The sequence below is a fragment of the Magnolia sinica genome, chromosome 13 (genome assembly GCF_029962835.1).
Source record: "Magnolia sinica isolate HGM2019 chromosome 13, MsV1, whole genome shotgun sequence".
NCBI lineage: Eukaryota > Viridiplantae > Streptophyta > Magnoliopsida > Magnoliales > Magnoliaceae > Magnolia > Magnolia sinica.
The window spans coordinates 6,699,597-6,771,685 of NC_080585.1; the positions used below are offsets into that span (position 1 = coordinate 6,699,597).

At 39.6% G+C, this 72,089-nt stretch overlaps 3 protein-coding genes across 4 annotated transcripts; 1 reads left to right on the forward strand and 2 right to left on the reverse strand.

Annotated features, from left to right (window-relative positions):
- Window positions 1-3,670: 3,670 nt before the first annotated feature.
- LOC131222593 (F-box protein At1g55000) lies at window positions 3,671-17,050 on the forward strand. Its single transcript, XM_058217730.1, has 2 exons — window positions 3,671-4,241; window positions 16,423-17,050. The coding sequence occupies exons 1-2, from the start codon at window positions 3,780-3,782 to the stop codon at window positions 16,792-16,794; spliced, it is 834 nt and encodes a 277-aa protein (XP_058073713.1). The 5' UTR covers window positions 3,671-3,779; the 3' UTR covers window positions 16,795-17,050.
- Window positions 17,051-18,317: 1,267 nt separating this feature from the next.
- Window positions 18,318-32,886, reverse strand: LOC131222594 (vacuole membrane protein KMS1). 2 transcript variants are annotated; one of them, XM_058217732.1, is made up of 9 exons: window positions 32,588-32,886; window positions 28,285-28,496; window positions 27,783-27,861; window positions 24,303-24,608; window positions 23,009-23,175; window positions 21,635-21,751; window positions 20,773-20,952; window positions 18,932-19,030; window positions 18,659-18,788 (listed from the first exon to the last, which is right to left on the reverse strand). In XM_058217732.1, exons 1-8 carry the CDS (start codon window positions 32,670-32,672, stop codon window positions 18,977-18,979), a joined length of 1,200 nt encoding a protein of 399 aa, XP_058073715.1. In that variant the 5' UTR covers window positions 32,673-32,886; the 3' UTR covers window positions 18,659-18,788; window positions 18,932-18,976. The 2 variants fall into 2 exon arrangements, with proteins under 2 accessions (XP_058073714.1, XP_058073715.1); XM_058217731.1 differs by lacking the exon at window positions 18,932-19,030 and having other exon boundaries at window positions 18,318-18,788; window positions 32,588-32,885.
- Window positions 32,887-42,355: 9,469 nt separating this feature from the next.
- On the reverse strand, window positions 42,356-44,559 carry LOC131223983 (uncharacterized protein At2g29880-like). The gene is made up of 3 exons (XM_058219575.1): window positions 44,437-44,559; window positions 43,846-44,352; window positions 42,356-42,421 (listed from the first exon to the last, which is right to left on the reverse strand). Exons 1-3 carry the CDS (start codon window positions 44,557-44,559, stop codon window positions 42,356-42,358), a joined length of 696 nt encoding a protein of 231 aa, XP_058075558.1.
- Between the last annotated feature and the right edge of the window lie 27,530 nt (window positions 44,560-72,089).

Genomic DNA, 72,089 nt, shown 5'->3' on the forward strand with positions numbered 1-72,089 from the left:
ACGCATTTCACGGTCAATTCGCTTCACTTCACGGTCATTTCCATGCATTTCACGGTCATTCCCGACGATTTCGTGTTGATTCACGGTCATTTCCACGCATTTCACGGTCAATTCCCTTCACTTCACGGTTATTCCCATGCATTTCACGGTCATTGTATACGTGCTAATATTTTCTTTATTACATTAGTTTATTGTATTTCAATATAGGACAATTACTCCTTTAAAAGTCATCTGGCATAGCATGCATTCTATTTAGAAAAAGAGAAATCCGGCATATCTTATTCGCTTGAATCATTGGAAATGACGTGGACAAATGAGACCCGACATTACTAGTGTGCCTTTGACACAAATGATCCACACTTAATTATAATTTATAAGTAACTTATATATTGATCGGGTTCGGGTTGGGTCGGGCAACCCGAGACCTTAACCCGAGCCCGACCCAGGTTTTATTAGGTTGGTGTTTGTATAGCCCAAGCTTGAGATCGGACCCGATACATCCTGCCCGAGCCTAACCCAATGTCGGGTCGGTCACGAGTTGGTCGAGTTGAACCCGCCCAACTTTCAGCCCTAATGGAAAATGACTGTGAATCAACATGGAATCGTCGGGAATGACCGTAAAATGCATGGAAATTGTCGTGAAGTGAAGGGAATTGACCGTTAAATGTGTGGAAATGACCATGAATCAACACGGAATCGCGGGGGAATAACCGTGAAATGCATGGAAATGACCGTGAAGTGAAGCGAATTGACCGTGAAATGCGTGGAAATGACCGTGAAGTGAAGGGAATTGACCGTGAAATGCATGGAAATGACCGTGAATCAACACGGAATCGTTGGAAATGACCGTGAAATGCATAAAAATGGTTGTGAAGTGAAGCGAATTGACCATGAAGTGAAGGGAATTGACCGTGAAGTGCGTAGAAATGATCGTGAATTAACACGGAATCGCCGGGAATGACCGTGAAATGCATGGAAATGACCGTGAAGTGAAGGGAATTGACCGTGAAATGCATGGAAATGAACGTGAATTAACACGGAATCGCCGGGAATGATCGTGAAGTAAAGCGAATTGACCATGAAATGCATGGAAATGACCGTGAATTAACACAGAATTATTTGGAATGACCGTGAAATGCATGGAAATGACCGTGAAGTGAATGGAAATGTCCATGAATTGAACGGTTAAGTCCCTTCACTTTACGGTTAATTCCATGAATTTCATGATCATTGTGGTGAATGATAAAATTCGTCACCAAGATTGTAGAACTGGGGCCATGGTTGGTTTATCCAAGCCATTGATGTGAACGTTCTCACCATGGATGGATCACGCCCTCTAAATCTCCCAAATTATAAGATCTTAGTCACAAAATCATTCTTAACCATGCTGTTTTATACGAACACAATAATGAGGTTAGAGTTGACCAATTGGGGAGATTTCTCAGACATGACCCATTCATGATGGTTTCCTCCGTATCAATGACTTCGATAAATATACAGGGTCAGGTGGAGTAGATGGTTCTTGTGAGTTATTTTAGATGCTTAGCTAAAAGCATAGACTTCTTTAACTTTGCCACAGAATATTGTGGTTAACCTTAGCTAAAAGAATCTAAGCTTAGTTAAAATAATGTTATGGTAGAGTAGTTAAGGAATCAATACGCTTCATTTCACGGTCATTTCGCTTCACTTCACAGCCAATTCAATGCATTTCACGGTCAATTCCCTTCACTTCACTCTCATGTACCCAAAAATGATGTAGATTCAAAGCTCAATGGGCCACATGATAGAAAACAGTGAAGATTGAATGCCATCACCATGGAAAACAGTCGGGGTCGACCGGGTCGACCCCAACTCACTGGACAGTTACCCGGTCGATCAGGTTGTGACCCAGTCGACCCCATTTACATAAAATTCACATAAATGGGGTCGACCGGGTCACAATCCAATCGACTGGGTAACTGTCCAGCGAGTTAGGGTCGACCGGGTCTTACCCAGTCGACCCCGACTATTTTTCATTGCGACGACATTCAATCTTCATCGTTTTCTATCATGTGGCCTACTTGAGCTTCTTATTTCCATGCCAACTTGGAGACATCATTTTCATCAATAGAGAAAGGGTCAGTTTCATCATCTGGTGGAGGATCCGAAATGGAGGAGGTGGGCCACCATCTTCCAATTGAGAATCTCTATTTGCATGAAGGGGGAGGAGATGGTAGTGATTTAGAGGATATGTTATTCCACCAATCAAGAGTCTTGATTTTCTTAAAGGGGCAGAAGGAAATGGTAATGTACTGGAGGGTATGTTACTCCATCGATTTAAAGATAAAGAGTCGCCATCATGTTCTGGTGAAGGATTCCAAGTGGAGGAGGTGGGCCATCATCTTCCTAGCAAGGAGCCCAGTTTACATACAGAAGGGGGTGTGGGAGATGTTAATGGATGAGAGAGTGTGACAAGGTGGGTCATCATCTGCAGAAGTGGCATGGAATCGGCGGAATGGACCGTGAAGTGAAGCGAATTGACCGTGAAATGCACGAAAATGACCGTGAAGCGAAGGGAATTGATCGTGAAATGCGTGGAAATGACCGTGAATTGAACGTATACCGTTGAAACTCTTTTAAGGGTCACGGAAGTTTTGGATCATTACAAAATTTGTTTTTCCTCTTCATCCAGGTCTTTATGACCTTATGAATAGATTGGATGGAAAATAAATGTTATGGTGGGCCCTATACAAGTTTCAACAGTGAAAATCAATTTTCTGCTGGTCTTTGTGGTGTGGTCCAGTTGATCTTTGGATATGATTTTTTTTTTGGATAATGATCCGAAATGATCTCAAAATATTGATGAACGTTGTGGATATAATAAATACATAACTGTTGGGCCCATGTAACGTTGATCTCCTTTAAACCGTTCGTACAACTCAAAGTTTGAGGAGCGTCAGCTCTCGTCCTCGAGCACCAGACGATCCGCTTGAAGGGAAATCCAGGGGCATTTTCGACCTTTTGGAAGGCGTCCGTACATCTTGGGCTCATTCTTGAAAAGTAAAATGAGGTGTGCTTCGTCTCGGGAATGGGCAATAAATGGGTCGTACAGTCGTAAATTTCTCGATATATAACTGGTGTCTTGGCGTCAGCAAGTTATCTGATCCCGTAACGAGGTATGCGTTATATCCAACCGTCCACACATTTAACTAACTTGCAGTAAGGTTTGAGTCGAAAAATAAGATAGATCTAAATATCAAGTAAACCGCACTACAAAAACCAATTAGGGATTGAACGTCTACCATTGATATTCTTATCTTTTGAGGGTCACGGAGGTTTTCGGTCAATCCTTGCGAACAGATGGGATGAGACATAAACGTTAGGGTGAGCCTTATAAATTTTTTAACGGTGAAAGTCATTATCTCTGCTGCTATCTGGGGTGTGGTGCAGTTGATATTTGGATATGATTAATTTTTTTGTACAACGCAGGTTGCTAAAAAATGGATGTACGGTGTGGATATAATAAATACATCACTTTGGTCCATGTAACTCTCATCTCCTTTGAACCGTTCGTACAACTCGGAGCTTGAGGAGCGTCAGCGCTTGTCTTCGCACGACACGTGCTACACCAGCCAATCCACTTCCATCCCTACGATCAGGAAATCCGCGTCTTGTTACTCTCTCACAAGCGCAACGCGCACTCCTGCGCATTCTAAGATCACACCAACCCATCAGCCTCACAAAATAAAACTACGCCAATAGCTGCGCATCTCACCCCCTCCATTTCTTTCCTCTTCCAAATGGGATGCTGCGGCGACGATGACGATGAGATCCTCAAGCATCTTATCCCAGACGAAGAAGATCCTTTTGCTGGAACCCTAAAAAACCGCCTGAACACCGCTGGAGCTCCAGAAGATTCCGGCACTGGCGGCATCCTCTCCGACGCCTTCATCGTCATCTCCCCCTTGAATTCCAATTTCTCGGCCCTGATCTCCCGAGACATCCTCCGCTCCATCTTCGAACGGCTGCCGCTGCCGGATCTGGCGCGGGCTGCTTGTGTCTGCCGCCTATGGAATTCCATCGCGTCTGACCGAGAGATGCAAGCCAGGGCCTTCAAGTTGCCTTGGAAGCTCAAGGATGTGGTCGGGAACCCGTCGTCCGGGAGCTTCTGGCGCGACAATGGTCTGGGCCGGTTCGCCATCTCACACCGTCTCGCCCGTGGAGACACCGTTGCTGGCCTCGCTGTGAGGTATTCTGTGCAGGTACCGTCCGTAATTTCGGGAAAATTTCCCGTTTTAGGGTTAGAGTTTGAAATGCAACGGAGTTCGGATGCAGAACATGATTGCATGGTTAGGATTCATCGACCAGAGACTGTTAGGTGTGGTGGATTTTTTATTTTTTTTTCATGGTTAATTTAGGTAAATTATGCTTGTAGTGGCATTCATCCCACTGCATGATGATCCAGACTGCTCATCCATAAGGCCTACTGCAGAGTATCTCAATTGCAAAATTTTCACTCATCAGATGGTTAGAATTTCATGCCAAGCTAATGTTCCAATTCAATAGTTTCAGGCTTTCAGCCTTGCTTTCTTGATTGTAGGGTGTTCTTGGATGCTCAAATGAACTGAATTGCAATAATCCAGTTCCAAGTAGAAATTCCAAAAAAGAATAAAATAGAGAAATAAATTCAAATAAAAAATATCTAATTCAGTCTAGAAGAGATGAAGTGTTAAATTTATCAAAACTGTCAGTTTCGATTCATTGCATTTCCTGTTGGACCTGAAACAATTCAAAGGATAGTCACTGATTGTACATGGAGTGAGGTCTGCCCTACATTGGTCATTTTCCAATTTTTAAATGATTGCAATTCAATTCAATTTAACTGGGCCAAACACAGTCCTATTTTTTTTTCTACAGCCTGAACGGTACATTAAATCTTTTTCCTATTTTTCTAGGGTTAGTTTACATGGTCGTATAAATGTTTTAGGAGCAGTTTTTTCATCATTTATTTGTTTTACGAATTATGCAACTTGATTTTTTAAAGTTATTGAATAAATAATTAATTAGGGAGATTCTCTGTGAAACCCAGCATGGAATTATTTTTCCTGCGTTTTTAAGCTGGAGATAAGGAAGAAGAGCTTTTGTAAATGCTGATACAAAGACTACTAAATCTGCTCTTGGATAAATCTCCTTTCTGGGTAGCAGGGTTTTAAATGTCAGTTTCTGACAAAGTTTCACACCTTCGAGAATGGGAAATTGTCCAATGACTATCAGGAAATGTTTCTCTATGCGTCAAAGTTTTGCAATCTGAGGCAAACTTTAGGGAAGCAGGACCACTGATCTCTTTTTCTGAAATTGGCCAACGAGGGCCCATGACGTCTAGCACATTCTACACTAGAGTTCAATGCCTTATTAGTCAATTTCAGGGCCACTGATCTCTTTTTCTGAAATTGGCCAATGAGATGGATGGGAGGCTTGCATTCCATGGAGGGACGAGTGGGGGTCACTTGCCTCCAGCCTCTATTATGTCTTTGTAATTCTATTTTGTTTTTGTTTTTTTCTTCTTTTTTCCTCAATAAAGAAGAAGAAGAAATCCACCGAAGCCATCTAGTGAGTTGCATGATGCTTTGATTCTCCAAGAAACCCAACTAAGAGCAGAGCCCTTGACAAAATTTCTTTTACACTCTTCAATGCTATACAATCTCAGAGATCGAAGAATGGTGATCATGGTGATCGGGAGCGGCGAGAATGGTGATCGCGAGCGGCGAGAATGGTGATTGCAGCATGATGGTTGAAAACGGTAAGACTGGTAACTGGAAAATAGACTCTAGCTCTAGGATCAATGACAACAGTTCCATCAGGACATTGAAATCAGACCCTAATAGGAATGGCTACACGCAGAAGGCGCTGATGACAACAAACGGAAACTTGGAAACTGATACAGAGATAAACACGGAAGACATACAAGAGCATGTCGATCGCGAAATATGGCAAACAGTTAAACATGGAAAGCGGAAAAAGAAATCTCACCACCATCTTAGAGATCGAAGAGTTTCCTCTCGATTTCCAACTTTATTCGTGAAGGGCTTTCCAAATGGATGGGCACCTATAACCTTTGCCAGAGTTTTTGGCAAAGCTGGTGCAGTGATGGATGTTGTCAGGCCAAGAAATAGGAATAATGGTGCATTCAAGGACTTTGCCTTAGTCAGAATGAGCTCTAAAGAAGAACTCACTAGAGCAGTTTGCATGCTTCACGGGGAGAGCTTCGAGGGAGTAAAACTCATAGTTCAGAGAGCTAGATTCGGCTTGGATGCGAGATCGGACTCCGAACATCAGAACCATAACAAATCCAAGAAACCCCTCACACTTCACAGTCGGCAAAGGACAACTAAATCGTTCAAAGGCGCCCTCCTAAATTCCAAGGAGCCGACAGTAGACACTACCTCCATAGTTCATGCAGAAGATATCCCTCGGGAAAAAACACTCGACAAGGCGGAGAAAACTATTTCAGATGCCGATAAAGTAATTCACATCTCTCAATCCTGCCTCGATTGCTCTAAATCAAACTTGCAGAATTCGGTGATTATGCACACGACAGAAAATGCCTCCATTCCACAGATCAGAAGATGGATCAAAGACAATTGCATAATCAATTCGGATCATTACATCATCAGACCGATAGGATACAAAGAGCTATGGATTAAACTGAGCCCGGGTATCAACCGTGACACTTATCTGGGCAGGTACACTTCATAAAGATGGTTTAATTTAATATATCCAGACATGGGAAGAATTCTCCCCGCGTGGCATAGAGGATATTTAGGTTCTAATTTGGTCGGTCCCACTGGAATTATGGTGCAAAGATTTCTTCCTCATAGCTGTCGGGAAGCTTGGCAAGCTTATAGAACTCGACTCCAAAACTCTCCTGGGTGAGGAGATGGGCGTAATCAGAGCCAGGGTGAGAAGAAAGAAGGGAGAGATTCTGCCTCCGCTCATAACGGTTGAGGTAGAAGATAGAATTCTATCCTTACGGGTGCAGATGGAGATGAAAGATAATCTTATCCCTAGATGGGGAGACCTCTGGAGGATCAGGGGACCGTTTCCCTCTCCGCGAATCCTCGCGACAGCCATTGAAGCATTTGGAGGTGCACGCACTCCTTGCTTTGCCGGGCCATCAATACCTACAGCTGTACCCAACTGCTACGCAGCAGCTACAACTCTAGCTAGCTCGACGCGTGGTCTTGGGCCCCTAAACTCTGACATGCAACATTTATTAAATCTTAATTGCCCTCCCGCGTGTATCGAGGAGATGCATCCACATGTCCAAACTGATATCAGAAAATCAAATGCCTCGAGTAACTCGTCAAACAACCCAAACCTCGGGACACCTGGCAGCCTTGGAACAGTTACCAAAGCAACTCCTAGCTCGATATTTGATATGGGTATTATCTCAGGCCCGGGAGTTGATGTCGCCCTAAGAAATACTTCCAGTCTCTCTCCGAACCTCTTGCCCGTTAATCTTAGCCATTCGCTCCTGATAACCCACCCGCCAATGCCGATCCCTCCTTGTGATAATCAAGATACTTTGGGAAATCCAGTCCATACTCGTGAACTTCAATCACCAACCAGCCCCGAAGCAAATCGATCCATATTCCAATCCACCCGGCACATAGACCCATACACCTATCGAGTCCCTGTTCTTACGTGGCGGCCTCCTATCGTCTCTCCTACTTTGAAGCCTTTGATATTGGAACTTGAAGCTCCTTCCGAACTTGACTGCCAATCGTGGCACTCGGAAAGCCAAGACCTCAGCCCAGCCTCATCTCCCACCATATCTAGAAGCGGTACCTCAGAATTATAGCTTTATCTACCCTCTTTCAAGACGATAAGGTGGAGAACATCATTGAAGCAGAACCCCTCCAAACTCAAGAGGGCCCCTCGCCGCATATTATGGATTACTTCCTAGAATACAAGGTGGATGCTGATATTCAGAGGACCGATCTAATTGATGTTATTCAGGGGAAAAAATGGATCAGAGACACCATAGGATACATAAGACGATCTCTTGGACTATCGTTCGAGGATTGTCCTGAAGATTACATCTCTCTATTCCACTGTGTCGAAACCAGAGGACGCCCCCTTCCCTCTTCTAGATCTCCCAGAAGACGACGTTCCAAATCGAATGGCAACAGGGAACTCCAGGCCCTCTCCTCATCCCTCGACAACAACACGAAATTAGGGGCGACAACTAAATGGGGCAGTACGGTTCCTCTATGAAGATTGTCTCCTGGAACGTCAGAGGAGTCAGATCGAAACAGAAACGAAGACTCCTAAAAAACACCTGTGGTAGAAACCATCCCGACGTTATCTCTCCAGGAAACCAAAGTCTAGATATTCTCTGATCTGATGGGGTCCATTTGGAGGGGCCGAGACATCAAATGGGAAGCGCTAAATGCTACGGGTAGTGCGGGCGGTATATTAGTGGTGTGAAAATCTGCTATTTTGACCCTGGAAAATAGCTGGTCAGGAGATTTTTCGGTATTGGTTATTCTGAAAAACTTCTCCAACGACTTCCGTTGTTTAATTACTTCAGTTTACAGCCCTACCTTTGAAGCTAGGAGACTTGACTTCTGGTTGAAACTCTCAGCAGCCAGGAGCAACTTTGCCGACATCACTAGATATGCAGAAGAGAACTCTCATCGTACCAGGTTATCTCCAGCTATGTGCAAATTCTCCTGGATAAACAATCAGGAGGTTATGGATCTCCCCCTTCTGGGCTCACAATTCACTTGGACAAATGGCAGATTGAATCCAATTCTATCCAGACTGGACCGATTTTTGATTTCTTCCGATTGGTCTGATTCCTTCCCATTTATAACTTAGTCGACTCTTCCGAGAGTTACTTCTGACCACTGTTCGATTTTGCTCTTTGCTGATCATCAAAATTGAGGCCCTAAACCTTTAAGGTTTGAATTATCATGGCTAAAAATTCCTGGTTTTCCTCTAATGGTAAAGGAATGGTGGTCTGGTTTTGTTGTTGAAGGTTATGCAGGTCATAAGCTAAGTTGCAAGGTGAAACTTCTCAAGGAAAAGATCAAACAATGGAAGGCCAACGAACAACACAACAGAGACAAGGATATGGAGTCTCTGCTGACGGACTTGCAGAGAATCGACACAAGTACGGAAGAAGCTCCCATGTCAATCGTCCAACTATCCAAAAGAATCCAAATCATTCAAACATATCAACCAGAGCATTCTAGGACGAAATCTTTTGGAAGCAACGTGCTTGCTCAAAATGGATCAGGGAGGGAGACAGAAACACAAAGTTCTTCCACAGTATAGCAAATGCAAGAGACAGATACAACAGGATCGACAACATTGAGGTCAATGACACCCGTATCGACGACAAGGATCAAATAGCGGTTGGAGCAGTCAATTACTTCAGCAATCTCCTACAAGGTGAAAATCGGAGAAGACCCAGCCTTGATTCCCTCCATTTTGGAAATTGATGCCACATCCCTCGAGACCCCTTTCTTTGTTGAAGAGGTTAAGGCAGCCGTGGACGATTTAGAGGGAGAAAAGGCTCCTGGTCCTGACGGCTATCCAATCTTTTTCTTCCAATTCTTCTGGGAAGTCCTGTGGAGGGACGTCATGGACTTCTTCAATGAATTCTTTGACAGGGGACACCTCTCAAAAAGCCATGGTGCCACCTTCATAGCCTCAATCCCAAAATCCCCAGGCACTGCGTCCTTAAAAGACTTTAGACCGATTAGTTTGATAGGAGGCCCTTACAAAATCCTTGCTAAAGTCCTCACAACCCGTCTTAAGTGAGTGTTAGGGAAAGTTATCTCGGGAAATCAAAGTGCTTTCATTCCGGGTAGACAAATTATCAACAACGCCATGATAGCATACAAATGTTTAGACTCCGCTCACAGATCTAAAACAAAGACTATTCTATGCAAGCTTGATCTCGAGAAAGCCTATGACCATGTTGAGTGGGATTTTCTTCAATATATGCTCATTCGCCTGGGTTTCAGAATGAAATGGAGAAGATGGATGGGAGAATGCATCGGCTCGGCCCATTTTTTTGTTCTTCTAAATGGCTCCCTTAGAGGCTTCTTTAAAAGCTCTAGGGGTCTCTGTCAGGGGTATCCGTTATCACCTTTTCTGTTCCTTATTGTTGCCGACGCTTTCTCCAGAATGCTTCTAAAGGGCCAGCAAGCAAGCATACTCAGCAGTATTACAATTAACGGTATGGAAAGTCCAATAACCCACGTACAATTTGCTGATGACATGCTTCTCTTCAGCAAAGCAGATCGGAAAACAACTGGAAATCTGCATACCGCTATCAGATGTTTTGAGGCGGTCTCCGGTCTAAGCGTCAATATGGCAAAAACCAAAATCATTGGGGTGAACATGGAGCTGGACGAGATAGACTCCTTTGCAAATCTCTTTAGTTGCTCAACTGCTAGCCTCTCGACTTCATTTGTGGGCTTCCCTTTGTGCATCGGTAAACCCCCAAAATCTCTCTGGGACAAGGTAATTGATAGGTTTGATAAATACCTAGCCCCTTAGAAATGTAGATACTTATCTCTTGGGGGTGGGGTCACCTTAATTAAATCAGCATTATCAAATCTCATTCTATATTTTATGTCCATGTTCAGATGCCCAGCGTCAATCCTGGCAGCACTGGAGAAATCTAGACGTGATTTCCTATGGCATGGTAAATGGATATGGAGACTTGGATCAGACAAGGGCCTCCTTTGGAACAATCTCATAAAATGCAAATACGGAGTATCTATGGGCGGTTGGTGGACAAAAGACTCATCTCTCTAAAGGGCCTTGGCCCTTTGGAGAGGAATCCTTGCCATTAAAGATGAAGTCCTCAAAAATATCGTATTCCAGATTGGTGAAGGAGACAGTTCGATTCTGGGAAGACAGATGGGCGGGCGAAAATCTACTCAAAACAGACTTCCCAAATATATCCGCATTGTTCCAAATCAAGCTATTTCAGTCTCCAAATGCATCTCTCTATCTGGCGGCAACATCATTTGGAACCTGGAATGCAGAAGAAATCTTTATGAATGGGAGATTGCTGAGTTTGCGTCCCTCCTGGACAAACTCTCAAGCCTCAAGCCTAATCTTTCTTCGGATGATAATATAGCATGGACTATTGAAAAATCTGGTATTTTTTCTATCAGATCGCTTTATAGATTCCTGGCCTCGACCCCCAATCACGAAGATCAAATCTCCACAGCTCATATCTGGCAGTACGCGGCCCCTCCTAAGATCACCGTCTTTGGACGGTTGGTTAGTAAGGGAAAAGTCCTCATGGTCGATAATTTGAGAAGAAAGGGAATGATTCTCCCCAACATATGCCTATGCTGTATGGCTGCAGAAGAAACGGTCGATCACTTATTCATTCATTGCCCATACATCTATCAGATTTGGTCCCTTATCCTAAACCCTTTTGGCATCTCATGGTGCTTTCCAGATTCTCCAGCCCGCCTTCTGAAAGCTTGGCATGGGGTTAGACTGGGCAAACACTGGACTCCAATCTGGAGGATAGTCCTTGCCACTTGGTGGTCTGTTTGGGAAGAAAGGAATGATAGATGTTTTAGAGATCATTCAAACTCAGCTGTTTTCGTTGCCAGCAGAGCCAAAAAATCTATATCCGAATGGGTCTCCTACATTGACTCCCTAAGGGGCTGTAATCTTCTTTTTTTGGGTTCTTAGTTGGTCTGCCTGCTGCTTGGGTTGACCCTGAGTTTTGTCTCAGGGTTGTATTTTCTGTTTTTGTTTTTTTCTGAGGGCAACTGTCTCCGCCACCTCAGCGGTTTCAGCTTCCTCTTTTCCTGTCTTTGCTCTTTTTAATGAATTTTGGAGTTATCTTTCAAAAAAAATAAAAAAATAAAAAAACTTCTGAGGAGAACTTTCAGTGTAACTTCATAAAAAACTATGAATTTTTTAGTAAAACTCAAGAGATGTTAAAAGACGCATGATTACACACTTGTAACTATATATATATATATATATATATATATATATATATATATATATATATATATATATATATTGAAAGATGATACTATTAAAAGGCCAATGGCCAAAACAGGAATGGAAAACAAAGAAAAGGAGAAAAGAAGCAAACCTAAAAGACACCCTTAGGGAGCCCACTCCCTAATGTACAAGGCAACTCGACAAGAAACCCAAGCAGAAGAGTTCTTAATCTTACAAAAAAACATCTGTTGTTTCTTTTCAACTATATAGCCCAAAAGAAAGCTAGCAACGCAAGCCTTCACTTCTTCCTACCAAACAAGCTGCCCTCCTCACCATGCCACACCGAAAGCAAGCTCATCACAGAACCAGGAAACACCCAACATAGGTTGGCCGATCTGAAAATACCAGACCAAACAATGCAAGAGAAGGAACAATGGATAAAGAGGTGGTCCACTAACTCCTCAGCACTTGGACACAGAGGACATGCATTAGGCAAAATGAAAGATCTTTTGTGCAAGTAATCAATGGTAAGGATACTTTTCCTTCCAGCCAACCAGATGAAAGAAGCAACTTTTGCAGGTGCTCCATACTATGCATAATAGTTTTCCATTGTTTAGGGGATAAAATGCATTGTTGGGCATAAATTATGCAATTACAAATGTCATATAATACAAGCAACGAAACACAAAAAATACAGCTAAAAAAAACAAAATTGTATTTTTGTCTCATTTCTCCATGGAGTTATAAGACAGCTCAAAGTCACTGTCCCTTGGGCGGCTATAATACTGTTGTTCCACATAACTGCAATACTATGCCAACTGATGATACCAAGCCATGTACTCTCAAACATAGTAATGGTACTCTTCCTCAACAATGTGCATTAGTATACTAATCAATAGATACTGAACAGTCATTGTAATTGTCACAGTCGCCCCCAATGGCACTGGCTGTGGCTAGACACCTCCATGCCCTACTCTGGATACATCTGCCCATATCCATAGGCAAACTCATGACCACAACCATGTCTAGACATGGATTTCGACTTATTTCATTTCTAATCTATTAAACAAAAGGAATTTAAAGAAAAATTAGATTTTTCTTACATTTGGGGTTTTGACCCAAAATCCCTCTTTGATCAGAATTTCTCCACCAAATCCATGTTTTGATGCAAAACAACTCGGTTACATTTGTTAAAACACAATTACAAAGTGTTTGCACAAAAAATTGACCAAAAACATTTTCTTCTTATTATTGTTTTGGGTTAGGCCATTTATGTAAATGCAGCTAGGGCTGCAATTTTTTATTTTTTATTTATGTGTGCGTGCGTGTGTGTGCGTGTGTGCGCGTGTTGGGTTGTTTTCTTTTCTCGCTTTTTTGTGGGTTTCTTAATAAAATTGCTGCTCTAAAAAAATATTTACTTAAGTTTCTAAATTTTGCAATTTTAGATTGAAATGATCCATTTTTTTAACTAAATGTATGCCGATATATCGCAATAGTTTTGGGTTTGATGTATCTGGGAATATCTATGATCCTTTTTTCTGTCGAAACCTTGTAAAATTTGTAATATAGTCAGGTTTCATTTCCCCATTGAGGGAAACATGACACATAGGCTGATATCTCTGCCAATATTGGGGAATTTAAGAACCATGTTGGAGAGGGAGGGAAGGAGATTCGACTGAAGTGAGAGTCTAAAGGGCTTCTGAATGTACATAGCTTCCTGCTCCAGCATATTTAAGCGAGGGAGGGAGGGAGGGGAATTCAATTGACATGGAGTCTAAAGTGCTTCTGAGGTCCCTCTGAATATACGTAGCCTCTTACCTTGGTATGCTGGTGGCAGAAGGTAACGCCACAAATGTTAGGACTTTTGGCTTATTCAAAGCCAAGCTAAACCCTGGAGACTGGCTTCATCCTCTATGCAATTAGAGATTTGCAGTCAAGGGTAGACATTCCATTTTCCTTTGTAACTAGGGATGCAAATTCGATGGCTGATGTTCTTGTGAAAGAGGAGCAAGAGACTGTGTATTGCTAACTTGTCCCCTTTATTGTAGCCAGTGTTTTAAATATCGCCGATATTGGCCGATATATCCCACGATACATCTTGTATCCCACCTGTGCGATACGAAACGGACAGGAGGTGCCGAAATATCCCACATGTTCGATCCAGTGCACGTTTTCAATTCTTGATCCTTTTTTTTTTTTTTTGTTGAAATTATGTTAAATCAGTATCAAATGGTTATAAATCCATTGGTTCTTCATGTTTTGCATGAAAAATCATGGAGTTTGAGCTTTGATTTCTATATCAATTAAGACTAATTTCGAAGTATTTAGGAGTATTTGATGAAATGATCATCACATACACTCTAATTCAAAATTTGAGTGTTATGTGGTCCAATTTGGGGAAAATTGGAAAATTTTGAAATTTCCCCAATTTCTCCCAAATTGCTTGCAATGTTGCACTCCAAACATGAAATCAAGCATGTATGAGGGTTGATCTACTAATTTGTTAAGTCTTTGTTAAATTTTGGAAAATAAAAATCATTTTCGAAGTATTTAGGAATGTTTGATGAAATGATCATCGCATACACTCTAAATGTTATGCATTCAATTTGAATATAGTTGCATTAGTTTAGTTAGACAACACATTGCTTAGGACCCTATACAAAGGAAACCTATTATTAGCACTTCTTTTTTGAGATGTTATGATTTAAAAGTGTGTATTAAGGTTTTTTTAACAATCCCTGAAATTTCATTGAAAAATTCAACCATTTTCCCAATATTTCCCTATGTTTCCCAAAAAGTGCGATAAATTACTTGATAAAAACGTTTTATCCCGTGTGATAACCGATACGTATCTATATCCCAAGGATGTGATACGTAACGCGATACCGATATTTTGAACACTGATTGTAGCTATTTCTTTTTGAATCGATAGAACTTGTTACCCATAAGAAAAAAAATAATAATAATAAAATAAAATAAAATCGGTACATGATTGTTAAGAAAAAGAAGGCAATGAGGAAAGTTTTTACATAAAAGCTGGAAATGTAAAACAAGTTCATGTTGGGTAAGTAATGTAGTCATAAATCTTGTAGAGTTGCTTCAATCAATTAGCTAGAGGTTATGTTTCATAGTTTAATAGTTTAATACAAAATCCTTTTTTTGATGATCTATAAGTTATAGTTTACGCATATTGTTTTAATCAATTAATTACAAATAGTAGTGAATTGAAAGAACCATTGGTAAGCTACATAAACTTAGGTTTGATGATAGTTTAATGGGAAAGTGGGATTGGTCTGTACTATTAGGGAATTTTAGTTACAATGAAGGGGAAAATAGCATTTCATTCTCTGGCTGTCCTATATGTATCAATGGTTCAAATGCAGTGGTAAGCCCTCTGTTAGGGTCTAGTGGTCTTAACAGAGTGGGTGATTGCCATATCATGGGGTACGTTGACAAGATGTGTGACTCTTAAATTCTGTAATTGTTTTCTTCAATCATTTATTACATGGGGCTGATGGGGCACCTAACATATAGTGTAAAGGAGAAATATCTGGAACATCTTTAGGTTGTGTAGATTTTATCTCTTCTTTAATCATCTGTGAAAAAACATCATCATTTATCTACGAGAAATGCTCCACTTCTATGAGGGAACTATAAGTTATAGTGCTCCTAGTTGCATCAGTTTACTTGATGGGCCAGTCGGTATATCTGAACTATCCATGAAGTAAAAGATAATTGCATCGGCTACCATGAAAAAATCACTTTGATCGGTTTCATCCAATCCATGCTTGATTTTCCCCTATTTATTTCAGCCTTTCTTTTTCCAAACCGTGGATGGGCTGGTTCGGATTGACCAACAATAGTAATTCTTTAGAATCATAGAGGCAATCAATGACATCAGATTTTTGTGTAAATGATCCTGCCCATCCCATATTAAAGGCAATTGCTCAGATGGTTAAGATTGTGAAATCAGTGTGATGTTTGCATGGTATCCCATGAAATGTAGGTTGTATCTAATGAACATTCTAGATCAATGGATTGATTTATCCAAGTGTCCCAGCGCAACTAGGAGCATTATAACTTAGTGCTCTAAGGGCACTGGAGCATATCTCTTTATCTTAAAAAGAAACTTTTTTTTTTCTTTTCTTTTCTTTTTTGGTATGTCTTGTCTGTTAGTTATTTATTTCATCACAAATAAACACCACTGATCTCCCAGTTGTAGAAGCTTTATTAGCATCGAGGATGAGTCATTGAATATGATTGTGATTAAGGTTCTCTTATCATTGACTAGCCATGTAAATGATTCATATTCCTCTAACATCAGATTGCATTTGCCAGGGCGTTTTCAACTTGTAGCTGGGGTAGCTTACTAGGGATATTATAACAATTGTCATTGCATTCCTTTGTCATGAATTCGAAAAATTAATGTACACAAATCCACAGGTCATGGACATAAAACGTTTGAATAACATGATGAGCGACCATGGCATACACTCGAGGGAAAGGCTTCTGATTCCCATAAGCAAACCAGACATTCTTCTTGATGGCACCTGCTACATAGAGTTGGATGCTTACGCAAAGAGGGAAGTGGCTGTACTGTATCTGGAAGGCGCCCCTGATAGCAAAGTCAGCTATTTGGCAAACAGGATGACTGGGAGAGGCAAGAGGAGAATTCTTAACTCCATGAAGAGGAGCATGCGAGTGGATGACGGGACTGCTGAATACTACCTATCCATCACAAACGGCGACCCAAGGGCTGCATTTTCGGAGTTCTCAGAGGATCTTAGGTGGGAGCAGCAGGCACGAGCACCCTAGTTTAAAAGGGAAGAAGAAGCCGTGAGCGCAGAGACAAGGTAAGCTAAGAACGGTCTCATTCCTGTCATGTAATTTGGATGCTGTTTTGCAGAGACGGTAAGCTAAGAACGGTCTCATTCCTGTCATGTAATTGGGATGTTGTTTTATGCTGAATATCATGTACATGTATACAATTCCTGAAGTGATTGTCTGTTCTTGTAAAATCCAAATTATCTAGGAGTCAAAGAATCAAGCTCCTCTCCATCTCTTACAATCATATTGGTTGTTTCCTCCATGAATGGATCATGATGAGATTTGAGTGCCAGTATTTTAGTTCTTTGGCTTATCACTCCATTTATGTGAAAATTTTAGACTGATCATAGCCACTGCTGGTAGTGTTGGCCCATGTACACTACTTTCTGGTGCATAGGCTGCAACCAGATGTAGTTATAACCTCAAAAATGCAGACAATGCCCATCTTTGAAGTGAAAAAGTGTAGGCTGGGTGTTGTTTGGTGTGTGCGTGTTATATATATATATATATATATATATATATATAAAACACGCACACACTAATTAGTATAAGGCTTAGATGCGGATGATAGAATTGAATAGGCAAGATTGCAACTTGCACAGGAACAAGTGATATGCTTGGCCTTGTCGGATTCTAATCCCCAGTTTACAACATAAAGAGTTCCCTCTCAGATTGGGGATGAAGACTAGTTAGAAGAAACTGAAGACGGGATTATTGAGTTTGCCTCTTGGACAATCTCATCTGTGTACACTATCTTTTGTTACCTTGGCATTATAGAGTTTCAAAAGTGCTTATAGGGGCCGGGCTTCCCTTATGACCTCTATGTTTGGGTTCTACAGTACGGTGGCGAATGCTTTGACTGGTATTTAGGCATCTCAAGGCCCGCTGGTTGTATCTGGTCGTAAATTTTGGACTCTAAAATTATTGGACATGCTTGCTGCCTAAAGGCCTAACAAGTTGGCAGACCTCAGTCCAGCTCTAATCGTTTGGATGAGTTGAGTAAGATGTGGTAGTGAGCTGTGTCCATTCAAACATTTGAGGGCCTGTCTTGATAAATTGCGCTCAGTCCTTCAGCCTCGTGTGTCAGCAAACTACCACAACTCCCAATGGTTTTCTGCCTGAAACCCGAGTAGCAGTGATCTACCACCATATGGAAATGGCCCTCCCGAAGCATGGAGCAGGATGAATTTTACGGCAGTGAAAAATCCTGTCAGTTTATTCCATATACTGTGGGATGAATGGTAGAAAAAGTAACGTATATGACTTGTCTCGTGGACTTTTAGTTTTAAAATGCAGCCCATCCATCCTGGTGCCAGCATATGGGTGAACCTGATTGGTATATCACCTTGCCGTGTGTCCCATCCTGTGGAGAGATGGCTTTACCAAATCACGCTTTCCACCATATCATCTACATTGGATCGCTCTCACATATGCAATGTTAGCATGTGGGGAAATTGGGGAAATCAGGCTTTCTTCATACCATTTTTGATATATCCCTTAGGAGAAATGTCTTGGAAATAACTAACTTGTGTTGCATATGCCTGAAGAATAGCATTCGAAGGTTTAATTCCTACAATGAAAAGGTACAGCCAATCTCAGGCACCATATGCCCTCCCTTGTAGCAGAAGAATAAATAGAATCTGCATCTTCCCTTATGTATATTCTTTTTTTTCTTTCATTTCCTGTTGTGTTCCACAAAACAGTGTAGGGATTGTAGTGGGATGGCAAACATATCCTGGGGTGAATCCCGGAATAAAAGGGGCACTGGATTCGGCGCTCGGTCAGATACTGAATCAATACCCACCCTTGGAGTGTCTGGTCTCTGCTGGCTGTTGAGTCAAGGCCGCCAGCTCTGCTTCCTGTTGTTTCCTGAGGTGCCTCTGTGCAGTTGAGGTCACTATCTTAACAAAGAAGTTCAAAAGCATGAGCCACACCACACTATTCCAGACCGAATTCAGCGACAGGCCGTCCCATGCCTTTGCCTGGACACAACATACACATACTCAATTATCAAAATACAATATGAGAGGTTTGCTAGAATAAATCCTGAAGTATCTTATTGACATTTGTTGGGATGTTTGGGTCATCTTCCAATGATCCAAACTGTTTATATGATGTTTCTCACTTGGTATGGTGGACAGACAACAATTAAAAGTTCTGTTGGGTTAGTTCAACCCTTTGATAATTTGGCTCCTTTGCTTTGAATATGGACAGTCACCATCCTCTGCATAATTGAAGGGTTGAGAATTTTTTTGGGCATTCCAATTCAAGAGGAGCACTATCGCATAAATATGTTGGGTCATTTAAAAAATTATCCTGTATCCTGCAGCTAGACTATGGACATATATTATTCACATGCATCGGGATGTATTCTAGCAAACCTCACATCATAAAACACAGTCAAGCATGTACAACAAGTATAACCTGAAAAGACCAGCGGAATAGGATGCATATCTGATACACAAATTCTATGGTTGTCATACACTGGAACATGGATAGTATCCTACAGTTCGATGACTTGTGCCTAAAAGTTATTCCAGATTAGAAAGACTAACAAGAAAACAAGGGGAGATGGATGATTGTGCCTAAAAGTTATTCCAGATTAGCAAGATTCTAACAAGAAAACAAAGGACATCGAAACAGAGGACCCACACAGCCAACATCCCAAACAAAGGATGTCAGAAGGATGCTGAGGATTCTTCAATGTGGGTAAAATTTTGGGCATACATGGTGCGGCCTCAAGCTCAACAGTCTGGATAACCAAACCATGGGACCCACATATAAGAAATGGATGCACTGGAACACTTCACATTGTGATGCATCAATACCATGAAATTCATCATTACATATAGCAAGTTGTAGCCTGTAATTCATTTATTAAAAGAAGAAAAGAGGTATATTGAGTTCCAAGAGACGCAAAATGAATCCAAGCAAGTTTAGGGTAGAGGCAACCATAAGTTAATAAACAAAAAATAAAAACCAGCAAAAGCAGACTTGAAATGAATTTTCAAGTAACACCCAAAGAAAAATATCCCGCTCAAAGAGATATGGAATCCTCCCAGCAGATATCTGCTTTTATCTAAGCCTTTAAATTGATTTTGAACATTAGGTCATCAGCCCAATGGTGGGCAGTGCCATAGCTACAGGACTGCCATTCATGACAGGAATTACTAGTAACAGGTAGAACTAGTCTCCCTAGTATCTTATTCCTTTATTATTTTCTTGCTTAAATGAGAGAAGTGAATGGAGGGATATCAACTGGCCAGGTCAAGTTCAACCTGAGCATGACTCACCTTTCAAAAAACAACAACATCGATGGCGACAACAACAACAAGGCCCAGGCCCAAGCTCGACATGGGAGCAAGATGGGCCAAGTTTTCAGGGCGTGAACCCGGCGTGAGATTAAAAATCCATTGGGCCCAAGCCATACACTGAAATTTCAATATTTTATTGATGTGTAGTGCACACAAAAAATGTAATATTATTGTCATACTCATACCCAGGACCTGGCCCAGGCTGACCAGATGGACAAATGACCTTGACATGAACCTGGTCCTCAGGCCTCAACTTTTGAACCAGGTGTTGGGCTCAGGAGTCCAGGGATGCACAGACCCATATACAAATTTCTTCAATAGTTATGCCATAACCTAGCTTTCCTTTTGGCCATTAGTACCAAGACCAGTAATGGTGGCTGTCACAGCCAGCCTTGTGGCAATTATGATATGAGCGGTAATGGCCGTTACGGCCCTGTAACAGTCTTTCTTTTTTTTTCCCTAAAGAAAACGTGTCGGCCACATATCAGCCCGTTAATGCCCCTTATCAGCCCATTATCAGAATGGTACTTACAGCCCTGTCTCAAGTAACGGGTCCCACTGTTACTGTTACACAATGATCGTTATGTAACCGTTTTTTATTAGCATGTTTAGTACATAACTAATCCTTGCTTGGAAGAATAACTGTCAATACCTTTACATTTGAAGGAGCTGCAACTGGAGCTGTTAAGTACTTCTCCTTCATCTTAATCAGCTTTGCGATGAGGTTGGGAAGGACAGAAGGCAGTCCAGGGATAAGACCAAGCACCCAAATCAGCTCATTCTCTATCCACTCTAGCAGTTGATTATTGCAAACTGAGATTATAAAAACTGTCTGCAACATAAACCAAAATAATTAGTTGCAAACCACAGAAACAAGAGCTTAGAAAAAGCAGAGTGCACGTTGCTGGTTCAGTTATGAATCATTTGCAACATATTTGATGATGAGAACGCATCTTTTTCTTTTTCTTTTTCAAAGAGACCACATCAACTGAGTTCCATCATTCTTAAAAGGTCAGAATCTCTATTCATAGACCATCCAACATGCACTTGCACAAGAACCTTAATGTTACTTGTTGCTTGCAGCCACCTTGGTAATGAGCATGTCAATAAAAAAGTTAGTGTATCTGATCTTTTATTAGAACAATACAAATTGGCCATGGTCAAAACAAAGCACATGCACAGCTAAAGGCAACTCAAAATGAAGATGCATAACAAAGGCAACTCATTGGTCGGACCATTGCAACAAGGTTTTCTTTTTGTTTTTTCTATGGTAATAAGGTTTTTCTCTTTTTGCTAATTCGAAAAAAGGGGCTTCCATTGCTATTGATGGATAACACATAGCATTATAGTTATGAGCGGCGAAGCATCAAAACGTCGAGGTGGAGAAAATCTTCCCCAATGGTTACCAATAGCTGGTAAAAGCCACAGCCAACCATAGGGTGGAAAAGAATTGAGGTCAGATCTTTGATCTAATCTTTCTAAGACACTTAATAAAGTGGAACAGAAAGAACTACCTGTATATGAGTCTTGATAATCGCCTTTCCAATCAGTGTTGCAAGAAAGAACTCCCAAAATGGGATTCCAAATTGCCCACACATGATGCCAGCAAGATCAAATAGTGGGTTTGGTACCTGAAATGCAATACATTGCAACTAGGGCATATCAGCCATTAAAATGCTAACATACAAATGAAGGATGCATGTACTAAATACAGGTTTGCTGCCTCAAGCAGAGAGTCCATGCCACCCATTGAAGACATGTTTTGCAATTGTATCATGAGTTGCAAATGAACATATATTAGAGTGGGCATGAAGATGAATAATACAAGCAAAACAGATGAACTTCTTATCCCAAAGGCATGTAAGAACATGCTAAGAAGAGCAAAGTTTACAAAGAAGATAGGTTGGATGTAGGAACATGATAAGAAGAGCGAATTTTGCATAGAAGATAAGTACTGAAAGGCATCGCAAAAGATATACGGGAATGAAGGCACTGGAAGTTTACAGCAATTCATAGCTTGTTCTTAGTTATGTAACAGATACATAATATGTCCAAAAAGAAGCTAATATCCCACTCTTATTCTGCAAATGACATACTGAAGGCAATCCAAACACTTCCACCTCTCCAACCAGACTGATGCCACATGTTCTTAGTTACATGTGGCCTGCACGTCAAATTTTAATCTAGAATATGACCTACACAAAGGGGGCTTTGTTTTCTCCATTCAAACTACTCAAATAGGCACAACTTCCACTTGCTGCTCCAAGGAGAACTTCACATTACCAGCCTAGCATTCTGGCAGTCTCTGTTTTGCAGCTTTTGCTTGGCAATTCATCTCCAATACATGTGTTGGGCCTTTGAAGTAACTCTCCAGCAATGATCAAGAGAGCACACTGGCTAATGCATGCACACTAAAAACTTGAATATGGGAGTCAGTGAGTATGCATGTTGACTAAAATCTCACCATTATCAAACTGCAAGATGAAAGTTGAGAAAGAGTCGGGAGCAATACCAACCAACATTTTGGCCTGATTTCAGAATGGACAGGCAATCCTTTTTTTCTTTTAAGAGGTAGGACAAGCAATCCTTAATCAAGCTTTGAGAAAATGCAACCAAGCATCGAATCAAATTGAAAAATCTGGTATCATATTGTTAGACATAAATAATCAGTATAACGTGATATGCAAGCTTGCTACAAGTTATTTCTCTTCCACCGGATGGATTCAGACAACAGCAAAAATAAGTAAATCTGGACAACATTTCACATATTATTGCTTTGTCCAAAGGGCAATAGACTTTTGACATTGAATAATCACACAAGGCTGAAATCTATATATACCATTGGAAGACTTGGATGCTGGAAAAGACAGGGAAGAACACAAACTAACCGAAGCAAGTATTAAAATTGTAAAGAAATTCAGATGCTGCGAGTTATGCTTCGAGTGATCAAACAGCCAGCGTTTGATTTGTTTTAGGCGACCTATTATTACTCCATCTTCTTTTGAGGAAGCGTCCAATTCCTCCATGGTGTCCAATTTGCTACCTGACATATATGCTGTAATAGAGCTCATTGAGTTAATAAAATTAGATCATTCATGAACCACCTACACCAGAAGTGGACATATTTATTAAACCATGACATTAAATCTTGCTATAACAAATAAATCCAGATTAGCACAAAGTTAATTGACATTTAAAACACACACACACACACACACACACACACACACACACACACACAACAATAAAAGCATCTCATTACAATGAAAAATACAATTGAAAATATAAACCTAGCATATGGAGGTACAGACGTGCTTGATTAGGTGGGAGAATTCACCAACAAGATCAATATCCAAAGTCTTATTTTCTCCAATTTTGTGGTGGCAAATCTGGTCACCTAGTCATGTGAAGGGAAATTGGTCTGCTATATGACAGTACATATTACTGAAGCTATTGCGAAGAGTATAAGTTAACTTCAGGTTACATCTTGTCTGCACCATGGTTCTAAAAGTTGCTGACTCGACTTGAAACTTGGCTCAGCTCGGCAAGATTTGAGCCACTAGGGAACTCAATTCTGAGAGTGACGTGACTGAATCACAGCAAGACTCATCAAATGGACTCACTAACTCGGTCTACTCAACACAACTTGCTCTAACTTGGGCTGAGACACTTGCGTTGTCTTTCTTTCTTTCTTTTTTTTTTTTTTAATGATGACAGAGTGTCCCTGCTCCTTTTTAAAAGCAAGACTAATCTCTGGGGATGAACACTATCACCCACAAACAACATGCATCAGGTAATCCTAGGGAGGGGAATCGAACTTGCATCTGAGTCACTTGTGTAGTCAAACATTTTTTTAATTAAGAGTAAAGAGACCCTAAGCAAGATTTAAACCCGTAATCTCTTTTAGGATGCAAAAGCATTCAACCATCAAGCTATGCAACAATGGTTGCTTACATTCTTATTTTATAATACTCACACCAAAGATAAAGAGTTCATGATGATTGGTCCAACTACTCTTATGACCAATCTTCTCCTATTGACAAAGCATGCAACTTATCACCACTTTCATATTAATGAATAGATCAGTTTACTTTCCCAGTACAGTAATGATTCTTTACCATCAAGAAATTCTACATCATATATTCAAAATGAGGCACGCACACTCTTATAATTAAAACATACCTGCTCTTGAGATGAAATATGGTGGAAGCTCCCCAAGAGCAGTTCCAAAACCCCACAGAATAGCTTCTAACTGAACCTGTGGCAATATGCTGCTAAGCGGAACCCTAACCAGCGAATCAGGCAATGACGGAAACATTGGGAGGCCATACTCAGAGCAATCCTTTTCAAGCCATGAAGGGCCTTTTTTCAATTGTATGGTATCATATGGGGTGGTTTTCAAATCGACTCGGCCACACTGCATGGCTTTTATTGTAAACAGCGCAATATGGGGACCAAGATATAGCACAAATGTATGCAAACCAGATCCTGCAAACAAGCATGTGACTATGTCAGCACTTCATCAACTGAAACATTAACTAGATTTCTGGCATAGCATATTAAACAAGATAACTATAGCATCATTTCATAAAGATGCACGCTTTATGACAAGCATGGTTTACATACATTCCTTTGTTGGAGAAAAAAAAAAACCAATCATCACTTGTGTTTGATAAACTTCTCTAGTTAAAGGATTTTTAATGCGCATTCACTAGTTGGCTCATGAAAATCAAGTAATATTCTTAATTTCATAAAGCAAAATATTATCAAGTCCAGAAAATTTTTCATTTGATTACTTTCAGCTGGCTATGGGGAGAAAGATGAAGTTTCTCAAACTCCAGAAATAATGGAGTTAACAGTTTGTTTTCTTTTTCTTTTATTTCTTTTTTCTTTATTTTTCTTTTCTTTCCTTTTTTGTTCTTTCTTTCTATCTTTTTTTTGAACAACTGAATTGTATTGGGAGGGCTCCACCCCCTGAAAATGAAAGTTACAGTTATTATCGTTGCTGCCACAAATGTACAAATAGGTTACTTTGAGTAGCTGTGAACATCTTGGTATATTCTGAAATTTCTGGTCAAATACTCCCACTTAAACCCCACAAACAACCATCAAGCCTACTTGCCTACTTAGACCCCTTCATAATCTCAATATTGACCGGCCACTAGTAACATGTGTCCATCATATCTTACTAATAAAAAGCATGTGCAAGATGAGCGTGGAACCAACGGATGCTGTTTTTAAGACATAGACCAAAAGACACCTTCCAAAAATGTGGTGACGTTTTTAAGCATCCACCTGTTTAAGAAACTGTCCGACCTGGGTCCAAGCCCGTAGCTCAGTGGAACACAAGGAGCATTTCAACATTGGGGTCTCAGGTTTGTGCCCAGCTTAGCTATCAAAAAATAAACTGTCTCGCCTGATCAATAGACCAGCCTGATTGTTTAATAATGGCATGGGGAAAAAGGGATCTGCCTGAAGGAAGGCTCATATCTCTCATTCCATGCACTAAATTGGCAAATGTGGCAACCTCTTGAACAGCTGCTGCAAGAATTTAGAACTGTCAAGGACTGACCTCGCGAGAATAGTCCATATATGCCAAGTATATGTGCCAATATAGGACAAAGGCAAGGGACACATAGGCCAAGGCAGCACCCTTCAACTGAACATGTGGCAAAGTATGATGAAACATATGCATGGACACAAAATGTACATGTGACATATATGTATCACTAGCAAATAGTGGGTCGCAGTGACCATAAAACGGATGGCTAAGTAGCAGGCAAACAGGAATTATTTGATCCTCTGGCAGATTATGATAACCGATACACAGACATATCATTTGAACATGTGGCATATATGCATCTCAATTCCAAAGTGGACGAGCCTCACTGAATATATGGTGCTCACCCTGCTTGATCAGTGGCCATAAAGTGGATGGCTAAAATGACAGGAGATCAATGGTCCCTTATTGGGATCCTTTTTGGTTGAATGTGGACCAAGGTGTTCCGTAACAGTAACGGTGGCCGTAATGGCCACCACCGTTACCTTTATGATACGGGACATAACGGCTGTTACGGCCATTACGGTCTCTCTCTCTCTCTCTCTCTCTCTCTCTCTCTCTCTTTTTAATTTATTGAAAAAACCCCCGAAAAACCTGTATCTGCCCCCATAATGTTGATTAAAAAGTATGAAAAACCCATATATGTCTCGTAATAGATCATTATGGGGCTATTATGGCCTTTATAGGGGATGTAACGTGCCGTTAACAGCAACTACAGGTCATTTTTTTTTTCCATAATGGCTGTTATGGCTGTTACGACGCCGCAACATGTAACGGTTGCCACCTTTACCTTTACATAACGGCCTTTACGGCACACCATGATGTGGACTCTTGTTATATTTCCATTTTGGAACACCAATTTGTACGCCACAGATCAAATGTTTAGAGTGTCCTGGCAATTGGACTTTTTGGAGTCAATTAACATTGGGCGACATCAGACTGATGGTCTGGATTGAACCATGGCCACACTTGGCGGAATTAAAAACCCACATTCCATGCAAAGATGTGGGGCATGTATCATCCAATATTCTTGAAAGAAAAACAAATACGTTGCTTTTCAGTGAGGACCCATGTATTGTGATTTAGACAACTGATCAGAAGAACCCCCCGCACGGATAGACCAGTTCTCTGAAAAGTTTACTCAAATGGATCGTCTTAGCATTTTGATGTGGCCTACAAATAGGCAGTTAAGAAGAGTATTAGAACAACGGTTTAGATAGGATTTTCAGATCTAGGAAGTTCTCAGGCACGGTCCATCCATGGAGGGGTGCAACAAACCAATGGTAAAGATTATTGAACAGTAGACCCACTTGTTAGAAATGGAAACAGGGACATATGTGCAAAGATTTGGGCCACATATGATATAATTCCTCTAACTTGACTGTTAAGCATGGAGAGACATTATTTTTCAAAACTGAACTGATAAGATACTATATTCTCTATCACTGCAATCTCTGTCACCACATGATAGAGCTACTCTTTTGCTGCCCAAGTGGCAAGTTAAACTGAGGATTCGGACCATAATGTTAGTGGACCTTATCATGGACCGTCCACTGTTAAAACTTCATCCAAACGATTGTTCCTAAACAATTGAGATTAGTGGCTGTCAAGTTAGATGGTAAAATGCCAAACAAAGAGTTCACAGTAGTCTTTTAGGAAAGAAAGGTGAGAAAAATGGCTGTTAGTGCTGGAAGTATTCCAACGGTTCAGTTCGCTGATACATGGCCCAACTTGTACAATATGAAAACTTGACCCTAGATCCATCGGATCCAAGTTAAAGATGCATCATATCAACCAATATGGGCATCTGAGGAATATCTACAAGAAGATTCCTATTTAATAGGAATATGAATCAAACAAAGGTATTTTGGTCAGGAAAATAGCAAGGATATTTTGGTCAGTAAATAGCAAGGATATTTTGTCATGCAGAAGCTCTGAAAAAACAAAGCTCGATTGACTTTTGTATAGTAGTATGGGTTAGTAACACGATTTTATATGTCTAATTAATTTTGATGGAAGAATCTCTACAAAGATCCAAACATTTAGATCACAGGAAATGCTTAAAAGTAGAGACAGTAATCCCAAATATTGATTCCACCTACCAAGCCCAATTGATGATGCCACGCCTAGTGCCACCCACCACAGTATGAATCTGAAATAGCGAATGAACTCTTGAACATGCTGCAAATAAATGACAATGCACAACCACAATGAACCCAAGAAACATTAGGACATTGATTCCAGAAAACGTTCAGATAAAGTAGAGAACTTGGAAAATCCTTAGAATCCCTGGTGTTTTACAGCATGAATTCATCGTCCTTGATGATTTTTAACAATATACTTCACAAAATATCAAAGTGACTTCAAGCTTCAAGTAGTTTGTCAAACTACCCATACAGCCACTGCTTTGATCTTCTAAACCATATGACCAACCATGGGAAGAGTGAAGGTCACAACTAAGAGATGATGAATTGCTAATGCCATCAATAAAGACAATAAATGAAGTCTGCGAACATTTATGTTGGGTGGCATCGAAAACCAATAATATACTACCAAAAACAGAGGTATGAAATAATTTGCATCAACTGATGGAATACCGGATACCTTCTCATGAGGCCCATCAACAGCTATGAGCAGAAGTCCAGATGCCACAGCCACAGTACAAAATAGCATCAGCCAACCACCTCTTGTAAGAACATACAAAATTGACTGTTTCAGATATTGAACTATGGCCAAAGTGAAAAGCTTTAATGTCTTGAAGGGTTGCGTTGTTAATGTCAAATTTTCTAGATCCAATTGATGCCTCTCACGTAACTCTGCAAACGAATAATAAAAATAAGGAATCAGCTAAGGAAATATAGAGAACTTTCTCCCACTTCTTTGTAACTTATGATCATAAGTCATTTTCTCTGATATTCAAAAGACAAATCACACCATTACAGACATCGCAATATCCAGTCAATACATTGCCTTCGATTACTTTAACTTTCTAATGCTACCATCAGATCGGGTTTTGGGCTCGAGTGAAATTTATAGTTAGACTCGATAGAAATGCAAGGGACAAATAGTCACATCATAAACTTGCCAATATGAAAGATATTCTAAGGGCCCGTTTGGCCGGGCGGATTGGAAGCGACTGGATGGTATTGGAAGGGATTGGAAGTTAAATCCCGAGATTGGCCGGGCGTGCCAAACAGACAGGGTGATCTGATCCCGGGATATAGCAATCCCATGGATAATAAGACAATCCACTGACAACCAAGGTATCCCGTATCAGTATCGGTTGGCGTAACGGTGCCCTCCGATACCGATACGGATACGGGGGTATAATGGCGATAAGGGGGCGTAACGGCCCGTAACAGTGAATTTTTATTTTTTATTTTTTGCCAAAAAAAATGAAAAAATATGGATTAAATCCAAAATATTCTAAGCATTCCAAATATGCATTCATTTATCAATTGGAACATGTTTATGGTGGTGTAACGGTCCGCTCTTTGGTGAGAAGTTGTATCGGACTCTCTGATGAATTTATGAACTAGATAACTTGAATTTGACTACAAATTTCATATATTTAATTTTATAAATATCTAATTTATATACTTAACAATTTGATATCATTTCTCCCAATAGTTCTTTAAAAAAATGAAATTAAATTCAGGTAGATGGCGTTGCCAATTTGGGGCTGACTTGGAGGACCAATCCATGCCCCAAATCAGCCTCAAATTCATGCAATTTATTGGCATTATCCCACTTATGAATTGGTGGACATTTATTGGATAGTGAATCATGAAAAAAATCAAAAGGCCCTATTTTAAAAAATAAGCGTTCACAAATTAACAATTAAAACTATACAAACAATTTGATTTTGGCATTGTGAATTAGCAATTACAATCCATAATTTAATTGGTAAATTTTAAGTTAATACATGTCTTGTGTACAATTTTTTAAGGGCCCGAATTAGGCGGGACCCGAATTGTGAAGTGTAGCACACGAGTGTCAAAGTTTTTTGGGCCCCACCCATGATGAATGTGTTATATCCACACCATCCATCCATTTTGCCAAATAATTTTAGGGCATGAGCCCAAAAATGAGACAGATCTAAAGCTCAGGTGGACTGCACCATAAGAAACAACAATAATTAAACGTCCACCATTAAAAATTTATTGGGGGCTACAAAAGTTTTAAATCAAGCTGACATGTGTGTTTTCCCTTCATCCACGTCAATGTGACCCAATTAACAGGTTAGATGAAAAGTAAACGTTCCAGTGGACCCTAAGAAATTTTTAATGGTGAGCATTCTATAACCACTGTTTCCTATGGTGTGGTCCACCTGAGATTTGGATCTTACTAATTTTTTGAATCATGACCTAAAATGATGTGGCAAAATGGATGGACGACATGGATAAAATATATACATCATGGTGGGGCCATGCGGCACATGTACAAAAGCGTCCCACGCACATTTCTTTGAAAGCGGATTAGGTGGTGTACCTCAATAACATACCTGTATTGACATCAATAAGTCCTGTGGGTCTGATCATGAGGTATGTGTTATATCTAAACCGCCCATTCATTTGACGAGCTCGTCTTAAGGCTTGACACTAAAAATAATACAGATCTAATTATCAAGTGGACCACACTGCAAAAAGCAGTGGGGGATTGAACGTCTACCATTGAAACCCTTTTTCGGATCACAGAAGTTTTGGATCAATATGAAATTTGTTTTTCCTCTTCATTCAGGTCTTTTTGACCTTATGAACAGATTGGATGGAAAATAAACCTTATGGTGCGCCTATGAATTGTTTAATGGTGAAAATCATTATCTCCGCTGCTATTTTTGGTGTGGTCCAGAAGATCTTTGGATATGATTCATTTTTTGGGTAATGCTCTAAAATAATATCTAAAAATAGATGAACGGTGTAGATATAACAAATACATCACTTTGGAGCCCATGTAACTTTGATCTCCTTTGAACCGTTCATACAACTCAGAGCTCGAGGAGTGTCAGTGCTCGTTTTAGCATGACACGTACCTACAGTAGCTATATAGCTATGGCAAAGACGGGAGAGAGAGGGAAACTGAAAATAAAAAGAGGGAAAGAAGAGAGAGAGAGAGAGAGAGGGGGGGAGGGGGGGGGTGCTCGTTTCGACCCCGTATCGCGTAACAGTGTCAGCCGTTACCATTACGTATCGGCCGATACGGCCATATTGTAACAGATACGGGACACCTTACTGACAACACCATCATTACCTTTAAATCCCACCCAATCCACCCTAATCCGTTCAAATTTGCCTGGGACGTGTTTGGTTTGAGGGATTGGAAGGGATGGGAAGGTTTAATCCCGGGATTGGCTGGGCGTGCCAAATAGACTCGATATAGCAATCCCGGGATATAGCAATCCCATGGATCTTAAGACAATCCACTGACAACACCATCATTACCTTGAAATCCATGCCATTCACCCTAATACCATTCAATCCCTTCCAATCCACCTGGCCAAATGGGCCCTAAGAGGTCTCCAAATGAAGAATAGAAGGAAATGTTGCAAGAAGTTTAGAAATAGAGTCACAGAACTTCAAAAAACAAAACGTGGAGAAACATTATTCAGACAAGCATTTTATGCTTTGCAACTACTAAGTGCCTCCACAGCTCCATCAAATTCTTACAACATTTTATCAAAATACTACTTAGAACGACATTTTTTAAAAGAAAATGACCATTTGGGATCCAAAATAATGACTCAAAAGGCTCAACCAAGATATGATCTACGAAGGTACCATACAGTGATTTCAGAAAAATCTTATGCATCTGCATGCTCTTATGGGTCAAAGCTGAGTCCCAATTACTGTATATGCATTTATCGGATTTCTCAGTATGTAAATCTAGTTTATGATTTGCCAACCAAGTAATGCCAATCATGCAATTTAAAATGTTTGAAAAGAAGACAAGCCAACTTGCTATGCTAACTCTAATTCAATTGATTTTCTATTAGAACATTAGAGGCAAGCTCAGACTTCCAAGGAGGGGACGGGGAAGGTACTCTTCCTACAAGATTTCAATGTGTGCAATGCTACACAGTGGAGCTCCTTTTGGCATTTTGGATATCATAAAACTATCAGCATTTGAAGTTGTGTATCCAAAAAGGATTCATGTAGCCGATCCCAATTAAATGGGACAAGGCTTAGATGATGATGATTTGAAGTTGTGTAGCCATAAAACCTTCACACTACTACCCTTATATTCTTACACACACACACACAAAAGATTCTTCAATGGTTAGAGCTAGTACCAAGTATCTCTAATGTACATCCAGAGATCGATGCAGGTTCTGTAATGGACCGCTCAGCCAATCAAAAGTCACCAATGTCTCATCACCAATAATACCAGCACAAGGATAGTTGGTGGCATCAGGCCTTGAGTCCATACAAGTGAGACCCATGGCTCAGTTATACACACTGTTGACCACTGATGGGGCCACTAAATGGACAGTCAAGAAATTAGAATGGAAAACAGTCATACTTGAAAGATTGGATGCTAGGATCTTCCACTCTGGGAAATTTTTCAAGGAACTTTCCACCATGATCGTTAAATAAAACCAATGTTTTAAAATCACCGAAATGCCAGGTCCCACAGCTCTGAACTCAAGACCCCAGGAGACAGTACGTATGAGGCAAGGGATGATACGGTCCCTCACTTCTCATCAACATTCAAAAATTCCGCCCTACTACCAACATGTATTTTGTTCGGCAGCATTTTCCAACACCAAAAAAATTAAAATTAAAATTAAAATTAAAAAAAGTGTTCAATCGAAGCTATCACCTTTAAGTCCAAAAAAGAGAAAATCAAAACCCTAGAAAAAGAACGAAAAACACTGAGACTCAGCAGGTCGAAGAAACGAAAAGCTCACCTGAAATCAACACATCGCCGACGGTATCTTCAGACTCGGCCACAGACATCAGCGACGGAGATGCCGCCGATTTTCCAGACTCCATCTCTACTCACATGCTCCAATCCAGAAGCCGGCAATCGAGATTTGATAGCTAGGATTGGAAAAGATGCGAATTTTTTTTAATTTTTTTTTAGGGTTTTTTGAGAAGATCGAGGATCGAACCAAAGCAGACAAACGTAGGGGACGATGAAGAGCTCCAGTCGCGTGAAATATATATATTTTACTGCAGCAATTATGTCCTGCTGAAACGCGGTGGTGAGAGGGAGACGCCCACCTAATAAACGAGATGTATTTTTTGTTTAAGAAGTATTATGGAGATTCGCGCGAAGAGATATTGAACTGGTGAATCCCAAAGATATGCGAAGATGGGACACGTGTAGGAAATCCGGGTCATTTATCTATGTCGTAAGATGTTGAATGTAAGCGTTGTGCAAAAGATCAGCCCAACCCAATCACCATTTGTGTTTCGGTCGTGTGAGGAAAATGGAAGGTTGGAGAGAATTACACGTGGGGCTTGTGGCCCATGATGTTGGGACAAGGAACTTTCATCTAAAGCTACTTCATATTTCTTTGCATGAACGAGATCTTTTACACGTTTGCCACGTTGGCATGTGAGTCGCGGTTCATCTCTTCGATCTATCCCCGCGCGAATCGCTTAAATAACTCCTGCTCGGGAGCAATTCTATGGTACCGGCAGATATGACAGATCATCCACATGCACAGATCCACATGTAGATGTGGCAGACAAATACAAAATCCAGACCGTTGAAACTGTGGACGCCACTTGGATGGAACATAGGACAAGAAAATGTCTATTATAGCGATTCTGAACGTCGAATCCAAGGGCAAGTGCCAGCTGGATTCGGGATCTTGTCAGAAACTCGATATCATTCTAACTGTCCATTGGATGGGACACTGAAGGAGCGGTTAGGATTTAAAAACGTACTTTTTATGCAACTTATAGGATCTAATACATCCCATGTAAGGCCCATAATTTGGATTGTTTAGATTGAGCGCTTACACTGAGTGAACGTGTGGCTTCGTTCACGTGTATGACACGCCATTCTCTCATCCGCAATAAATCATCTCATCCGCAATAAATCAACTCTCTCTCAGTTCTAGTAAGATGGCACAGAACACGCTAAAAAGCAGACACGGATCGCGTTCAGCTTCCGGCTGCACGGAGCCCCATAAATTCTGTTGGCCCTATACAATTATGTGTATATGACAGCCACTCAGTCCATCGCCCGTGTTTGGACAGGCCCATTCCACGGGATTAGATTGTAATAATTACTTCCCCTACATTTACAACTTGATTTGACTACTTACTTTTTAACACGAAAACCAAGATATTATAAAATATCTGTGGGTCCCACTGTGATGCATTTTGCTTATCTACACCGTTTATCTATTATTTCGGTTGAATTCATAGCATCAGTAAAAAATTGAGGCATATCCAATACTCAATTGGATCACGTCATACAAAAAAGGAAATCAAATACTTACCATTAAAAACTTTCACTGCCACTGTTTCTTTTGGCGTCGGCCACTTGAGTGTTAGATCTGATTCATTTTTTGTATCATGCTCCAAAATATTGTAAGAAAACAGACTGACGGAATGGATATATCATTCGCATTACCTTACAGTTCAAAAATTAAGATGGCACAGAACACGCTAAAAAGCAGACACGGATCGCGTTCAGCTTCCGGCTGCACGGAGCCCCATAAATTCTGTTGGCCCTATACAATTATGTGTATATGACAGCCACTCAGTCCATCGCCCGTGTTTGGACAGGCCCATCCCACGGGATTAGATTGTAACAGGGTGGATTGCATTCGTTGATAGCTGTGTCAGTGGATTGCAGGCAATCCCATGGGATTGCTAAATCCAGGGAATCTACCACCAAGTATGTTTGGCCCGCCTAGTCAATCCAGAGATTACGCCCAGCCAAACCCTTCCAATTTGTTCATCCAAACATGTCCCAGGCAAAATTTATGGGATTAGGTGAGATTAGGCAGGATTGGGTGGGATGGGATTCATCTGATCCTGTGCCAATTCCACTCCATGTTTGGAAAGAATGCGAAAGCTTGGAATTACATTAAATGGAATTGCATTGGGTCCTGTGCCCATTTCACTCAATGTTTAGCGAGTTGTGTAGGTCCCACCATGATGTGTGGACTATATCCACACTGTCCACCCAGTTATCGAGATTATTTTAAAGGATGGGCCAAAAAATCAGGTAAATCTAAAGATCAAGTGGACCCCACCATAGAAAGCAACGGGAATTGAATACCTACCGTTGAAAACTTCTTTGGGGCCACATAAGTTTTAGATCTACCTCATTTGTAGGCTCATGCCATAAAATGAGGTTACAAAACAAATGAACGGTTTAGATATAACACTTGTGTTATTCTCAATAATTTCAAATAATGGTGGGTATATTCATTCAATATACCACTGTATTATCAACAAAGCATGGCATTAATTTTATCCCATGGCAACCGGGGACAATCCCTGCCATGGGTAATGGTTATGTTTTTTAACCAAACCCTTCCAATTTGTTCATCCAAACATGTCCCAGGCAAAATTTATGGGATTAGGTGAGATTAGGCAAGATTGGGTGGATTTCAAGGTAATGATGGTGATGTCAGTGGATTGCTCCAATCCAGACAGAATTTCATCGTGCTTGTTTGGCACGCCCGGCCAATCCCGGGATCACTCCTTCCAATCCCTTCTAATACAATCTAATCCAATCTAGCCTGTCCGACCAAACAGGCCGTTAAGCTCTTGTTAGAGTGATATCTTAAAAATGAGCCAGATCCAAAATGATTAAAGTAGCCATTGACCGCTCTTAAGACTCAATGCATGTTGTTTCTCACAATGTAGCCCACTTGAGTTTTGGATCTGCCTTACTTTTTGGAATTAAGCATGGAGCCTACACATTTTGCAAGGAGATGTCATTATAATGTTCAATAGTATGTAATCCAAAGTGGATTGTGCCATTGATGTTACCAAATGGTTATATGGATCACCATCTCATGAGACTATTTTAGAACATAAGTTAAAAGATAAGATAGGTATGAGGCTCAAGCGACCACATTACATAAAACAGTGGAGGATTGAACGCATAACATCATAGACTTTTTGAGGGTTATAAAAGTTTTGGATCAATTAAATATTTATTTATCTTTCTTTATCTTAAGTATATGTAATCATAGGAATAGATTTAACAACAAATAAACATCATTGGGAGCCTTAGGAAGGTTTCAATTGTGAAAATCATTGTCCCCGTTGCTTTCTATGGTATGGTCCACTTAAGCTTTGGAGTAGTTTCATTTTTAAGCTTATATACTAAAATGATCTCACAAAATGGATAGATATAGTTGATACAATGTATACATCATGATGAGCCCCACAAAACATACGGAGAACTTAGATGTGGGCAATCTTCTTCCTCGTTGATCTGAATAGATGTCAGAGTGACTTAAAATATTATGCTGCCATGCTGGCAATTGGCGTCCCTAAAATGCCCCGAGATTTCAAATTCAGTACGTTGGTTGCATCACGTGCTGATATATTGTTACAACATGGGTAGAGACTTTAGTCTTTGAATCTACGGTCATATTTAAAGGACTAAAACTAGGCCGAACCCTGAATGGGGAATAAACAATAATAAAATAAAATATTTAAATTCCAGAATATTTCTCTTTTCCTTTCCTTTACAAATGAACTGTCTTCTTTTAACTTCTCGAATAATTAAATAATTAAATGGTTGAAATAGTTAAATATGTTATCTCTTATCTACGGGGAGGCCTCTTATATAAACGGTTCGGGTGACAGAAATAGATCCAAATCCATTGGCTGAAGTACATACTATCATGTTCCAATACATCGGTACTTTTCTCAAGAACATCAAGATTTTCAGGCCCCCGCTTTTGCAGCTTGCGAGAGTAGGGGTCAGGAGTCCTGATTTCCATAGTTGGAATGCACTTCTATGAAAGATCCAGACCCTTCAACGATTGAGCTCCACATTCCATGGAAGTGGGCTTGAAAGTTAGACTAGTTTTGTAAATGGGCCGTGACTGTCAGTGGAATATGGATTGATGGCTCATTCATTTCCCGCCGTCCATTCTAGTGTACACATATGGCCCACTTGATGGCCAGTGGCCTATTTTAGAGGCGTGGCTAGGGCTGTACTGGAGAAAATTATCACTGCAAACGCTACCTTTCATCCAGCGTCTTTTATGAAGAGTTCAAAACTTACCTTCCCAACTTAAAAGAGCGTACGGACATAGCATTTCAGGACGAAAATACTTCTATTTTAAACAAAGCATTGCACGTGCAAACAGGGTATTTTCATCCTCAAATGCTCTGCCTGTACATACAAGGTCTAAGTTGGGAAGGTAAGTTTTGCACTATTCATTAAAGACGCTGGATAAAAGGTGGCGTATACAGTGATAATTTTCTCGCTGTACAGGAACCAAATTAACTCCATTAGCTTGCTTGTCTTTACTTGAAAAAGATCAATTCGACTCGATTTGAAATTGAGTTTGAGCCGAGTTGAGCTCATTTTTAAGTTCAAAAAAAATTTGAACCAAGTTTGAGGTTACCCTATCTCAACTTGACTCAGATCGAATCCCAACTTGAATTGAACTGAACCAGTTCAGTGATTTGGTTACTTTGATATTGATGTTGCTCATCAAGTATTTGATGAAATGACTCAACGAAGTGTAGACTGGTGGCAAAGAAGGTACGTATATGTAACAAATATCTTTTTTTCTTGATTTTAATGTTACCTACGAGATGTCTGATGAAATAACTGTAAATAGTTGTTCGGCTGTTGGCAAAGAAGGTATGTATATGTAACAAATATCTTTTTTTTCTTGATTTTAATGTTGCCTACGAGATGTTTGATGAAATAACTGTAAATAGTTGTGTACAGTAAGAAATTGAAAATGCACTCTGTGTGTTTGTGAAAATGCCGCACAGGGTCGATCTTAGCTCGAATGCTTGAATTGCTAACCGAACTGAGCCAAGCCGAGTTCGAGTTGGGGTCAACTAGGGGCCGAGGCGAGTCTAGTTGTGCCAAGCTCGTCTCGGTTCAACTTGTGTACACCTCTAGGTGTGGCTTCAGTGGGTTCATGATTGTAGGCCCATCATGATGTGTGTGCCTTACATCCATATCATGTCTGTTTTTATAGCTCATTTAAGGAAATGATTTAAAAAATGAAGCAGATCCAAATCTTGCATGGACCACATCACAAGAAATATTGGTGGTTGAATATTGTGATTCATGACCACATAACTGGAAAGAGTGTATATGTGTAGTCATCGTTAGACACAAGGTGAAAAAAAAGCGAGCGCATGGACTAAGTGGATCACACCAAAGGGAACAGCTGGAAGAAAGACATACATATTTGATTCTTGAAGAGAGACAGATATTTGATTCTTGGAACGACCCAAAGCTTATAATATAAATCCACTCTAACCATTAGATGACATGCTATAATTTAGGCCTGAGGCCCAAAACTCAAGGCCATTAGTGATTCAGGTGGTCTACAACTACTAGCAGTTCATATTTAATGTCAAAGGTCAGCCCACCTGATGAGTAGGCCAACCTGTAATTGTTGGAGGGCACGTTCATGGCCCACACTACCCGATGAGTGGCCCACATCTCATATGTTAGAGATCCCAGTCATTCATGAGGTAGGGCACCATGCGAACATGCCATGTATCAGAAATAATACTTTTATGCTATTCAAGCATGTAAAACTTCTATGAGAAAAACGGGCGTTTATAAAAAAAAATCTACAACAGTCCAAATTCAACATATATGTGCACCGATTCTTGGCATGCTCATGGTGAGAAATACCTATTGAATGGCTCAGATTTCCAACATGCGTGCTGTCTGCCCTGACCTCTAACATGCATTCTACCACTTCACACATAGGACCCTCATTGAATCACGACCCTAGGTTGAATGGAGTCGGGGAGCCAAATCTCCACCGTGCTCTGCAGATGTATGCATGCGTGTTAGTACATTGAAGTGGTTATCCAGGGGCCACTCACCATGGATGTGCCAGTGGCCCAAAAATCACATCAATTTACTGGACCTTACAATGGACGGTCCACCGTAGTAGGAAAATGGAAGTTCGCATATTTTTAAATGGCCCCATTTTCAAAATGGTGGTGACAGATGATGAAACCTTTCCCTTGCCGTCCATTCACGGGACACAATTTTAAGGTGTAGATGTGGGCCATGGCCCATTCACTACAGTGGACACCATCATATCAACCGTCTAGGCTAGGTGACCAAAACTAAAGTTATCCCTAGCCTGGCCCTAGTCCCTAAGCCCTAGCCCTAATGGGCTGAAAAGGATAGGCCCTGTAGGGCTGGGGTGGGTCATTACTGATCTCTGCAAGGAAAAGATTCAAATGATTAAGGGTTTGCAATGGTCCATTTACAACGAGTCCAATCATAGAAGCAGTTTGGATGGTTGAAATATAACCGGATCCAATGATGTATGGTGAATTGCGAGCTGCTAATGAATGTTTTTAAACCATTTGCTATTTTTGTATGATGGTGGCCCATTTGATGATTGGACTGGGTCACTTGTAATTGGGTCGTGCCCGCCTATCATGGACCCAGTCCTGCCCTTCAGGTCTAGTTTAGGGGCCCTAGTGTTCGCTGTCTAGCTTTGGGCCACCCAGACTGGGCCTGATCCTTGGGATCAGACGGTTGTCCTTTTCCAGATTTCAATGGGCGCCTTTGGTTGCATTACAGAATCAAATTGCAACATTCTATCTATACAAACGAAATCGAATTGCAACTTGTAACGTCCTAACATTCATGCTAAGGTGTTTGGGCTCAAAATCATTTTACAGCCAACGATCTCAATGGATGGTTGTGGCCCACCTAATATGTAGATTGGCCCAATTTTAACCCCTGAGATGTTTATGCAGATCACTTATCCAATGGTTTGGATTTTCTACAGAAGTGGCAGAAAGAAGACCTTGTATGTGAATATTCCTGGTGGGCCGCCTGTGTGGAAGGTCAAGATCACCACAAATGTGGCATGTAAAAAAGAGATGGACGGTATGGATAGATTTCATCCACACGTTGTGAATATCAGAGTTCCATTGCTTGTAGAAACTAAATCTTTATAACATGATAGAAGTTAGGGCTTCTTTGGTAGGAGTATCTAAGATAGGAAAGGGATGAAAACGGCCGGAGGGCCTGGTGTTTTAAGTTCGGGCGTAAGATGGGTCCTTATTGGACCTGTGATCAATGCCATGGGTTCAATATATGGGCCGGATTTTGGAAACTTTTTAACAAATGACTTAAAGCCCAGACCTAGTTTTTCTAAATTACAAGTGAGGCCCGAGAGCCCAGAAAGGGGCCCGTTTAACATATTCTTGCGTGCCTGAATCAAAAGCCCCAAGTTACTAAACAAACTGCGCCTGGGCCTGAATCAGGTGGGCTCGATCTGACTGTGACCCGGGCCAAACCTGGCGCGTTGGCGAAATCGGATTGCATACCGAGTTACTCATTACGCTCTTATCGTACTGAGTAAATTCAGTTGGGTCCACCGTGAATGTATGTAGTCTATCCACACCATCCATCCGTTTTTCCAAATAATTTAAGGGGTTGAACCCAAAATTGAATCATATCCAAAGATCAAGCGGTTCATACCACAGGAAACAGTGGGAATAATGATTTCCACCATTGAAATCTAACTAGGCCCCACAGTGATGTTTATCTGTCATCCAACCTGTTCATAAGATCATACAGACATGGATGAATGGAAAACATAAAAATAATCTTGATTCAAAACTAACCTAGTCCCCGAGAATTTTTCAACGGTAAATGTTCAATTCACACTGTTTCCTGTTGTGTGGTTCATTTTAGTGTTGGATATGCTTTATTTTTATGCTCAAGATATAAAATTATCCAATAAAATGAATGGACGGAGTGGATCAAATACATAAATCCTGGTGAACCTCATAGAGTTTAGCCAGCAGTACGCAATCCACTTCCCGCGTTGGCGTCCTAACCTGAAAATAACATATCACTTGCTTTTTTGGAGATAGTTCAATCCAAGTTTTTTTTTTTTTTTTTTATTATTATTATTATTATTATTGGGTACTCAGAATCTCGAGGACCATCATTTATAAATGGTATGGTTTATGTCGTTGAAAAGGACCCCAATCCAATGGCTAATAACCAAATGAAACCTAACAAAGACTTGGAAGTTCAACTAACATACAAGAAATAGGAAAATATTAGGTGTGGAAGTCTCCAAATCCTCTTGCATGTTTGAGCTTGGACTGATACTTTTAGCAATTCAAACTTCCAGCTAAGGGCATCACGGGCATCCTGCTGCGTAGATTTCATGTATTAAAAATAAGGTTATCTAATTCCCATGTGAGCCATATGTATATAGTTAATGTGGACCATCGGTCAATTTTCTATTACTGATAATTGTATCCTACTGAATCTTGGTTAATTAGGTCTTCTTTTCAGGCATTAACAATGTTAAGAACCTAACCAATAAACCAAGTCTGGATTAATGGAATATGTCAAGTTTAGCTATTAAATCATTGGAATTGTAACATGCCACCATGCTCTACAGCCGACATCCCTAGCAGAGCTGCGCTCTGGTTGCCGGTAGCCTTCTCCACTACGTGGCAGCTTTCACTCTTATACAAATTGCCCTTTCCCTACTTAAACCGGAGACGTGATGTTGCCAGAATACCAATTGTTAAGAATCTAACTAATGCATTAAGGCCCTGTTTGGGCAATTGGCTTTGGGTGTAATAAGAAGTATGGAAATATTACTGTGTCGAGTGCCGTTATTGCTGTCAGTGGATGGTCGGCTGCTTTGGGTGTAGACGCCAATCCCATACCCAGCGACCTGATCGTTTGGGCGTCGTGGTATTGCATCCATCCCACCAACAACAAGCGTTTGGGTAAATTAGGAATTGTTTCCATAAACCCATAGTACCACTGTTATGATGGGTGTGAAAATGGATTGGCTACTCCCCATGACACCAGCCATTGGCTGGTGCTCGGTCCTCCATGGGCTCCACTATGATGTATGTGTCATTTTTATGGCGGGTGTACTGGGCCCCACCACGTCCCTTTTTTATTAATTAATGCCTACCAGTTATAAAACCAGTGCTACATTTGGTATTCCTCATGTAGTGTTACTGAAATGAGATGTTTATGGTAATACTGATTGTGAAATAGACATTTTCTATGTAGTTCGGATAATGACCAAAATGTAAGCAATTGATTGAGTGTTTAAGATAATCCAATCGGTGGAGCTTCAGGCCATGCATCACCAATGTGGACACAAGAAAAATCTGTTTTTCATATCCATCTTCCTCTGAAATTAACAGCATTGTTGGGGACTTTACACGCCGCCATATTACTACATCACTGGAAGTAGATGTCTTATTGCATTAAGAGCTATCAGTAAGATAGCATTTGGAAGATAAAGATGGTTTAATGACCTGTATGTTTCAGACATGCGTAAACATGATAGTACGCATATAAATCTTCGGATTCAGTAGAATGATATATTCACGGAGAGGCACTTTCAACATTTAACGTTCTTCCACAACGTCCCTTGTGATCAATGGCCAGAGCTCCATTTGATCCTGGGAAAACATGCTAAGACTAATATGCAAGTTCTAGCAATAATTTTAATGGCTAATCCTCTTCAGGAGCCCTCCATTTTGTCCTTCCTCAGGCGTTGCAAATGAATGAAAAGAAGCCCTGATGACACCTGAAGATCATACAAAACAAAGTCTGGATTAGCAAACATTTTTCAAGTATACGAGTGTATATATTCAGATGTAGCCCAAATCACAATCTGAGCAAATCTGGGATATGTTCATTCCACTTGCAACGCATTTGGGGTTGCAGAAAATTGCACTTGCTTAATCTGGGATATAGTTTTTCTACCTTTACTATCCCAAATTATTGTCAAGATACATAAATTCACTGTTAAATTCACCTGTGTCAAAGGGCATTACTACTCACTGTTAAATTCACCTGTGTCAAAATTGATCTAGTCGTTACCCTCTATGCAAACAACTATCGCCTACACACAAAAACACCTTACTTACGAAATTATACAATAATCCAATTCGGGTTTCAAGTAGTCATACCTGACCCTTGGGAAACTGTGTTTGAAAGGCTGGTCTTCATTTGCCCCAAAACTTCATACTAATGAAGATTAACAAAGATACGGATAAAAGAAAGGATGAATGTATGCAATTTTATCACAATTTACATTTAAATCTACATATAATGAGATTTGTAGGTAAGATGCAGTTATACATGCCATATAAAAAGTCTTCAAGGATAAAATATCTTGTGTGTACCAAAATTTGAATAGCAAGTGGTGCAACACTTACTAAAATTACAACTTAATTATTATATATAATATGAAGAATAGAACCAAGATGACAACTACTACTGCTGCTACCACTTCTCCGACTTTCAGGGTGGCATCATTTGTTTGTGTACTCTTTCACACCATGGATCTCGGAATTTCTCGGATAGAATTCCGAGCATCTGTAGGTGAATCTACCTCACCACATCGCCTGTTAATTAATTCATTACTTGAACTTGCATAATTTGCATTCCATCATGCAGTCGCATCTTGGAATGTTTTGAATGATCGATGTCTAGCACCGCTGTACCCCTCCACATACAGTCGTGCCTCATCCCAGGACATATATATCCCTGGTCGTCGTCCATTGATTACGACATAATATTTACTGTTACCCATCTGCATTCACATAAACATGACCAGTATACGAGAAATTGCATGTTATAAATTTTATAGAATGAAAGCATGTAAAGACGATAGATTGATAAAATGGCATTTTAGCAACATCAAAAAAAGGTAAACGCAGGTCTATTGGTATAGTGTAAAAGTATCCAACGAACATTTAAAATGAAAAAACAAAAAAGAAAAAAATAAAACCCACAAATCAGTATATACTTATTACAAAACCGGCAAATAGAAATTCCTGTTTCGATGCGTAATAAAAGTATTTTAATCCTCAACTAGAAGAACCCCCACCCTTCCCTTCATTCAAATCAGACAAGATTTTTTTTCAACCAATCGACCCTCCGCTCCAGGCGAAGACTTGCGAAAAAGGACGCTAGCTGCTTATCCCGAGTTAACATCTGACCAACCTCTATAAATTCTATGTTGGTCAGTCCCTGAACCTCTTCAAGGATATCCAGCACTTTATTAGTGCGGTTTACCTCTTTTTCAAGTCTAAAGTTTCGCATTGCATCCGCCACACCATTCAGGGAATTGCCAAGGACGTCACAGGGACGAGCAGAATGCATCCGTTTTGTAGACGCACTCCCACCACGACTACTCTCAGAGTCAGTCGCTCGGTTGAGAGTGCTGCAAAATGAACGATTTTCTGTTGCCCGATGAGAATCATTTGAAAAATGATAATTCCCAGTTGAATCTCCGAGATGATCCTTGGAAAGATCGATAGGTACATCCTTCTCATTGTCCAGCTCAGTCCAAGCGTCATTCAAATCTCGCTGAATATGAGAGGAAGACGCGGCCATGTTTCTGCTTCCCTGGGCGCAGCGGCCTGTTGTATGGTCTGAACCAATAATCGCCGCTAGATCGTCCATTCGCTCAATTCGCTTTCCGCGTAACCTTTCTGCTCTTGGATGTGACTATAATCAAGAAAGAGATTAGTTTAGTAAACATATTTTATACAATCCTGAATTACAATTTAAGGGGTTGTACGCAATGATTACCTTCATGTACTCTTCCCAGACCTCATCGGGTGCGGTTACTGCCATACGCTCGCTGTCCCAACCGAAACCACTTGGGGCCAACATGTCCTTCACATCGTTGTACTCACATTTGTGATACCACATTCGGTTTTGAACGTTTTGCCAGTTCACTGTAATTTGCGTCCTCCTAGACACCTCGCAGCGGCCTCATTATATGCCTCTTTAAATCTGTTATCTACTTTCCGGCCTAGAGATATCTGTTCAAGTAAGGCGTTGAATAAGATTTGATCCATGGTTCAGATCCATTTGATTTTTGCAGCGCGTGACAGCGGCTCCACAAGTGATTTAACAGTCTTCTTGTGTGGAGAGAATCTTGTCGGCAGAACTGGAGTTCTTACTGGGGACCGCGTCGGAGTTTGTGTATCTCTTACAGAATAGTCAGACATGTCACCTAGTGTATGGATTAACAAACAGTTAAGAACTAACTTACACAATAGAAATGTTCAATATTATACTAGCAAATATGTATTTATGAAAGAACAATTAATTGTTCTTATGAAAGTGTGGGTCAAAAAATGACAGACTTCATATCGACTGTCTTCTCTCTCATATATATATATATATACATGTGTTTGCCAATCACATCAGTTAATTTATCTTTAAAATAAAAGGACCTTATGTAGTCCTACTATTTGTTTGCGCGTTTGTCCACATTCACTCCGCAATCTCATCTTGAACATCGATCTATGCAGATTTCTCCTGTTATATCACTTATACTAGGCATTGCCGCTCATTCATTGTTGATACCTCATTTGGTTTAGGATTGCTCTCTGCATCCTCCATGGTTATACCAACATCCTCCAAATCTTGTCCAGTTTCGTCTTCTTGACGAATGAAATTATGTAGTATACAACAAGCTACTATAATCTTAACCTGGGTTTCAAATGGATATTGCGCAGCTGTCTTCAAGATAGGAAACCACCTCTTCATTATCCCAAAACAATGTTCAACTACGTTTCACAATTGCGCGTGTCAGTAATTAAACAGCTCCTTGTTCATGGGTGCTCTCCCGATTCGATATTCATACAGGTGGTATTGAACACTGTGATAAGGTGCCATGAACCCAGGTGAGTGAGCGTATTCTGTGTCGACGACGAAATATTTTTCTACATTGCGTAGAAGTTAGGGTGATGAGGGTTAATGTGTTGAGAATGATGTTTAGGGTGAAGAATATTATATATTGTGGATGAAGAAACAATTACCGTTTGGTACAATTAGTAGATCATCAGTTTGGGTCAGAGCGTTATGTAGGACCCGTGCATCTGAAACGGAACCCTCCCATCCAGCTAGCACGTATAAGAATGTCATGTTAAAAGAACAAGCAACAAGTGCATTCTGAGACACGATACCCTTCCGGTTGCGAAAACTTGGGTGTTGGGATGATTCCACATGAGTGGGAATATGCGTCCCGTCTATTGCACCAACACAATCCTATCCTCGATGACATCCAATTTCACTTATAAGATAATATGACAAATATTAGCTTATTTCAAAATCAAAACGGAAAATGGCATCATGCGACGAAAATGTTACCTGAAAATAAGTTTGCCAGTAAAGATTCGATTAAATCTCTGAGAGGGTCTCAGTACCCGCCTCCTTAACAAAATCAGGGTACAAGGATACTATCGTATTTAGGACACGATAAAAGTGAGGACTTACCGTTTCACCTGAACGTATGAATTTGTGTCCTATCACACGAATATGCACGTTATGTCCTATGGTATGGAGGAAGATAACTAGTTGCTCCTCAAGATTAACATGTCAAGTATCGCATAGGTGTGTTCTCTCACGGAGTACGTTACATAATGAGAAGAAACCTTGTCGTTTCATCCTCAACTGGACAAAATAATCACTGTCACTTGCACGCATGATTGAGTTTATAAACCTTGCCCGCTCGTCATCCCCTTGACGCGCCGGTTCTCTTAACATATAGTGACGGTAATATTCACCAACAGCAGCTACGCATGTGGCCACAGCTTGGACCACCATGGTCTCGGCTACTTCTGAGTCATCGTTGCTATCCATCTCCTAAATCTCACATACACTTGCGAATACAAGATACTATATGATCACCTTTAATAGGCTTATGTCAAACTTCTAATTAAGCACGTAAACCCTTATGTGGCCCCATAGAGTATAACGAAAACGCTCAACAAATATACAGTGGGTATTGACAAATCGTATACCAAAATGAGTAAAGAGTTTAAAGCTCATAGGTTTTTTGATGATTTTAATCTATCACACTTTTTCTTTTTACATAGACAATTTCTAAAATTTCAATTATCAAGCAGCAAGTCTTTGATCATGACATGTTCTTGGCGGATGACATCATGGGAGAAGCTGAGAATGATATCCAACCATTGGTCACAGCAGCCACAGCATATGGAGACATCCATGATAATATGCAAGTAGGGAAACATGCATATACAGGGAAGATATGATCTGTACCGTAGATGTGTAGAAACATGCATGTACAGGGAAGAAGGGTTTTGAAACGTGTGCATGATTTCTGTAACATAAATCAGGTCCATGTTGCTATGCACTTCTATTGACCGAAGTCAAATTCCATTATGTAAAAGAGTCTTACTTTACTTAGGCCCCGTTTGTTAAATCTGAAGTCTAAAGCCTGAATCTGAAATCTGAAGCTGAATCTGAAAACTGAAGCCTAAATTTGAAATCTGAAGTCAAAAAACTTGTTTGGTAATTATGGCTGAAGTCTGAAAATTAAGTACTAAATTTGAAATAATTTGTTTGTTAACAAACACCTGAAATGCCTGAAATATGTTAATTTGACATATTTGCCCTTATTTCCTTTTTGGAAATGTTTTACATTGTAAAGAAATTATTTTTTATTAAATAAAAATAAAATTATTCTATTTAATTCAAATAAACTATAAATTACTTAATAGAAAATTAAAATATCATTATTCATAAAAACAGATAAAAAATTAATAATTTGCATGTATAAGTGTGGCAGAAATTACTTCTTGCATATTCGACATCCTAAAATGAACTCACAAAACAGATGGACGGTTAGGATTTCTCATAAACATCCTAATGGGCCCCACCTGCGTTCCCAGTGTAGGAACTTGCCGTGGGAAGCGGATTGCGAGTAACTCAGTACGATAAGCGTACTGAGTAAACTCTGTGGGGTCCACTGTGATCTACATATTTTATCTACTCCGTCCATCCATTTTAACATGTAATTTTATGGCTTGAGCCCAAAAATGAAATATATCCAAATCTCAAGTGGACCTCACCACGGAAACGGTGTGAACTGAAATTCTACTGTTGAAAATTTATTGGGGCCCATAGAATTTTTTAATCAAGCTGATGTTTGTGTTTTCCCTTCATCCATGTATGTGTGATCTTATGAACATGTCGGATGACAACTAAACATCACTGTGAGCCCTAGATAGGCTCAATGGTGGAAGTCATTATTTCCATTGTTTCCTTTGGTGTGGTCCAGTTGACCTTTGATCATGCTTGTATTTTAGAATCAACCACTAAAATGATATGTAAAAACGGATGGACGGCGTGGATAATCCACATACATTCATAGTAGGCCCAAGCAATCCTATTTCCTTGCTGCAAAAGGTTTTCGCAGGAAATCCGCGTCCAGTCCAAGACGGAAACGGACCGGCTACTCCACCGGCCACCGTGGTCGGTGCTCTGTTAGCCCCTCCATGATATATGTGTTTCATCCTTTCCGTTCATCCATCTTTACAGATCATCATAGTGCTTTACCCAAAAAATTAGAGGGATATAAATCTCAGGTGGACCACACCATAGGAAAACAATAATGATTGGATATACATCACTAAAATCCTCCTAAGGTACACTATACTTTTTATTTGACATCCAATATTTTTATTAGGTCATACAGGCCCAGATGGAGGGAAAAAACAAAAATCAACTTGATCCAAACTTTTATGGTCCCCAAAAGGTTTTTAATGGTCGACACTATTCAACACTGTTTCCTGTAATGTGGTCCTCTTGAGATTTTGATATACCTAATTTTTTGTCCCATACCATGAAATGATCTGAAAAAATAGATGGATAGCATGGATGAAACAAATACATCATGGTAGGGCTCACAGAGCACCGACCATCAGCCACTGGCCGGTGGCAGTGGAGTAGCCAGTCCGTTCTCTTCGTGTTTAACGAGGACGCGGATTGCGTACTACCCCCGCCCGTCCCTGGCTCCGAACGGGCAGTTCTGTGGGCAGGCCCACCGTGATGTATATGTACATCCAGACCGTTAATCCCTTTTCTCATATTATTTTAAGTAATCAAAATAAAAATGAGGCAGATACAACGCTCAAGTGGACCACACCAAATAATAATCTTGGTTGCATTAAAATGCACCAGTTGCATTAAATGCAAGAGTCATCTGTGATGTGGACCCTTTGATTGTTGGATCTGACTCATTTTTGTTCTGATGCCTTAAAATAATATGAGAAAAGGGATAGAGGGTTTGGATGTACAGGTACATCACGGTGGGCCCGCCCACAAAACTGCCTGTTTGGAGTTAGGGACGGGCGGGGGTAGTACGCAATCCGCGTCCGTTGTACGACCGGTTCAAAGAGATCAAAGTTACATGGGCCACTGTGATGTTTTTTTAACGATCTAACCTATTCATTAGGTCATGTAGACGTGGATGAAGTGAAAACACAAATGTCATCTTCATCTGAAACTTCTCCAGCTCTCAAGAAGTTTTTAATGGTGAACGTTCAATCCCCACCTTATGGTCCAATTAATCATTGGACCTGCTTCTTTTATTGAATCACACCTTAAATTATTTGAAAAAAGTTGACAGACGGTGTGGATCAAACACATAAATCATGGTAGGGCATAAAGAAGTTTCACAGGTTAAAGGTTGATTTTGTATTGCGCAAACAATTAAAAAGAAAAAACTTTCCGTAGTAACTTGAAAAGGGGTACTTTTGGAAGTAAAAATTTTTTATTTAATGAAAAATCACGGAGCGCATTCGACATTCACCATTAAGCCAAACTCCTATCACGGAAAGAATTCAGTGAAAAACCACTTAGCGCTTTCCGTTTTCTGCGTTAACAACGCATTAACAAACACCACTAAACACGAAAAATTTTTCCCATTCCGTGTTAAGTGCAAAAATTCAGCGTTAACAAACACAGCCTTAGTGTGGGTCCCAGCATTTCTAAAATCCTACTTGTTGCAATCTCACAGGGCTAAATTATCACAGATTGCATTTAATTTAGCATGAAAACATAATACATCTATTTGTAAATGGATTATAAATTAAAATCACAATGCATGAAAGCAAAATTCTCTTACTTGTGGCAAGTACAGGAGCTGTGCTCAAATGTAAACTGAAATATATCTGCCAATCTGCAGGAAATTAAACACCTAGGGCCACCCTGAAGTCTGTATTATACTCAATGAAATTAGATGATGACACAGAAAAATGCATCTACTTTAGAAACTCAAATGCATCTAAAAATGAAACTAAAAAAATGCTTCTAGTCCAAAGACAATACACTTCTGTATGCAAAAGGACCTATTCTAGAATATAAAGTTGTCGAGCCAAAAAATGGAACTGAATGAAGATTTTGGTTACAACCCATACCTAAGTTCATCAAGATTAATAGGCACTTTCCAAGAAAGTCATGGTTACAACCTATAAGTTTATAAAATGGGTAACTCATTTTTCAAGAAAGTCATGGTTACAACCCATATGCAAGTTCATCAAAATCAATGAGTCACTTTCTAAGAAAGTCATAGTTACAACTCATCATCTACATGTCTACTAACATTAAAAAATAATATTTTGGTATGCTCTCTAAGATTGCTTACCTCTACAATGCACACCCATCTACGCCCCTCTCACATGCCAGTGTTGCAGATAAGTGCAGTATCCCATCTTTCCATAAGGTGGGTCTGATGGTGGCACAAATGCTCTCACCCAAAACTTAGTACATTGTTGGGGCTATGATTATGTGACATGTAGATTTTCATTTTATAAAAATCAGGCCTATGATTCAGTGAACCATGATGATTTAGGTCCACACATGCACAAAATTCATGCACACAGAATGATCCAGCAGCATTAGTGCCCCACTAATCAGCATCAACAAATTCTTGCTCTTACATCTCCAACCATTGAAGACATTTGCGTGAATCAAGTGAGCATTTTATGGAACAAAATTTTATATGATCACATGGGCATGAAAACCTTTTCCCATCAACAATACAATGGTGGGCACCACACATAATTGTTGTAGAATAAGCACCTGTCATTTTTAGTCAATTTTATAAGAATGTATAAACAGTGATGAATAGTTGGATAACAGTTTCTTCCAAGGAAAAAAACAAGAAGGAATAAAGTAGTTTGAAATGCCCTTTGCAGCCTATGAATATAAATAGATCCAACCTTGCTTGTAGAAGAAAATCTCTAATCTGAATTTCTTGTGAGAAGAAGAAGAGAAGAAAGATGGAAGTTATAGCCGAGCCCGTTGTGGGTCCTATGGAATGGGATACCAATAAACAGAAGTGAAGGCTGAGATTTCTGTAGGGAAAACTAGGCCAAGTTACAAAATGAGAAAAAACATTGAAAGATAAATGTAGTAGGATTGTTACTCTAATTGCAAGAGCTCAGCTAACCAGACACCAGTGAGCTTGTGGCAGTGGACTCATGGCTCACATGAGCTAACATTGGATCCAACCTACTCATCAGGCGGTGGTTAAATTAACCTACAGTCAACATTCAAGTTACGCATGTAGATAGCCCAACCTGATTTTTATGCCGGACCAACCATACGCAGGCACCACCTAACGAGTGGTTTGGATCTTGCACAAGCATTCACAAAATGAGAAAGACAGATTGGTATAATGACGCCAGATTTCAGTGGCTAATCAACTAACACTGAACCTTCATGAAACTCTGCATGTATTTAGAATGCATGCTCCATAAAAATGAGAAAGACACCATCAAAATCTATTAGCAGCTGAAAGTGTATGCATAACATATATCATTAGAGAATACAGATTCACCTGTTTAAAGCTGCATCTACATCTTGCATGACATTGTTACTGAAAGTTAAACTATAACTGACAGGCATCCTAACCTGCATGTATTTAAGATGTAGGAACCATGCATCCAATTTTTCAGTTATTGGAACTGAATATGAACACAAATCTAAAGAGCTGGGCATAGGTTCACCAATATTAATTGATGCCTTCTTCAAAATGTATATTAACATTTACTGAGGCTTCCTTCAAATACACATTAATTTTTATTGGAAATCCAACAGAAACTGATCCTTTCTTGAAAATGTACATTAATTTTTACTGCACGTGCGAGCTCTAAAAAATTTTGGTTGGGGACCTAAGGTTGGCTCCTCTTGAGGTCGTGTAGGGCTCATGTTGACCCTCAATCCGACTCATCAACCTGAGCCCCACCTGTCTGAGTTGCACGTTCAGAATCACTTGTAAGAAGAAATGCATCATTTACAAGCATATGTGGATGCACAAGAATACAAAACAAACAATCAGAAGCTATATAAATGAAACTGAAGGCAGATTCAAGCTGTACATTGAATCCGAATGAAACTGAACACAGATTCAAGCTGTACATGTATTTAATTAGAATACAGACTCCATCAAAATCTCTTAAAAAGTAAATCTGAATCTGAAGATACCCTACTACAGAACATAGATTCACCAAAATAGAGAAAAATCCAACAGTTTCCATCTCAATGTCTGTCCCTATTGAACTGAAACTGACAATAGGTTTAAACTATACATGTATTTAATTAAAATGCAGACTCCATACAAAGATGTCAGCAAGTGAAACTAAATGCAACCCATCCATCATTCATGAACATAGAGTCAGTCCAGTTTAAAGCTGTATCCAAGTCTTGCATCACATTGTTACTAAAAGTTAAACTATAACTGACCCTAGATCAAAATTTACATGTATATAAAATTATCGGAGCCATGCATCCAGTCTTTCGTTTACTGAAACTGAATATGAACATCGATCCTAAGAGCTGGGCATAGGTTCACTAAAATTACCTAACCACCCAAGCCTTCCAATCGCAATGTTTGTGGACTACCAACAGAAATTGCATCTTTCTTGTAAATGTTCATTATTTCTTACTGAACGTGCAAGTTCTCAATAATTTTGGTTGGGAAACTGGGATTGGCTCCTCTTCAGGTTTGGTGGGGCTCATGTTGACCCTCAATCCGACTCAACAACCTGAGGCCCACCTGCGTGAGTTGCACTTTCAGAATCACTTGTAAGGAGAGATGCATCATTTACAAGCATATGTGGATGCCCAAAAATACAAAAGAAGCCTACTTAAGCTGTAGAACAATAGCCATGAAACACACTAGAGAGAATAGTTTTGACAGTTTACAAAGGAAAATATATTTTATAGGAGTAACATACAGCAAATACAGTAGCTCATCTATAGGAAGAAGATGCTACCTATAAACTAGTATGCAAATAAGCCAAACACCATGTTGGAAAGACCAAGATTTTTACTGAACATTCTACTTCTCAAAATATCTGAACGCAAATTGAAGCTGTAAACTAAATCCAAATGAAACTGCATCTTAAATGCATGTTCTAGGAATCCACTACTTGAAACAACATCTGAAACTTAAACACCTCAATTTTAGAACATGAAAGTTCTTATGGATTTTACATCATTTTATTATCTTACATAAGGAAATCTAAAGGCTACCTCATCATATTCAGTTGAATATGAAGCTATAGTTATAATACCAACCATTTTATAAGACACCTCAAGAAACAGATCAACGGGGTTTGAACAATATCAATCAATGACATACATTCGACTACGGAAGATGGTTGAATGGTAGTACCTGGTCGGCAAAGTAAGATCACACCACGGCGTTGAGGTCCCTACTCAAATAGCTCTGCCATGCAAACCACAAAGATAGATTGGTGTCTGTCGTTATAACAACTCACAATTTGAGATGGCCATATAGAAGATTATTATCATGGAATCTTGATCACCTACAACGTGCGGCTATTTGGGCATGAAGAGGAAATCCTGAATCTATGGCAGCCAACCTTGAGATAATGATCTCAGAGGGCCTGTTTCGACGGCGAAAATAGGGGTAGATGAAGGACCAAAAAATTTTCTATCTGCCCCTCTCATAATAGAGAAACACACAGATTTTCTACAAAAAGGAACCCTAATCATATACATGGTGGTATTTGAATCCCGGCAACGAGGACGAAGACCTACCTCAGCGCAAAAAATCCAGCAGCTGACGATTGCAACACCCCTTCACCCAATCACCTCTGTAACCAACAGGCATCCCTAAATAACGCCCGATTTCACGCCAAAAATATCGTTCCCTGCCATCTCTCCTGCCAGCGCGAGGGATTGATAAATCCCATCCCTGGTCCATACGAGAGCAGAGGGATGGGCTCGATGCGGTATTTGAGAGAGGGCAACGATTCCAAGGAGGGATTTCGCAATCCCTCCACATCTTGTCCGAATCTGTCAGAAGATGAAAGACCTCTAGTATACATCGCCGCCCAAACAGGCCGAGTAATAGGATAGGTGGGATTGTGTAATCCTATACCTCCTAATCCCTTGTATTCCACCCTAATTTACACGCCCAAACAGGCCCTAAAAGACTCAGGATTGGTGGAATGGTTTAAGTTAGGCTATTAAACCATTGGGATCATAACACATTATTTCTAAATATTTCATTTATAAGCTTCTTCAAATGAGGCTTATTATTGTTGATTTGTTGATCCAAAGATGTCATCATGATAATTAAATTATTGGGTCGACATACCATGAAACAACAATAACCACTTATATTATTCTTAGGACAATGTAATATGTGTTTATGCAGCTATTATTAGAACCATCTTACTTAGCCCTAAGTAATGAGTAATGACTACTTGCAAGAATTACGCAATGGAATACACTATTATGATACCCGAGATAGATTCACCAAGTTGCAGTACCTAGCTCCATATACATGAGCCAAAAAAGTTTTTTATTTTTTGTAAAGTATTTTTACGATGGGACCCACATGATAAGAGACTTGAATTTGGCACGGGTAAATGGGCCACATGTAAGAAATTTATGTGGCTTATACTTGGTATAGATAGAGCTTGGCATGGGACAAGTCGACTTAGCAAACTTAAATCGTCCTACTCGTTCAAACCCGACTTAACCTGAACTGAGTGGGTGAGTTGATCTGAATTGAGTAGACTTCGTCCAATCTCAAGTCAAACTGAGTTGAGTTTGGGTCACCCAGTAACTTGACTCTACCTGAAATATGACTCGATACTGGCTCGACTCGATTCGGAACCCAACTCATACATTAAAAAAAAACTAAATCTAATGGTTAGGGTAATGTAGAGTTTGTGGAAGTAGTTATTGCTGGATATGGATTCTAGAAGAGGATATGACAGATGTAGCGATGGATAGGTGGGAAGATGCAATGTGAGAGGAATGGTGGTAAATGGGTTTTACAATAGGGCCCAGAGAAGATGAGGTTGATGGTTGTAGAACAGTCAGGCCCAAAGAAGATGATTATGCTGTGATCAAAATGGATTTTTCTTTCGCAAAACACAGATGAAGTTGATGATTATAAATATAAATGGGAGATGAGTCCTCCAAATGTTAATGTTGAGGTAGTAGGTTGCTGTAAGACATACACCTAGATTTGACATTCAAATCTAAGATGTCATGTAACTAACGAAGAGGCTGCAATTTCGACAGGTGCATCTAGGTTCTAAGTTGTGATTTCACCCCATGGATACTCGTCGCACCTGGCTTGACTCGGTGCTAACTTGACCCGTCTTGGTACTTGTGACTAGGTTGGCCTCGGTCCGGGTTAGTCTAGGATAGACCCGAACTCAGATCGGGTGAGGCACGCTAGATTCGGTACCGAGTTCAGGTTGGGTCTATTTCAAAATCAGATCAAGTCAGGTCAGCCCTAACTCGATCCAACTCGACTTGATGCCCAGCTCCAGGCATAGGTGGGCCACATAAAATTTCAAAATCAACATGATAGTTGGAACTTTCACCTAAAAACAAAGAACTGTTGGGAAAATAACACCTTAAATACTAGGATCACACATATTTGAAATAAGGTTTTGTATCCTGAAAGTATACACGTTTCTGCCATTAGTACTGGAGCTCGTTGGAGAAGATGAATGACCATTGGTTCTTCCACTTCTTCTCACACTCCAACGATGGGGCTTTTTGAAGCTAGATGTTGTGAGTTGAAAGAGGACTAAGACTCCTCTTTTATAAAGCCGATCACTAGATTTCTTGTCATTTGTTATCTCCACATCTCTTTCCTCTAAAGAAATGAGTTATACCCAATTACCCTTATTTTATGATGTAGGACATGTCCCAGACACTTCTTAACGTGGCTGAATTAAAATAAGGCCAAATAGAAGCGGAAGTAGTTCATTGGATCCGGACTTAGTCCTATATATGTAATTGAGCCCTAGGTGCATCCGGTTCTAAGAATCTAAACAGGAAGAATTTATCGTTTAAAATGTGAACCGTAAACCGGTCGTAACTTTTGATTTGGGTATCATAACAGGATGCATGACCTATTAATCTTTATCATAACGAGCCATCCCGAGGTCAATAAACCCACATGGTGGGTCGTGTCTGTTCATTTCGCGAGAAAACGTACACTTTCAGTTCAAATATGTGATTTTAGGGAAATTTTTACTATTTTTAGTAATTCTGATTTTTATCATATTTTTTTACTTTGAGAGTTGTAGATTTTCATCTTTTTTAGAAATTATTTGTAATCATATTAGGACTCCTTTAGTAAAGTTTATATGGACTTTCTATTTTGGCAAATTAAGATTTAAATGAGTTTTACTATTTGGGATAATTTTCAATTAGTGTTAGAATTTTACGATTTTAGGTAATTTTGAATTAAGGTTTTATTTTTTATTTATTAATGATGTAATGGAAAATTAATATACATTAAACATTAATTAATAAAAATATCAGAGTTTTATCTATTTTTCTTGTAAATTTAAGAAACTACCTTGTAGATTTAAAGTTTTGACTATTTGAGGAAAACAATAATTTTCCTCTTCACTTTTTCATGCTCTTTTCTACATCATTTTAACAACAGATGGTATAATAATCTATGTAAGACTTCTATTAAGTGAGCCCCACATGATCAATGGTTTGGATAATCTGACATTAGGATGTTTAAATTAAGCATACCAGTGGACCCCACTATCTTTGTGATTGATTTAGATGGGGTGGTGCGCTTGTTAAGGGTCGAATATTGCATATTAGACCCTGATTACTACCTAATTTTACGTACACGATAATGCCTAATATTATAAATTAATCGTGTTTTTGTTGCAGGATGTAATAAGGAGTTTTGATTGAAAAAAGAGTATTAAAAGTATGGATTTAACGCTCCAAAGCCACCAGAGCAAGGAACAGACTCCAGGGGACTAAGATGGACGGAATTATACGCCAAGGATCCGCGAAAATGGAGAAACTGAAGCTCAAGCGGCCTGAAAGTCAGCCAGAATGCAAGATCACTGAGTTTCCATCATCTGTTCGACTCAAAACTTCATACATGGCCTGAGGGCCATAAATTAACCGTACACGTAAAATTTCATCCATTGGATCACTGTGGAAGTGGCCCAACGGACAGATCAGCCCACAATTTACTGATCTGGGGCCCACCTGATCTCTGGATACACCTCATCTTCGGTCTCAACGCCTTAAATCATGTGAAGAACCAGATGGACGGAGGAGATTTTGTACATACACCATGATGGACCCCACGTGTGCATTGCATGTGTACAGTGTGCACGTGCACCAGCCGTGCACCCGTGCACTCAAAGTCGGTCAGCAGGCGCTGACCGACAAAAACTCAAATTCTTCAAAAACGCAACAGCGTTAACGCTGTCCGTCTGTGGGTTTGCTTAGTGGGCCCCACTCATCATGTAATTAGAAGATCCAAGCCGTCCATTAAGATTTCAAAGGCCTTATTGCCAAAGCCTAGGTGGCAGAATTTTAGAAGATAGTGTATATTAGATTTCAACCGTCAAAACGCAAGATGAACGGTGTAATGCCAAATCTTGTGGGCCACAATGAAATCAACCCGTTCTCGCCCTTACCCAACGGTTTTTCGAAAGGATTCCAATGGACGGATCGAATTTTTCATTATACCTTGGTCATGGGCCCACCGTCTTTCACAGCAAAGACACGGAAGCTCTGTTGCGCAACAGAGCTTGCGATTCTTCCTTTTGGGCCACCATCACGAGCTGTCTCTCCGATCCAGACCGTCCATCATAAGTTCAGGCTTCCTATAATCCAAGCCTAGGTGACATAATTTCAAAAAGACAGCGATAATGGCATCTCAACCATTCCAACACTGGTTGAACGGTTGTAATATTGATCAAGTAGGCCGCATCAACGGACAGTAAAAATGACTCCTTCCTGATCGAAATTTTGAGAGTAATTTGGTGGACGACATGGATTTTCTAGAAGACAGCCAAAGTGGGCCCCACTGAGAGCACAGCGCAGCTCTTGTGCGTATGTTACACATGTCTGAAATTTTCGAACGTTCCGGACAATGGTGGCCCATCTTTACCGATCTATTTGTTGATCCAGACCATTCAAGTTGCAGATCCTGGGGTCTAAACTCCTCCTAGGTGGTCGGATCGACCGGACTGGTTTCACTTTCATCGTGCATTCGATCCAAACACAAGTCCCCTTTGCACTTCTTTTGCTGCGCACACTGCTGCAGCGCCTGGCTGCGTAAAGAGGAGTGCGTAACTCCCTCTCCAGGGGGCTGAATGACTATAAGAAGGAGGCAGCCGTGAGAGAATGAAGGGGGGAGGAAAAGAAGAACGGAAGAAAAGAAGAAAAAGCTGTGGAGATTGAGCAGGAGAGAGGGAGTTCTAATTGTCAGGTTTTCTTTTTGTTTGATTTATTTTTATTTGCCTAATCATGTTTATGTTAGGCTAAATCCCTTAGCTAGGGCTAAGGGGTGAAGCTTGTAGTGTGATGGGAAGAATTTTATGCCTTTAATTCTTGTTTAAACTGAACGGATTTGGTATTGGATTGATTGTAAGGGAATGTTTTCAGTTTTTAATGGTCTGTTTTGACTAAAATTACAATAGGTCTGCAATGGCTTTGAGAATGTTTCTTCATTATTTTTTATGTTTATGACGTCAGGAAGCCCTGTTGTTCACCATAGTCTCATGGGCATGGTCGGATGACATTGCCCTTCCTAACCCTCATAACATGTTAATTGGTTGGTAATTAGTTTAATTCTGTTGTCTACTTTGTCTCCTGGGCATGGTTTGGTGAAGGAATCCATTCTAATTCTTATACCTTTCATCTCTTGAAACTTATATCAGATAAGTTTAGTTAATTTTCATGATTCTTGAAGCAGGCGTAAGATCTCCCTGATCTCTATAAGTGGATCCTCTGAATCCCTAGTTTCCTTCCTCTCAATTCCTTAAGTTTTAGATTAGTATTTCACCATTATTCATCAATTTATACTTGATTTCGATTCCATTAGTCTAAGTTCTAGTTCTACTTAGTTTCAGACAACATACAGGTATCGGTCCCTTGGGATTCGACCTCGGTCTCACCGAGTTTATTACTACATCACAACCCTACACTTGGGGAGTGAACAGCGCTTAGACTGTGTTATGCATCCATGGTACTATAGTTAGATGTAAACTCTATCTAGTGTAGAGACTCCTGAGGGAGTAGTTGTGATAGGTTGAGCTATTCTAGTACCATCTTTTATAAATATATGTCTTGCTCTCCAAAACCATACGAGCGAAAACTTAATTCTCATTGAAAAAATTTTGTAAAGGGATCTGAGGTGCAAAAGGGCAAATATAAGGGGCTAAGTTCATCGATTTATATCTGAACAATCTGACATCTTTCGGGGTATTTTTTTTTTTAATTCAATTTTTCAATTTTATTATCTTTATAATTGATGCATAAATGATTAATTATTTCACATTAAGTCTTACAATCTAACCCCTTAAGATGGTTTCATATGACCACATCAGTGTAGGACCCACTTAGAAACTCATCACGATAATTCAAATTGTCCATACCCTTCATCTAAACATGGGTGCCATGTATAGCCTATCCTGAGGTCAGATTCTAACAAAACCTACTTTAGTGGTTCCAATAGGGCATCCTATAGATTGAAGTTTTGATTGATTGAAAAATTAATTATTATGACATGATAGCAATTCAATGTGATAAGGAAAGTTAAATATTGTCAACTAATTAATTTGTACAGATGCATAGAATCCTAAGCATGGGAAGAAAGTTTTTCCTTGAAAGGCTAAAAGGCGATCCATATAGAGATTTTATTTATCATTTTTGGTGGTTAGTTTGGATAACACACCAAAGATGAGTACATGTTTAGATCACAAGTTTATGTAACCCTATCTAAAACAATTTGTATTATGGGAGTAAAAATTAATATGTTAATTATGACACTCGTGACAACATAGCACGTGTATAAGATCTAAGGCTCCCATTAAGCATGACCTAGACATGAAAAGGATTGAGAAGGGAAGTGTTGAACTTTACTTATTAATCTTTGAGGTGTTAGTTATGGGTTCATGGGGCTCGCTTGTGGGCAACCATTGGTGAGTGGGATATGTACTTTTTTTTTCCTCTTATTTAATATTTATGATTTCTCTCGAAAGTTTGAAGTTGAATTTGAAACATTTAATGATAAAACTTAGTTTTAAAATTGAAAAATTGAAATAGGGCCTCATAAACTTTCCTAGCATTCCTTATAAAAGGAAAGGGGATCTTTCCATAATCCTATCTTAAAGTTGTGACTTATCAAAGAGAAATTAAAAAGAGATATTATATCCATCTGGTCCACCTCATTAACGATCTAAGCTATTAATTGTAATCCAAGGCCATCTTAATCGTAGAATTAAAGGGGGTGATGAGACCTCTCTACTCACGTAGCGGTTAGGTGAATCATTGGATGTGCACCGTCCTTTTTGGGTTTTTATGAAGGTCCCAAGATCATGTAAACCGTTGGATCGAGTCGGCCAACCAATCTAGACATCTTTCTTAAGGATCTCACTTGTGGTGCTTTGCTTAGTCATTAAGTTATAGTTTCATTTTATTTTATTTTTAACATGATGACGCAGGGAAGGATGTGAGGTCGAGCACCGTCTTCCTCAAGAGGATAACTATTCTGAATCCACGAAACTTCTCTGGACTTCTCACAGAGACTTCTCGAATCCACGAGGAAAGAAAGCAGAAAATAGAAATAAATTCTAATAAATTCAAAATTGACTAATGAATTATTGATAATCGTCTAATGCGTCTCCTTACACCATTAATAAAGAAAAAAATAAACTAAAATTCGTAATTACCAAAAATAGCAAAATTCTAACTCTAATAAAAATCCTAATTCTAATAAAACTCTTCTAATGCCTAATTTCTAAAAATAAAAATTCTAAATAAACTTTATCTAGAAGAGTCCTAGTATAACTAAAAGTTATTTATAAAAGGAAAGAAAATCTAAAACTCTAAAAATAGAAAAAAAAATTATTAAAAAATTAAAATTACTAAAAATAATAAAATTTTCTTAAAAATTCATTTTTGAGCTAAAAGCGCGCATTTTCTGACGAAACGGCCCGCTTCAGTAAAGATTGATAGGTTGTGCGCCCCGTAATGATACCTGGATCAAAAGTTATGGTCAATTTACTGTCTATCTTCTTTTGGCCTAACCATGCTAGGAATGTATCCGTGACACGTTCTACATCAGATCCCTGAACTTGAAAAAAACTCGTCCTCGAGTTACTCAAGAGACTTGGCACATAAGCCTGAGATAATTTCTGATGCCGATGTTCATTAGCCCTTTTTTTTGTACTTGGTATTAAGCTCTTGAGCTGACACAATACATGTACTCATGCTTTCCTTGACTTGACTAATATCGATCAGTTCCTTCACATTCGCCTTTAAGATCTCATATTCTTTCTGATAATGTGGGCAATTAGGCGGACTTTCCTCTAAGACGGGATCAACGTGATTTTATATATCTCGTATGAGAGGTAATTTATTAGGGAGTTCATCGAGCACAACCCACTTGAATTTCTGCGATACTGGTTCCAAATCCTCTAGGATATTCACAGGCTCCACATATTTTTTCTTTTCAACTAATGGATATATATTTTTCGTTTCCTCAGATTGTTTAACAAAGGCCTGTTCAGTTATGAGATATTGTCCCTCTACTTTTGAAGTCTTAGGTTGGTTCTCCGTTCCTATAAAGGCCACATGTTTGTCACTGATGAATCTTGTGGCCTATCGTGATTCCGTTTCGATGAGGTTGTTTCTCTCGTACCAATAATAGGATTTTTCTGCATAACCTTTTACTGATTGACTATCCTAATAATAATTTTGGTTTTATTGAAATAATACCTGATCATAATCTCGGGGGAGAAATCACATGCACAATAACTGCTTCATCCACAGCCACGTGCAAATTGGCCCTTTCATCTGTCTCGTACGCTCAAGTTGAAGTTGTTCCCACCAAGTTGAAGCTCCGCCCTTCAATTTGTAGGCCACAAGCTTAACCTTCTTTGCTTCAGGGATTTTCATATATTCAAATAATCGCTCAACTTCAGAAAACCAATCAAGAAAATCCTTAATGTGAAGTTGGTCATTGAAGTTAGGAAGATCGACTCTCATCTTGAATTCTCGATCCATCCGATCACTGCCTCGTCTAGGATATTGTGGAATCATGTTATTGGATCCCACCTTCTCAAGAGTGATCTTGTGGTTCACTGTTCGCACCACCCTGCGATCAGAGTGATTACGAGTGCCAACAATTGTTGGTGGCAGATCACCACCAGGAACACGGAGTTGCCCTAAGGCCTCTGCTATGCAATGTACCATACGGTCGATGGAAGCCTGCAGCCCTTACATAACTTACCGATTCTCTCGTTGTGTTGTTTCGAAAGTTGCCGCCATTAAGGATAAATTTCCTGGAGCACCGCCCATGAGATTGTTGCCCGACCCGTCGTTAGAAGCCATCGATCTAAGAAAAACCTCGCTTTGATACCAAATTGATGCAGGGAAGGACGTGAGGTCGAGCACCATCTAACTATTCCGAATCCACGGAACTTCTCTAGACTTCTCACATAGACTTCTTGAATCCACGAGGAAAGAAAGCAGAAAATAGAAATAAATTCTAATAAATTCGAAATTGATTATCGAATTATTGATAATTGTCTAATGCATCTCCTTACACCATTAATAAAGAAAAAAATAAACTAAAATTCGTAATTACCAAAAATAACGAAATTCTAACTTCAATAAAAATCTTAATTCTAATAAAACTCTTCTAATGCATAATTTCTAAAAATAAAAATTCCAAATAAACTTTCTCTAGAAGAGTCCTAGTATAACTAAAAGTTATTTATAAAAGGGAAGAAAATCTAAAACACTAAAACTAGAAAAAAAAATTGGAATGACTAAAAATAGTAAAATTTTCCTAAAAAATCATTTTTGAGCTGAAAGCGGGCATTTTCTGACGAAACGGACAGATGCGATGCACTTTGTGGGTCGGTTCACCTCGGATGGCCCGTTTCAGTAAAGATTAATAGGTTTTGCACCCCGTAACAATACCTGGATCAAAAGTTATGGTCAATTTACGGTCCATCTTCTTTTGGCCCTACCATGCTAGGAACATATCTATGACACGTTCTACATCACATGACATTAGACAGAAACAAAAAAGTGGGTTGGAACTCTTCCCATATTAAAAGAGCTTGGATCAGTGTAGAAAATCTATTTTATGAGAGAAATTTCTTTTAATAAAGAGGCTGGTTTCTCTCCCGTCCTTGAAAATTTTCTTTTCCTTTTATGTTGTGTGTATATGGATTGTTTTGTAAGGGCTATACATTCACTTGCTGAGATAAAACCATTTCCACCGAAAAAGAAGAAAAAGAATAAGGAAATCTAAAGTTGCTACTTCCATGCATGTCCAATGTTTAAAAATAAAAAAACATCGAAGTGTCTGAAATGTTGTTGCATGCTGAAGATCCTTCAATTTTTTGTTTATTGGGAGTATGGAATTCCAACACGTTAGGGCATCATGTGGGTCTTATTGTTCATTCCTCATGCTAAAATAAGGTTAATATAGTGATCACAGGTCATATGAATATATTGCCTGTGGACTATTGATCTCTTTTTTTTTTCCTTATTAGATGTAGAGTGGGTTATAGATACATTCTTAGCACAACTAAACTAAAAAAAAGTTCGAATAGAAGTGAAGTATATTAAAATCGGGCTTAATCCTATGTAGGACATGACATAATTGGGCCTAAGCATGTCCAGTTCAAAGAAATTTATTTCGAATAAGGAAAAATTGATGTTTGAAGCGTGAACCATAAATTAGCCATAACTTTTGATTTGTGCATTGCCATGAAATGCATGACCTATCAATAGTTTTGTAATGATGCTTCCAAGGTCAACTAGCCAACCACGCCAATTGAATTCATCCATTTCGTTATAAATTGCACCCCTTCAATTCAACACTTTGATTTTAAGAAAATTTTACTTCTTTTAATTACTTTCACTTTTGTCATATCTCCGCATTTTTGTAGTTTTATGCTTTTTCAACTTTTTTAAAAATTATTTGTAATTATGCTGGAAACCCTCTAGTAAGGTTTATTTGAACATTTCCATTTTTGTCAAATTTAGCGTTGGAAAGAGATTTTTACTATTTTGGATAATTTCAAATTAGGGCTTAGATTTTTTTTATTGATGGTGTAATTAAGAAATCATGTTCACATTATTTAATGATATACTCAAATTTTCTTTATTTCTTAAGTAGTTGACTTTTTTTTTTCATTGTTTCGCACTCTTTATGCATTATTATTATCCATTTCTTTTCTGCAGGTCCCACTCGAGGACCAGATCAAACAAACTTTCTAGGAAGGGCATCTCCATATGGTGGGACCCACCAGGTAAGAGGCTTGAATACGAAAGAGGTGGGCGAATACGAAACAGGTGGGCTTCAGGGCGGGGCTCACTTGACAAAATGCTTAGATCTGACATAGGTGTGGGCCCACAAAATTTAAAGATTAACACGGTAGTTTGGAGCCTTCATCAAGAAAGAAAGGGGCCACTTCAGTGAGTTGTTCTGATAGGGCGTCCATTAATAAAAGTCCAAAAGCCTATGTTACAAAAACGTCAAGAAAAAAAATAAAAAAAAAATCATTTGGGTTTTGGGGCATACGTGGTGTGCGTGTGAAATCCAACCAGTCAAACAAGAGATCATGATGAGCAGACGAATGAAAAGTCTCCAATCATCAGCGGGCCACTCGTGCATGGAGGCCTTTGGGTGGTGTTCATTGTTTTCACGGTGCATTAATTCCACCTGGTGATTGGATTGGTGTGGCTTTTGTTCATTGGATCATTGCAGTGAAGTGCACCTTTTGGTGGAAACATCCAGCTTGGTGGTGGCGGTGGTTCCTTGGAAGTGGGGCCCACTGTGATGTATGTGTTTTATATGCTGTCCACCTATAGTGCCGGCTCATTTTAGAATATGACCCCAAAAATGAAAAAAAAAAAAATGGGTATCTTAAGTAGGTCGTATCATAAAAAGCATTAATGATTAAAGCTTACCATTAAAAACTTATCAGGGGCTATAAAAGTTTTGGATCAAGCTGATATTTGTAGTTTTCTTTTGTTCATGTGTGTGTGACCTTATCAGCTGGAAGTTTTTAATGGTGTGCATTCAATCACAACTCCACCTAAGATTTGAATTTGCTTCCTTTTTGAACTCATGATCTACCAAAATTGGATGGTTCCCATACAGCCCCCCAACCACTGGAGCCACATCCACGTGTTGGAAGGTTTGTATGATGGACATTCCACGTGGCCTCGTAATCCTCAACTCCATCACTTCATAGAAAATAAAATAAAATAGATATGGTCATTTCTGGTCATTTCACCCTAAAAACCACTTTAACATGTCAAAGCAATGTGTAGCAAAACTAAAAGGAGAAAAACTTTGATACCCCGGAGTGTGATGGATGATACGCAGGTACTTAGAGGTTGCATACGCATACAAATAAAACTAGACAGTCCAATGGTTCCCTGTTTAGATGTATCGTGCACAAAAAGTATGCTTATTTGCTTACCAGACTATCATATTAGTGAACATTTACTGTACAGCTAAAAGTAAAAAACTATTCTATGGTCCTATTGCAACAAACATGTATCCATGAATCAGATCAGGAGTTAGAATCTTTCAAACAATTTGATTTTTGTACGTTGACTTAGCAGCAATGGGTTCCATAATTTAATTAGTTTAATTTGAGATAATGCATGTGAGGCATACAACTTCAAAATACCTGCATATTAAGCTTTTGGCTGAGCATCATATAACTCCCCAATCAAAAATCTCTCGGTCTTTAGTTCGTTTACTATCTAAAGATGCTGTTGTAATCAGATGTCTTAAATCTATAATTCCCATGATGCTTGACTAGTCGAGGGTCAGGCTTGACTGGTCGAGGGTGCCCTTTGACCAATCAAGGATCTGACTCGATTAGTCGAGGGTTATGCAGATAGTGCATAGATTGTGTAAATTTGAGGCGGTTTTGCAAAGGTGCAGAAGGGAAGTTTCCTAAACTATAAATAAGGTTCTTAGAGCTATTCTACAGTATGCTAAGATTTTTTAAAGAGATTCTAAAGGTTCCTATAGGGGTTTTAGGGTTTCTAAAGGGTGTAGCAAGGGTGAGATTCGAGGTTGTTCGAATTGGATAAGTCCTTTCTCTTTGTAATTTTTATTTTCATAGTGGAATTCTGTCGCTTTGTGTCGTAATTTTTTCTCGTAAAGATTTTTCACGTTAAATCTTTGTATTCTCTTATATTTGCTTGGTGCCATTGGATTGCTATCCTAGGTCTAGATCTGTGTGATTCCGTAGCACAAATCTCCAACAGATGCTACCCTTGTTTTATGTACAGATGACTGCTATAGGAAATTAGTTGTTCGAGTTTTAAAAGAATTTTAAAAAGAGTCCATTTTTCCTCCTTGGAATTCAATGGGATGGTTAAAAGTCAGTCTTAAGTCAAGTCAGGGCTGAATCATCTCAACTCGCAAGTTGGAGGTGACCGAGGGTGACGTGTCGAACTACATGGTGTGTCACCAAGTCCGAGTTAACTCTCATGAGTCTTAAAACCATGGTACAGCCACAAATACTGTTACTCGGATGTGATCCTACACTTGTGGCTCATCAGATGCTTGGAATTTCTTTTTTCTTTCTTTCTTTGTTTTTTTTTCTTCCAAAGTATATATTTCAATGAGATTATTATAATCATTGTGTCAAATATTAAATATGTACACTAATTATGGATATCAAAATTGATTTAGTAATTATATTTAAACTCTTATAAATATACTACATAATTTAAGGATGGCTATTTTTGAATCACAGGGATTCTAAATTCAGGAAATCAAACACAATCCATGAATTCTAAATCCAAGGTATTATAAATTCAGGGAATTTTCAATCTAGATACTCCAAATCCACGGTGCCAAACGAGGTGAAGAGACTTTTAAATCAAGATAAAGGACATTTAGGTCATCTACAAGGCGAATCCATCTTATCAATAGATCTTGAAAAAAGATACCACCTACCTTTTACCTTGGAAAAAATGGGCAATTTATGAGGTGATGGCATCAGATCAGAGGATCTTGAAAATAGAGACCTATGGTTTACCATGGAAAAATTAAAACCTTAAAAGTGTCCAAATCATCCCCTTAATTTAAATGGTTTTTAAACCCAAAGTTACATTGATTTATTTTTCCAATTGGGTGATTGGTGTACGATGAAAATAAAACAGTCAATCATCCAAAGTAAAAAAGGAAAATCTAATTAATTAGAGGTTAGGATCGGTAAATGAATACGAACTTTGAATGATGATCTATCTATTGTTGGCCTAGTAATTTATAGGGCCTGATTGACTTGATGAATATCATGTGTACAATTTTAAGCGCCTAAGTATTAACTGTTGTGCTTTGCCAGAGCATAACTTCCCTTTTATAGCTGCTTCTCTTTCTCTTTCTGCCACTTCTACCAGTCCACTACTCTCTGCCAGTCGATTGAGCATGCAATATGTATGAATTTATCCGAATGTATTGGGTGAACTCAAATCAAAGAGAAGCGTTTGTTTATTTCCATTACACTGTGATAAGAACCTCTTGTCATGTGATAGATATCAGATAAGGATATGAAACTTGGCTTGAAAGAGTGGGCCATAAGTTTCTATAGTTTATGTGATTTCAAGACCTTTGCAAAAGCTAAAGATGTATGATGCACGTCTGATGATTTGCCTAATTACTATGGGAGCAAAAAGGCTTACTGACAAGTGATTATCTTTATCTTATCTAACCTCTTTTGTATTTATCATTTGTTCAAAATCAAATTTCAAATTTATTTTGAATTTGAAAATATAAAATAAAGTCTAAATTAATATAGTCTAAAAAAGGCACCAGGTAGAAAAATATGTGGGACCCACCCACTTAATGTTTGCCCACAAGTAATCCCATGGGCTCATGTCCAACAACAGAGACAGTTCCATATTTAAACAGTTAAAAGACTACAGGTAGCATAGACTCAGAAAGCATGTGTGGTAATCTAGACGGCCCAAGAGGTAGCCCCACCACAGTTAGGCTGTGGACCAGAAACGTTATATCTAGATTATCTTAACCAATCATCACATGAGCAGTACTTGAGAAAAGAGGGCCAAGGGTTCAGATTCAAGGAGAAAATGTCAAGCAAAGGAATGGCTATGATAATCTGGATGAAGCTATAAATACTCTGGGGTCCATCCACATCCAGGACCACTAATTGACCGGTTGTGATCACAGCACCTGTCATTCCAAAACATGAATGGAATGGATTTTGTTCCTGTTAGTACTAGTTACATCAACACAAGGATGATAGGATTTAAAGATGGAAAACGAGAGGAGAAATCCATACAATTATTGATAGAGATCTGTCGTAACGACTAACGAGTTGATTGTACAACGATTCCTCTCCAAGTCATTGTGGATTAAGCTCATTCTATAAGGGTTGTGTCGTGGGTCCATTGCGTGTTTCACGCATCCAACCTGCCGTCCAAAAGCATCACATCACCATTAAATTTGGATGTTCCAAAATTCAAACCTATGTAACTATGTGTGGGCCATCAAATGAATTTGGAGTTATTTAGATAGTTATCAATTATTGTCAATGGTACGGCCCACCTAATGATAGATTAGGCCGGATCTTCGGGGCTAGTGGATTGTACAACTCAGAAAGAGACCAGTTCCTACTAGTCCTTATAGAATAGCTTATTCTCCAAGGCTTGCACTTGGGCCCGCTATATATGGCATGTGTAAGACATCCACACTGTTGGAGGGGTCACCCAACGGCTAAATTTGGAAGATCAGATTAGGTGCACCTCGGCCTCACCCAAGATGGTATGGTCTGCATCCACACTGTCCATCCTTTTACCTTATCATTTTAAGGCATTAACTCAAAAATGAAGTAGATCCAAATATTCTAGGAAACAATGGTGATTAAACACCCCACCATTAAAACTTCCTCGGGCCCGCCTTAATATTTATTTGACATCTAATCTGTCAATAATGTTGCACCTCAAATTCGACCTTCTACCCAATGGATTTGGGGTGGGACATATAAGGTCACACAAATTCAAATGAAGGGAAAAAAACCAAATATCGGCCTGATTTAAAACTTTTGTGGCCCACAAGAAAATTTTACTGGTCAATCGCTGCTGTTTGTTATGATATGGTTCACCTGAGATTTGGATCCGTTTCATTTTTGGACTCATACCTTAAAATGATCCATCAATATGAATCACCCGCATGGATGCAGAATACATACATCAAGGTGGGCCCCATGGTAAGGGTGGCACAGTCTTCGGTGAGGCCTGGCTGCACCTAATCTGCTCCCTAAATCTGACCCCTCAAAATCAGGCAGGTCCAACCATCACGTGGGCTAACATATGAACCAGGCAGGTAGTTAGGGTATCGTGGGGTGCACTTAATGTGCCCATTCGAAGGAATACACAGGAAATGTGGGTCCCACACAGGTATAACTTTTCACACACGTACATCACGTGAAGGATGAGCTTTTCCGACAACGACCCTGGCGGAAAGGCCGGTCCTGAGATACTGGTATCCGATATATCAAATGATAGCTGCTAATTCCGCGAGTATATAGCCTAGCCGTGATACATGCCACCACATGTGCGGGATCCAAGTTGTCGATTTGGTTGGCCACGCCATATAGACCGTTCATAAATCATAATATTGGACCGACCTAATTCTTGGACTGGGGCATTATGCCAACAACATAGTACTACCCTTTTGATAGATGGATGGATTGGATCTCATATACGTTGTGCTATGATATCAAACTTCTAGCATGTACACGTGCTGTCTAATACAAGCAAAGCTCATGTTCCTACCTCCAAATGCTACTCACTATTGCAGATCATTAGCTTTGGGAGAGCCTAATATATATGGATGATGAAAAAAGTCCTAAAAGTCTTAATATTGGTCTTTAAAACCTTCAATTGTGTAAGTAATTCTGCATGTATTACCTCAGTGGTAGACTCACAGGAGTTTCAACACCAGGTCTTTGGTTCCATACCCCTAGGTGGTGAAATCCCACTACGGGGTGCGTGGGTGTGTAAGGTGCGTATGTAAATGAAAATAAAAAAAAATCTGTTGTTGGGGGAGCCAATAGATCAATGGTCCAGATTACCAAAATCTAAGCCCTACTCATCATAATTGAAACCTATGGGCACCATGAAAAGCCTTAGGTGGTTGAGAAAAATACCAAACAGCTAAGATATAGGTTTGTAAACAATGAACAACCATCCAAAAACCTCCAAATTCTTGGGATGATGGTTAGATGGGATTGTCTTTCATGGTGGGGGCATCAGTAGTAGACAGGTTGGATGTTATGGTCAGTATGTCGGGCTTTCTGGCACAACTTTTGTAGAATAAGCTTAGTCTACTAATACTAATAGAGGACCGTCCTCAATAGGCATCTTCCATAACCAGTTTCTTCTATAAAGAAACAAATGATACCTTGCTTTGTTCTAACCATATATTCTGAGGAAGTAAAATAATAAATGGATAGGTAGTTGAGGGAGTACACCTTTTCCAAGTCTAACTTTCATGATGAGCTGGACAGGTTGGACACAATACACACATCACGACGGACAGCATGCTAAGCGGAAGCAGATTTAGCTTACTGAGTACAATCTGTGGGGCCCACAGTGATTTATGTATCTTATCCACTCCATCCATCCACTTTAACAGTTAATTTTAGGGCTTGTGCCTAAAAATTAAGCATATCCAAAGCTCAATTGGAACACACCACAACAAACAGCACGAATTGAACGTCTACAGTTGAAAATTCTTGAGGGCCACAAAAGTTTTGGATCAAGCTGATATTTGTTTTTTCCCTTTATCCATGTCTGTGTAATCTTATGAACAGTTTGGATGACAAATAAAAGTCACTGTGTGCCCTAAAAAGGTTTCAACGGTGGAAATCATTATTCCCTGTGTTTCCTGTGGTGTGGTCCACTTGAGATTTAGATATGCTTAAATTTGGGCTCAACCCCTAAAATGATCTGGAAAAGTGAATGGACGGCATGGATAAAAGAGATACATTCACAGTAGGGCCAACAAAGTTTACTCGTACTGAGTAACCCAGTCGGCAATCCGATTTCTTGCGAAGCACTTTCACCCTTTAGACATCTGAATACTGTACTCATGCACTTAAATTAAACTGCCCATGTCGTGGGGCCACCGTAGATAAGTCATGGTCTTAAAATCAGCTCAAAGATTCTAATCGATGGTTGGACATCTGTTTATTCAATCTAACCATTGACTTCAGTCCCTGGTACTTAGAGCTGGACACGGGACAGCTTGACTCGGCATACTCGTTCAGACATAAACTGAGTGGGTAAGTTAATCTGAACCGAGGAAACTTCATCCAATTTGAAATCAAGCTGAGCCAAGTATAGGTCATGTAGTAATTTGACTTGGCTCAATCCAAAATCTAACTTGGAATTGACTCGACGCTGACTCGACTCCATTCAAAATTAGGGGTGCACATTTAACTGGTAGAACCGTGGAACTGAACCGGAACAGACCAAACGGTCTGGTTTGGTCTGGTACTAGAGTGCACTAGTTCCGATTCAAAAATCAAAGAACTGGTGACATTGGTTCGATTCTCGGTTTGGGGGTATGTAAAATTGAACCGAACCGTGAACCGATCCGTAGAACCAAACCGTGGATCCGATCCGTAGAACCGAATTGTAGAACCGAACCGATGTATTTTTGCACACCTTATAATTATTTTCTCTAGAACAATTATTTTCGTAAATGTATTTTTGCACACCTTATACAATATCTAAACCATTAATCAAATGGACCACAACATGGATGGACATGGGCTTACAATTGGGCTGGATTATAAAAAGCCCAGAACCGTGGAACCGATCCGGAACCGAACCGATTTTAACGGTTT

Coding starts and splice junctions, on each gene's coding strand:
- LOC131222593 (XM_058217730.1), top strand. CDS start 3,780: ATGGGATGCTGCGGCGACGATGACGATGAGATCCTCAAGCATCTTATC. Junction 4,242..16,422: donor CTGTGAGGTATTCTGTGCAG/GTACCGTCCGTA, acceptor ACAAATCCACAG/GTCATGGACATAAAACGTTT.
- LOC131222594 (XM_058217731.1), bottom strand. CDS start 32,672: ATGGAGTCTGGAAAATCGGCGGCATCTCCGTCGCTGATGTCTGTGGCC. Junction 27,862..28,284: donor TTGATGGGCCTCATGAGAAG/GTATCCGGTATT, acceptor ATTTATTTGCAG/CATGTTCAAGAGTTCATTCG. Junction 18,789..20,772: donor CAGCTCCTTCAAATGTAAAG/GTATTGACAGTT, acceptor TGTTGTGTCCAG/GCAAAGGCATGGGACGGCCT.
- LOC131223983 (XM_058219575.1), bottom strand. CDS start 44,559: ATGTGGTATCACAAATGTGAGTACAACGATGTGAAGGACATGTTGGCC. Junction 44,353..44,436: donor TCTGGGAAGAGTACATGAAG/GTAATCATTGCG, acceptor TCTTGATTATAG/TCACATCCAAGAGCAGAAAG. Junction 42,422..43,845: donor CCAACATAGAATTTATAGAG/GTTGGTCAGATG, acceptor TATGATCTTCAG/GTGTCATCAGGGCTTCTTTT.